The sequence below is a fragment of the Gymnogyps californianus genome, chromosome 2, assembly GCF_018139145.2.
Source record: "Gymnogyps californianus isolate 813 chromosome 2, ASM1813914v2, whole genome shotgun sequence".
NCBI lineage: Eukaryota > Metazoa > Chordata > Aves > Accipitriformes > Cathartidae > Gymnogyps > Gymnogyps californianus.
The window spans coordinates 27,653,302-27,725,390 of NC_059472.1; the positions used below are offsets into that span (position 1 = coordinate 27,653,302).

The window sequence follows — 72,089 nt, forward strand, 5'->3', positions numbered from 1 at the left end:
CTAGTCCTGTACGTAGACACCTAATCAATCAAGCTGCAAAATAACACAGTCTGGATTCCCACCCTAAGACTTAAAAAGTAGTACTCTTTAATGGATATATTTATTGAGTTTTATGGGCATTTCATTTTTTATGTTTCTATCTTTTATTTAAAGATCTTTTCTGATCTAGACAGCTCCAGGTGAAAGCAATGCAAGCTTTATTACATCTTGATCGATATTTGTCCAAAAAATTAAAACACTGGATGATCCTAAGTTGCTAATAGTGCCATTTCTCCTCTTACACCTCCTGTTCCTGATGCAGCAACTTTAGAACGATCACCTTTCACTGGGAATTTAACCAATATCTCATATAAAGTTGCATGATAGCTTGTTTTCCTTCAGCATGCTTCTCATTTGGTGTGACAAAACTGTGAATGCACATGTATTTAAAATATAACAACTCAAATCAGTGGTGCCCAGGGTATGGCCTGCAGACCTAATTTGGTCTACCAGAATAATTTATCTGGTCATGGCTTGCTCCTTGCTAATATCTTTCCCCAAATCCTTGCAACTCATCCTCTGTTAAACAGCAAAAAGTGTATCCCCTGCATGAGTAAAGTGTATGCACCTTCCTTCATGTGGATGTAAAGGATCATATGACAAGGAAGACTGCAGATAAGATGGAGGCACTTCTAGTGACAGCCTGCTGTGGCCAAAGAATGGTTACTCCTGATATAAATTAGTCAATGTTGCAGTTCCCACCAAAGGACCTTCACATTAATGCTGACAGAATTAAAGAGCACAGGCATTTAGAAGTACACTGGAGTTACGGTCCTTAATATAATCTTCTCAAAAAAGTCCTGCTTCTCCCTCCCAAAGAGCAATTTAGAAATAACTATGGCAGGTTTTCAGGAGCTCAAAACTCAGAATTATTTTGGGTCCTGATTCCTGGCTTAATGTACCCTACTCTCCGGCTTCAGGACCCCTGTTCAGTGTGGGCCAGTTGCATGGGCCTAAATGAATCCTGTCTTTCATTTTAATAAGATGACTCACACGCTTAGTTGGGTGTGTTTGCAGGCTAATATTCCTTGAAATAAAAAATGAGACAGGAGAAGCAGAGTTTCAAAACACCAAATAGCATTTCTCAGTTGCTCGTGCCAGATCAAGGAAATATCCTGGACCTACAAGACAGGCCTGGAAAAAACACCCACATGGCAAAAATTCTTCAATATCCACTACAATCTACGTCATCATGAGAGCATCTTTCTACAGAAACACTATTTCTTGAAGCGGAACAGTCCTCTGGCTGTTGCCCTGTGCCTCTGAGGTTTTATATTTATTCGCTGACAAATACCAAAATTAAATATAAAGACAGGCAAGAAATCAGCTCGAACGATAGGTAAGTTTAATGAGAATCTAAGTAGCTCAGCCTGAGGAAGTATAGGAGCAGTTTTAGTTGATGTAATGTAATAATTTAAACCCATATGTACTAAACCTGTAATTTTTATTCCTATTACTTCAAATAATTTCTGAAGCTAATCAGGTCAGCAGTGCTTTTTTAAAGAACAAGTTAGACAACATTTGTTGGAAATTATTCACTAAATCAACTAACCTACCTGGAAAGAAAAAAAAAAGTGCTATCTTTCGGAGCACAAAGTGTTTGTCCAGGAGCTGTGTGCTCAAGAGCTTGTCTGTTTTTCTAAGTGTAGTGATTGGTCTATTAAAAGATAACTGCTCTTCCATACAGATCTTGCCTTGCTTATATCATCAGACCACTGCAACTGCATCATCCATAGTATGGGAATATCTTACGATTCACTGACTAGTAAGTCTGAAAGGCGGGACCATTTCGTCCAGCATTTTGCCCAGCAATGTGCCAATTTGGCACATTTTCACGGGTGTGTGAGGTTTTTTTTTTTTTCCCCTTCAGGTGGTAAGAGCGTGCCAGGAAGACTCGCAGGAGCCAGCTGACGCTGCCTCTCAGCTCTGTAGCTGTATCCGCTCTGCGTGCAGGAGAGGCTCCCACCTCCGCCCGAGTCCTGCTGAATTCCTGCGGCCTCGCTTGGATGTTTATCCAAAGATGCTTCAGCTCTTACTCCATGACCATGCTCTGTGTCACTCAAAATCTGACTGCATATTGTCTTTCCTTCCAGAGCTATTGCTCCAAGGATTGGTACAATGCCAGGATTAGCTATTTTAGGGGGGCCAGGCGATGGATGAGGTCAAGGAGTTTCAGCCTGTATATTCCTAGGGACTGGAGAAGCATCTCCACTAACTAGTTAAAATATTTTTATATGTTGGAGTGTAATGTCAGGGCTGTCACTTAGATAGACCATTATGTTCCTCATGCCCTTTCATGGTCCCTTTTCAAGTACATTTCCTGTGATTATAAATACAGAACCCTGTAGCTTTTAGGAGCGGTAGCAGGAGATTCATTCCAGCTCTGAGCACAAGGTTATGCACTTTAAATGCAGAAATGTAGGGGCAGTGTAAAGTGTGTAACTCTGATTGATAGACATTTCCACTCAGCCTTTTTCATATTCTGTGAAAGCAACTGTACTAAACAAAAATATACACAAGCTGAATCCACATCAAAGACATACGTGCTCTTAGTATAAAACCAGAAATTGGTATTTTGTCTTCTTTTTCTGCTGAACTTCCAGCCATCCCCAGTTTGCTGAAATGCCTTACTGAATGTACAAGTATGCCCATCATCCTCTACAAGCCATAATGCAGGGCTTTCTTGCCATTATCATTATTACGATGATGATGATGATGATGGATATATGCCCTGCCTGTGTTTGCATCATAAAAGTAAAGAGCACACACAAAATCAAATGCTCACATTCTGATATGGGTAACAGCAAGAAAGCGGATTATGCTGGAGATATTTATCTGCAACTTCCCTGTTGTACAGAGTCTCGCAGGACTGTTTTATTCTGACGTGGTGCTCAAAGACATCTGTCATTTTCTTAGGCTGATTTGTTGGATTGCCCAGGTTATATCATTTCTAACAGTGTATTTTGCAAGTGAACATATCTGCAGTACATTCTTGAAGATACGTTCTTCATTTTGAGATTCGGGGGAGGGGGTGTCCCAGTCACCCTTTAACCTTCACAACTTCCACACACATTCTCATTTTATATACATGTCGTGGTTTAACCCCAGTCAGCAGCTAAGCACCACGCAGCTGCTCCCTCACTCCCCCCCCTGCTCCCAGTGGGATGGGGAGGAGAATCGGGAAAGAAGGTAAAACTCGTGGGTTGAGATAAGAACAGTTTAATAACTAAAGTAAAATATAATACTAACAATAATAATAATGAAATAATAATAATAGTAATGAAAAGGAATATAACAAAAAAAGAAGAGGGGAAAAAAGGGAAAAAACCCCAGTGATGCACAATGCAATTGCTCACCACCTGATGACCGATGCCCCAGCAGCGATCCGCTCCTCCCGGCCAACTCTCTTCTGTTTATATACCGGGCATGACGTTCTATGGTATGGAATACCCCTTTGGCTAGTTCGGGTCAGCTGTCCTGGCCATGCTCCCTCCCAGCTTCTTGCACACCTGCTTGCTGGCAGAGTATGGGAAACTGAAAAATCCTTGGCTTACTGAAGATAAGCGCTACTTAGCAACAGCTAAAACATCAGCCGCGTTATCAACATTATTCTCACACTAAATCCAAAACGCATCACTGTACCAGCTACTAAGAAAAAAATTAACTCTATCCCAGCTGAAACCAGGACAATACACTTGCAAATTTCCATAACTCCACTGGAGCACGTTTAAGCGTTGTAAAGAAAACAAAACCGTTTCTGCACTATACGGCTCCTGTCATTAGTAACGCCAGAGCAACAGTGACCTACGAAGCTGTCAAGCCTTGGTGAGGCTCCTGAGAAAACACCCCTCTAAACTGAGCCCGCGCTGTGTATTCAGGCTGTTTGTTTCTAGCAATGGCTCAAAAATCAAGCTCAAACCACCCAAAAGTGTGCCCGAGCCTTCAAGCATATGAGCCAAGCAGCCCTCATGTGGAGATGCCGCAAGCACCACGCAGCAGCCGTGGAGCCGAGGGGCCTTGGTTGTCGCCCCTCGGCTCAAACCCCCAGCTGCTGGCTGGGAGAGGTTTGTCTCGCTTGTGAAGAGGAGAAAACCGGGGTGTTTGTGATACAAAGCCTTCACTTAAAGGAGGGAGAGTGGCCGACATGTCACAGGAGCCCAAGAGTAACCGTCTAGTCAGAGACGCCTCAACCACGCGCTCCTCTGACAGAAAATAACCAGATTTTCAGCACGGTCCCTCCCAATCCCGCCCGTTAAGGCTCCGCCGCGGATGAGGGATTCTGAGAACGGGGCAGAAAAACGGCCGGGGCGGCCGGCGTGCGGCCGCCTGAGGCGAGGGCGAGGCGGGGGGGGCCGCGGCGCCCCGCTGAGGCACACCCCGGCCGGCGCGGCGCTCCCGGGGCGGGGCAGTGCGGGGGGCGGGCCGCGGGCCCCGCAGCGGGGCAGGGCGCTGCTGCCGACGGAGCCGAGCCTCCTCCCCCTCCGCTGCGAGCGGCGCCGGGGCTGCCACATCGGCACCGCTGCTCCGAGAAGGCGCTTCCCGGAGCGGAGCGGGAGCCCAGCGCGCCGGGAGATGGAGTGCCGCTGCCGCTGTTGCTGCTGCCGCTGCTGCTGCCGCCGCCGCCGCTGCCGCCCCCCGGGACTCGCGCTCCGCCAGGGCCGCCGCTGCCGGGACGGAGAGCGCGGCGCCGCCGTCTAACGCCGCAGCCCCGGCGGCGCGGCCGAGGCGGCAGGCAGCGCGGAAGGCGCCGCGGCCCCTCCGCCCGCCGGGCCCGCGCGGCGGCGGCGGCGGCGAAGCGCGGCCCCCTCCTCCCCGCCCTCCCCACTGCCGCTTCCCCGCCCCCGCCCGGCCCTCGGCTGGGCTCCGCCGCCGGCAGCCGGGCCATGGCGGGGCGATGAGGGAGCGGCCGTCCCTGCCCGCAGGCTGCCTGGGGAGGCGGGGAGCGACGGCGCTGGGCGGCTCGGCGGCGCTAGAGCCGGGCGGCGGGGCGGGGGGATGTGGGGCGCGGGGGCCGCGGCCCTACAGCTCCTCTCCCGGGCCGTGAAGCAGGCGGCGGCGCAGGGGGCCCGGCAGGACCTGGGCCGCTGGCTGTCCCGAGCCGCCGGGACGGCGGCAGGAGGCGGCGGCGGCGGGGACACCGTCGGCTTCGTCCCGGCGGAGGCGGCGGGGGCCGGCGGGCTGCTGCTGGGGCCCTACGCGGAGCAGGGCGGGCTGCCGCCGGCGGAGCTGTTGCTCTGCCAGCTGCCCGAGGCAGGCGGCGGCGGGCCCGGGCTGGCCGAGGCCCGGGGCTGGCGCTGCTCCTGCTGCCTCCTGGGCACCTGCTGGTGCAAGAGCTGCCTCAGCGTGTGCGTCTTGGCGGCCCTCTGCTTCGCCTCGCTGGCCCTGGTGCGCCAGTACCTGCGGGACCTGCTGCTCTGGGCGGAGAGCCTGGACAGCCTGGCCGGCGTGCTGCTCTTCACCGTGGGCTTCATCGTCGTGTCCTTCCCCTGCGGCTGGGGCTACATCCTGCTCAATGTTGCCGCCGGCTACCTCTACGGCTTCGTACTGGGCATGGGGCTGATGGTGCTCGGCGTCCTCGTCGGCACCTTCGTCGCCCATGTGGCCTGCAAGCGGCTGTTGGCCCACTGGGCGCGGGCCAGGATCCAGGGCAGCGAGACACTCAGCGCCGTCGTCCGTGTCGTGGAAGGTGGCAGCGGCCTCAAGGTGGTGGCTCTGGCACGGCTGACGCCGATCCCCTTCGGGCTGCAGAACGCCGTGTTCGCGGTGAGTCCTGGCCCGCGCCATGTGCCGCAGCCCAGTGGCTGTGGCCGAGGAAGAAGCTCTGGCTGGAAGGATGGCTTGCAGCATAGCGGCTGGTGTCACTGGTGGAGGTTGCCTCCTTTCCTGGGAAGAAACCTTGGTTTCTTTCTCTTTTTAACAGCAGTAAAAGCAGCCCCCCTGTCTGCTTTTGCTAGTGGCTCTTCCATGCTTGCAGAGGGATGGCAGGCAGGTCCTCAAGGTGCCTTGTTTGGTGGCATTGCATTAGAGTTGCTCTCTGGCTTTCGAGACTATGTTCTGGTGTTAGAAGCACCAAGGAGCTGTGTAGCAAAATCTGCGGAAAAGTCAACAGTTTTAAAGTGCTTGTGTTTTTAAAGTGATCTAAGTGGGAGGAAAGGTTGTATTTTTAAGCAGTCTCGCTGGATCTCCCTCAACTACTTAGTATAAATAACCATATTGGAAAGAAAGAAGTGGACAGATTAAAATTCTTGCTCAGTTTGGTTGATGTTTGTAGCATACATCTAGCAAATCCATAAAGAGTGTTAAGTCCATGCACGCAAGAGAGGTCACACATTTTGGGCAGAGCATTAAGATGTAGGCTCGGAGCTGAAAAGGGACTTGGTACACTGGAGTGGTACTGAAAGTTAATTCAAACTTGAGTTTGGAAAAGGGTTGGACTTGCTTTTCTTTCTACTTTTAGATGAAGGTTGATACATTTTTTAAGAATAATTATTTAAAACTTATGATCTCACTGTTCTCTCTGATCACCTTAAAGAAGAAATTAAGAACGTAGAGGGTACTGCTTTTGAGTACCATCATGCTGACGATGACAATTTCAGACCCTCAGCTCTTCCCGAGTGCTTTATCTGAAGGATCTGGTTTTGGCTGTGTGTTATGCGTTAGTTGTGTCTGCTAACTCAGTGAAATCAAAACAAAGCAAACCAGATTGTGAAATGTTTAAAATATTTAACAGTAACTCTTATGTTCTTTAATGTAAGAGACCCTATAAACAAGTGTTTTGGTCTGCCACTTTCTTATAGCATGCTTTCCGTCCCCCATCAGCAGTTCTGATCCTGTACCCTTCTGAAGCGCTTGCTTAATTTTGACAGAATCATCTGGTTGAAATGAGTAGGTCACTGAATACCAAATTTGCTATTTAAGAAAAAATCCACACAATTTTTAGGGGTTAACACCCACATCAAATATTTAAAATTGCTATGTATAAAACTATGTGTCCTGGGGCATTTGTCTCAGGAGCTGCAATCTCTATCCATAAAAGCTGTAGCAACTTACTTCTTTTTAAGCAGATACTTTAACCATTTCCTTGTTATGAATGAGAAGAACCTCAGCTGTTTTATTTATTTACTTATATTACTGCAGGACTGAGGAAGCTTAGACCTGTGCCGCTGAGAGTAGAGTCCCCCTGGAGCCCAAGGTCCTGGTATAGCAGATGCAGCTTCTGCTCTAGTGTGACCCTCCTGAAGTGGGGAGGGCTGTTTTGCTTTCGTTGTTCACAGCTTCTGAGTGTCACTTGAAGTAGGCAGCAGATGTCGTAGAGCAGTATTGGATCTGAAGAACTGACCAGAGAATTACTGAGTTAAAATTATTTCCTTCCTGGCCTAACAGTTCTGTTGGAAACACGATTCAGCAGAGTATTCAGGCCAGTGCAATATTAAAATGATGCTGTAAATCAGTGTTTTGTGTTCTCTAAGTACTGCAAGTTAAATAATTTTCTTTCCAAGTGGAAAGTGTCAGTGTTAAAATAACAGATAGGAAATGAGATGAAACCAGATTCTTGAGTATGCCAAATAACTTGCATGTTGCCTGCTAAAATTAGTTTGGGTTGCATTTATTACTCTGGATTTATTACTTTGCAGCTTTATTAAGCACGGTGTGTTTAATTTTTAACTGAGAACATTTAATAAGAACTACTAGATTACTGAAAAAAAAATGCGAATCTGGGAATTCAAGGCAGTTTCTCACTGTGAGTCAAGTTTAAGCTACATGTAGAATATGAAATTCTATCTACACAGACTGAGCTGTCATTTCTTTGAAATCTGACTTACTTGAAAACTTAATGCTCTACTTATATTTAAAATGCAAGGGGATTTGGGGTGCCCTAACCATCTATCCATTTCCCGTGCTAGCAACTTCAGCAATGAATTTGAAAAGGCTTGCTCTTAATAGTAGAGGAAGGACCAGTGAACTTAAGAAAACCTACGCATCTTTAATTTTCCAGCAGTCTGGTCTATGTGTGTTTTCTATGCGCATATTTATGAGTAAACTGGAGATACTGAGAACACTTAAATGAGAGGGAAGGGAGGAAGTGACACATGAGGTCCAAGACAAGGCATAACCTTGATGTGAGAGGGGTCATCTGGAGGGCTGGGATTAATGGGTTTCTGCAAGCACTTGTTTAGTGGCGTGCACCATCTGCTGAGCGTTTTGGGGAGGTTGAATTGCAGGGAGATGTACAGAAGGAAGGAAGAGCTTCCTAGCATTTGATTAGTGATGGGATCATATTATCTGAAACAGCACAAGAAGAAAATTAACACGAATTTCTTAGTTTCTCACCAGCCAGACGTGAACATTTGCTTCTTGAGGTCATTCTGCTGCTCTTTGGGAAAGCGCTGATAGTAGGAGCACTGGGGTAGTGCATTTACTTGCCTTTCTGGAAGACCTAGAAACTTCTTAACTGAAAGCATGTTTGTATTTCTTTCAGTGTGTTTTGCTTAATTGTCGCTCCTGTGATGCCAGGGTGGCCTGGGCCGCTGGGGTGGACTGATAGCTTTTACTGAAGTGTTTGCTCACACTCAGCCCTCCCCCCTTGGCAAGTCTGAGTGTTCTGAAGGCAGGTCTGTAAGCAGGCCTGGTATGCAGGTTATCACCTCCTTCCCACTACTGGGACCTTGGAGCTAGATTTGTGCAAACTGATCATTTGTAGTGCCAGGTGTAGCTTAGATGAGAATTTATATTTCTTCTTTCTCCTCTGAGAGGAGTACTGTATGGAAGAAATAATGTGTCCAAGTGTGCATCTCTGGGTCGAGAAATGCACACAGTGAAATCAGAGTTCAAGAAATGGTACATGCTTTGCAGGAACATGCAGGCTGCTTACTCTGCTTGTTGGAAGGTTGCTAGCTATTTTTTGTTTTGTTTTGTTTTTTATTTTCTACCTGTTGGGGTCTTTTTTTTTCTTTTTTTTCTTTTTTTTTTCTTTTTTTTTTTTTTGGAGAAAGTAAAGAGCATCAGAATTGTCCTTTGCTCTCGGTTGCTAAGCCTGCCTGATCTGAAACACGGGATTTCGTAAGTTGAGGGGAGAGAAATCTGCTGCAGTCCCCAAAGGCATGTGAGCCCCCAACAAAGTCCTGATACAAGTGTTTATTCTTTGACGGACTGAACCAAAGGTGTTAGGTGCAAAGAATACACGAAAGTTTTACTGGTCAAAGCCTGTCCAAGGCTTAGTGGGAGAATTTCTGGCTAACACTTATGTTACCAGAGTGGTTAGGTAGTTCTTAATTTTATTTTAATACATCGGTATGGCCTGTAACAATTGCATCCATGCTTGCATTGGGATTTCACTGTTAATTTTTGCTGGCTTGAACTTTCCGTAGAAACAGAGTCCTGGAAGCCTCTGTTTGGCAGCTTGGCCACGCAGACCCCAGTCTGTCAGGTTTCTAGAATGGGTAAAGTTTCATAGAAGGGAAGACATGGAAAGCTGTAAGTTTTTATTGAAAATTTCTCAGGTTTCTTAGGTAGGGATGCTGTCCTCTTCGTATGCCTTCTAGGGGAAGGGATACCACTGTAGGTCTAAACCCTGCAAACCAGGAGTTAAAAGGGCACCTGCAAATTTTTTTTTTCTCCCTCTCTTTGACTTTCATTTTAGTGGGAAGCACAAGTCTCAGTCCAGCGTGTCCATTGGCAGCCTCCCCTTCATTTGGAAACAGTCTCTCTCATGGCCCAGGAGGTCCAGTTGCTTCAGGACAGATCCAGACATGCAAACGTGTTGCTCTGCAACCAAAGTGTCCTTAATACGTATACAGAAATGAAAGAGGTTCCCGGGAGTGTTAAAACAATCTTCGGGAAGTTTCCCAGCTCCATTAGATTTAACAACAGTATCCTACTTAGCAAATCTTGCCTCGGCGTTAGTATTTCAGAGACTTTTAATAGCAGTTCCTTCATTCCCTTGGCAATATGGGAAGTTTCGGTTGTGCATTCTTAATACATGGCCCAGATTACTATAATGTTTAAAATAAAATAATAAAAAAAAGGTAAGTCTTTTCCAAGCATCGGTCAAATATGAAGTTCTGACATAATTGTGTAGTGCTTTTTCATTAGAAATCTAAATTAATCCTGTATAGAGAGGGAAATGTATTATTTGTATTGTATATTTCAGTCTGTGGGGAGTGTAATTTGCAGCGTGAAGTTTGGAATTGACTTATTGGATCTTGTTCCAGTGAATTATTCTTAATCTTTATGCTTCATTGCATTCTCCTCCTCCATTGCCCGCCCTTCCTCCCAAAAACTTTCCACTGATGGTGCTTAGAGCTCCGAGAATTCAGCACTGTGACTTTCTTAGTAACCAAAGTTTATTTTAAGAATAGCATGATGAAATTAGTAACTTTGCTGCTATTCTCTTGTCTTTGACATTGTACAAAACTGTCAAGGTCAATAATTTCCGTGTAGGCTCCCATTGTTAGGGGCTGTTCTTAATTAGAACTTGTTTTATTACTCTGTGATCAACGGAATTGTCTGGAAAATTCCTTAGACTGCTTGTTTCAAAATCGCCCTTTTCATACTCATTTTTAACCCATAGTTTCCTACTGTTTTCATTTTTTTTGTGTAATTATCTTTTGGCCTCTTGGCTTTTGTATTTAATATTTCCCAATGGCTGCTGATACTAATTTAGCTTTGTTTAGTACTTTGTTCCCATGTAAACTGTCCGCATACTGACTCAGAACAGAAATTTCACAGCAAAGAGAGGAAAATATCTTGAAGTATTATTAGTGTTTTTTTCCAGAGAAACTAAGAAAAGCTATAGCTGTGTGTGCTGTTTTGCTCACTAATTAAAGTGTGATATAAAATACCTTTGGTAGAGAGTCTTAATGGTACCCATGTATGTCACTGATAGATATCGCTGCTAGAGATCACTGATAGATATATGTATCTTAATGAGTGTATCACTTCCGTTGCAGAGGCAAATTGTATCTGCCATTCTGTTTACCTAGATCATATTTAATACAGTGACATTTTGAACAATTACCTCTTTTATTAGTTGCCATACATGTGAAAAGCAAAGCAAATAGATTTTTTTGCTTTAGACCTTCACATTTGGTAAAGTAATTTCTTCCTGCGAGCAAATTCTCATAAATTGTAGGGCTCTGTTCACCGTGAAGAAATAAACGTCTTCAATGAACAGTGTAATTGCATCCTTAGTTAATGACTTTTGCGCAGAGATGTTGTGTAATGTAAGATGAAATGAAATAAAACCTAGTAACTTTAAAAAGGCCAGATGAAATCTAGCGACATACTGTTTTATTGTGTTATCTTAGATTCACGCACAGTGGAAAGTTTCAGTGTAGGAATGTAAGAAATTATTTCGGTTTTTTTGCATGGATGCTTGTGGGAGCAGTAGTATGGTGGTTTATGCACCTAGATTGTGTTGGAGCTGTGCTTGGTTTCTTATGTGTTCTTTTACTCAGATTACAGATTTGTCACTACCGAACTACCTGATGGCTTCTTCAGTTGGGCTGCTTCCTACTCAGCTCCTGAACTCATACTTGGGCACTACCTTGCGCACCATGGAGGATGTGATTGCAGAACAAAGTGTTAGTGGCTATTTTATATTCAGTTTACAGGTAAGATAAAATGATCGGTCTCACAGACCTTGGTAACAGTAATGTCAGTCTCTTTGACTGCTTGGATAAGCAATTATTCTTAGAAACAGTCATCTTCTTGTGTTTGAGTTTATTTCTTTATCCCCCCAATTTCTTGCTCATCTGCTGTACCAGTGGGATTCAAGACAGGACTTTGCTTCTGGAGACAGTAGGCAAGTTTCCTTCCTGTAGCTTTGTCTCTTCAAGTCATTGAATCTTCGCTTTGGAAACTGCATGCGTGTAGGAACGTGTATGAGATGTAGAGAGATTCAGCATTGCGGATTTCTCTTTCAGACTGCACAGCCTCCAGTGTAAAAGGGGTGGGCTGCAGGAGGTTTGGGGGAATGCACGTCTCGGGTTAAGAGCTGCTCTCTGTTGGCATAACAGCTCCCTAGTCTGAAGCAACCGACCCCTTACAGACTGAGAGCAAAGCAAGTATGGCATGTGGTATTGAAAAGTAACAGGTTTTAAAAAGTGTTTCATTTCGAACTCTGTTATTGGTATTTTCAGTAGATTGTATAAAACTGAGCTGACGTTTCTTTTCACAGGCTTGTTAACTGCTAGATATCCAGAGAAATGGGTTTCCAGTGTACTGTTTTCTTTTGATTTTGCTTTCTTCTGTTAGAAAAGTTCAATTCTTTCATACCTCACGTGACACAAAGCAGAATTTACTCAGTGTTCTCTTTTTCTCTTTCTGCCACAGTTTTGTCAAGTTTTCTTCTCTTGCCCTCTGTGGCAATTTCCTGCTGAATTGTAGACTTGTCAAGCCACCCCTACTCAAAAGCCCACGTGCCACCAGCTGTGAAGTAGTGTGCTCGGGGTGCTTAGACCCAGCACCTGTGCAGTGTTCACTATTAGCATTGAACACTTCCAGTTTTGCATAGATATTTAGGATGAAAAGTGCTGTAGAAATACAATTTTGCTAATGCCTAAATCAGAATATCCTAATTTTGCAAATGAGTAAATTCGTGAGAAGTATATAGTACCTTTACATGAGCTTAGCCGATGAAATAATTTGTCAGTAAATCCTGGGGGTAAGCCTGAAGTCTGAGACCATTACGAGCATAGAGATCGTATTTCAGAACCAGATTATATACTAAAACCTGCTCTGACAGCATCGGTGCTTCAGGCTGTGTTTGACCAGCAGTTACCATGGTTTGCAGACTTAGTTGGTACTGCAGTCATTTATCTTCCTCAGTTTTTACAGTCATAAAGCTGATGTTTAACAATACTAAGATATAAAACTAAGTCTAGGACCATTTTAAACGCGCCGCCCCACCCCCTTGTGTGTTCTTAAAAAGAACATAGAATTTATAGACTTCATAGAACAGGTTTATGAGTATTAAAAATGCCTTTGTAAATGTGGGGTAAATAACCTCAATAGATCAAAGAGAAAATAAATGGTTACTTGATCAGCTTTCATTTTAGTAATGAAATGTTATTTCCGGGGTAGTAGTTTTTAGTGGTCTTCCCCTTTTTTTTCCATTAATGTGGTTTGTTTTTTTTTTTTTAAATGACATTGGTTCTCCTTTGTGGATTATATATAGGTTGTAGCATAACTGTCACTCAGGTAAGCGCTAGCTGGAGAGGCTGAATGTTTGAATAGGAGTGCTCACCTCTTGAGAGCAATCCTTGGGACCTGACTAAGCCAAGGGGAGCCTGTTAGTGGAGGAATTACTTATGTTCTCCCACTTTCTCTCAGGCATCTACCTGGTGCTTTGCCTGGCTGGGCTTTGATGGGACTTCGATTTAGTAAATAGCTCTAAAAATCCTTCACATTTTATGGTTGTCTGTGTGTATATATTTTTTTAAATTATTCATCTAGGGAACTAGGCTACTGGTAGTAATATTTCTAAAACTAGTCAAATTTAAATATTTGGGTAAGCTTTTAGAATAGGATTTTTCCTATGTATTCAGAACTTGGTGTCCATAGTCTCTTTTTGACTTACATTGGCCAGTTTTTGAAACGGGTAACTTGAATTTGTGAGGAAAATCTTTTTCACCACAAGGATAGTGAAGCAGTGGAGCAGGTTGCCCAGAGAGGTGGTGAAATCTCCATCCTTGGAAGTTTTCAAGACCTGACTGGACAAAAGTCCTGAGCAACCTGGTCTGATCTTGCAGCCAGCCCTGCTTTGAGCGGCAGGTTGGGCTAGAGGCCGCCTGGGATGCCTTCCAGCTGCAATTATCCTATGACCATACTTGTCAATCATCTCACTTGGTGATATTCTAGCATCTTTTATGCCATGCTGACAGATGTTTTAATTGGTAGTCCTTAATGTTAAAGAAAACATAGCCCTACCAATTAATAGTGAAGTTCAGATTTTGGACTCAAAACTTTAGTTTCTGTTGTAAACAATATAACCGTTTTGGTTTTTTGAAAGGAAGTTGCAGATTCCAGCTAGTTTCATGAAACATTCTTAAAAAAGGCAGAGGAATTTACTTCTTTCAAAGGGACTGTCACTATAAGACAGCTTGATTTTTATTTGAAGATTTTATTTTTTTTTAAGGAGGATCTCAGTTGAAAATTTAACTGGTGTTTTATTGAAACCAAAGGCTGCCTCTGGGGAGTGCTGTGCATGCCAGTGTCATTGAATGAGTAATTTCTAAGCAAAAATTATCCAGGTTTATTCCTGATAATTTTTGTGGTGAAAGCTTAAAAATTCTTAGCAATAAAATTTAGAGCAAAAACCTGAACTAAACCCCTAGTTTTGTACAATATTTCCTCTTTAAAACAAACAAAAAAACCCCACACCACCAACATCTTGTCCCCTTCCTGAGCCATCCTCCAGAAATGAAGTTCTTCCCATACAGACTACTGTAAGTTGCTCAGAAACTCTGATTCTGTCCTGTTTAGCCCTGATACCCGAGACGCACAGTGACACTGCTGCTCTCTGCTATCTTCCACACCAGAGGGGCAAGGACAAAAAGTTTTATTTCCTTTACTCTGCATCATCCCCTGTCTCTGCTGTTTTGAAAGTTGCAGATGCCCAGTACAGTTTCAACCTATTACTCACTTAGTACATGGAAAACGGGCCTTTTGGCTTACAGAAATACACCACGTCATTTCTTTGTGGAAACATTTTTGCCAAGAGAGAAAGTGAAGGGATTGCTTTCTAACAGGTATGAGGATGTCAATGGAAAGAAAGAAAATATCTTTTCAATTCGTATCAATATTTAAGTTCTATGTAATGTCTGTGTTCTGGTACGCTAGTTACGTTGTTCGCATATGTAGGTTTAGAGCCACTCACTGGTTAAGTTCATCTCCCTTCTAATGTCTTGCCTGCGAAGCATTGAGTCAACAGGATGCCTCCATGAATCTTTGCGTCGACGACATTTTGTTTTGTTCAGAACAGTTGCTTTGTATTCGTGCTTACAGTTTGTATAGCCTACAACACTCTTTGTTTTATTTGCAGATTGTCATAAGCATAGGACTCATGTTTTATGTCGTTCACCGAGCTCAAGTGGAACTGAATGCAGCTATTGTAGCGTGTGAAATGGAAATGAAGACATCGCTTGTTAAAGACAGTCAACCGAGCATCAGTGGTTCAACCACATACTGCAACAAAAGGACTGTAGCATTCTCTGGAGGAGGTGTTAATATTGTGTGATTTCAAGTATTAATAAAGTAGGGTTTTGTGAACCTAAGCTATTGCCTACAAATATCTATGGACAATTCAACTAGTTTTAAAAAAAATTACAAGTGGTTACAGGTTGTACTGTGGCACAAACCAACCGACCAGCTCTTCAATTGCACACAGGGCGACTTCTAGCAAGAAAGGAATGATGGTGAAGTAACTTAAGATGTAAATGCAAATTTGGCTGCACCTTTGGTCATTTATTATGCCTGTCATGGCCTGTAGTCTGCACTTTAGGTTTTTTTCCTTTGCTCCTATAAACTGAGAAATGCTTCTATAAACTGAGAAAAGCAGCACAGAGGTAAATATTTTTCTGCTTAGCATTATTTATAAGGCTGAATAATTATATGCAGTAGAATTTTATTACTGATAAAGATGAATGAGAAAGTATGCAATTCAATGTATATTATTCTTGAATGTGCTTTTGCTTTGGAATTGCTTCCAGAACTTGGAGTGTATTATTTAGCTAATGATGGGACCATTTGGCTTTTTCTTCATTTTTGATTTTAAAAAAAGAGAACCCTATATAAAGTTTTGGTTTAATGTATTTTTGTAAGTCATTAAAAATGTTGCGGAGCCATGCATATGTATTCACACAAGCTTAAATCCTACATTGTGGGACTGAAGTGCTCTTAAATAACATTTTAAGTTACACTGTGTAATATGCAAAGTAAAAGGGAAAATACAGAAGTTATAATAGATTGCAGTGACTATTCAAAGGAGACTTCATGACTTAATTGTTGCATTGGTTTTACCACCTTGGTGATTGTAACAAAGGGCTGTTCCACGTTAGTCCTATTTATAATATTTTTTAATTGTTCAAAGGATGGAGTTTTTCAACTCACATGCCTGCATGTAATAAGGCTTCCAGAACAGGGAGCTAAATTTCTCCTTTAAACAAAATGATGGGATACTGGCAGTACCAATCTTACACGAAGGTGGCCTTTATTTTGTAAGTGAATCCCCCCTCCCTTTAAAAAGCTTTAAAAATTCACTTTGGTTGGCATGTTTTTTTCTAAAAGTTTTACATTTTTTAAAAGACGCAATCTATTATAAATTTCATCAGAGTGAAGATATGAAAACTAGAGGTTCTCCTTGGAAAAATAAATAATCCAGTAATAGAGGAGGACAGTAATGTCTCTGAGACTCAGGAATTCTGACTCCATTTTTGCAAGACAACACTGTATTGGATAATGCTCCTTTTACGTGTACTGTGGACTATTTTTCACTGCGTTTGAATAGACTGGATAACCCGATAGTAACTTGTGTGTGTGTGTGTAAAAGGAAAACAACAATAATTCCTGAACATGATGTCTTGTAGGTGAGTTTCATGTAGATATACGTACCAATGTTCAATTGCTCAAACACACACACGTCATCCGATACAAAAATCATGTAATGCATTGCTTATTTTGTAGTTATTTTGTGTAAGTTTTTAAGGATGCTTTCAGTCTTCAAAATTTTGTTATTTTCTGATAGTATGACTGTGCCTCCTTTTTGTAAGGCTGTTTGTTGGGTTCAAGCATTTTTGTGTTGTTGAGAATAGCAGATCTTCCAGGTTGTTGGGAAGCAGAGATTTGATAGCCTCTAACAGTCTTACTGTGAGGATGTATGGTGCTCGCATAACTTGACATCTGCGCATTCCTTGGTAGTGGAATTTCAATTTTGTTCTTTAAATATGTAACCTTTACCTTTGCAGACTGCTGTTCTTGGGTCTTGTGACCTAAGGAACAGAACTAGTTAAAGGAAACAACAAAGTTCAGATTGTCTCCTTTTTGTTGTTTTGGGGTTTGGGTGGTTTTTTTTTTTTCCTTAATTTGGTTGGTTTGTTTTTGAAACGGCAATTTGTATATACCTGGAAGTGTTCATTTACACATCTCTGCCTCTGACAGCTCCTGTGTGAAAACAAGAGAGCCAGATAACTTTTTGATGGCGTTATTTGTCATCATAGTATAATTGAGCCCTTTCTTAACTAAAGGTTTTTTATTTTTTTTGTTTCTTGGAAAGAACAGTCCTTCAATAAATGAACTGATCTGAACTTTGCTCAGTCTTGCCAAATCAACAATAGTGTTTTGAAGAGGGTGTCTCTTTCTTTGCATTTTTTAACTAACTTAAGGTTGTGTTTATTATTCGAGAACATTTCCCAAACACGTATTTTGAAGTGCTTTTATTTCCATGACATTTTGTAACCAGAGTAACTTCACTATGTGAACACTTTTGTAGTATGGAATTAGTTCTTACGACTTTTGCATTTTGCTTGATACTTGTAATATTTGTGTACAAGTTAATGGGAAATGTGCATTAAAAGGAACTTTTCTGTACCATGCCAATCATAATTTTATACAATAAATTCACTCAAATTTCTTTAAAGGAATATGTATTAAATGTTTAGGTTGCTGTGAAGTAGTTGGAAAGAACGTGCAGTGGAGTGTCGTCTTTACGTATGCATGCAAAGATAGTTGTCTACGTTAAAGGAGTAACAAGTTAGGATGTAAGGATGAATTCCATGGGTGGGGAGTTACTGACAAGGCAAAGACTTGATTTTTATTCTTTTTAAAAATAAATACATGCTTAATTCTGTTAAATACTTTGAAGGTTAGGTATTTGTAGCTGTCTTTTTGATAGAAGAATAAGCATATGCGTGCTTATGAGAAATGTGCTACCGAACCGGAAAAGGATTGATATTTTTGAATGGAAAAGAAGTAAAAGTGATGTGATGATGATTTTTTTTTTTTTTTTTTTTTAGATAGTCTCCCTTCCTAGTGCAATTAAAAAAGAAGGGTATGAATCCAGTTTAAATAGTATGTGGCAAGTCACCTTCATGAATATTTTCTGAGTTGCCATGATGGTGAAAATTCTGTATTTTGTATATGAAACGTACCTAAATTGCAGATCATACAGAAGAAGGAATCTCTCGCATCTGCATGGCACCAGTTTTCTTTCCTCCTCCTTCTGGTAAGTGCCAACTGTGTAATAAATTTGTCAAAATGTAACTTTATACTAAGCACCTATGAGGAAAACTTTTTTGTCCAAGAGTTTTATATACTATTTTCATACTGATTTTTGCACAATAACTTCAACAAGCGTTGCCGAGGTCAGGTTTGAAGAATGCAAAAACTGCTCTTGCATGGTGTGTGGCTAGTGTCATGTATCAGATCCTTTGCGTTCATTTTCAGCTTTCCACCTGAGGCTGGTATGATTTGGGTTTTGACTGACCAAAATTACTGGAGTCATCAGTGGCCTTGCACATAATCTAAGATACGATGCTTAAGATGAAATACTATAAATGTGTTCCCATTCACTCTCTGGTCATTCTTAATGACAGAAGCAAAGAGCTCTAGTAGCTCTGTGACAGGCTTTCTCACTATAATAAATTCAAAGTTGGTACCAGTCCTGTCTACATAAGATGATGATGGTTTGGACATGAGGGAATAGGAAAGTGAGTGCAGAGGGGAAGCTGATGCAAATTCCGCCTCTGCTGGGGAAAGCAGCTTGTCCCTGTCCTCTCCAGTCCTGCAGAATTAGTGATGTGCCTGGCAGCACAGGGATGATGGGTCTAACACATCCTCTCTTCATGGACGTTAGCATTTGTCTCGCACTATCCTGCTGTATTGATTTTTAATTAATAATAATTTGTTAGTGGTAAGTAGCAAGAAATAACAGTCTGCAGTTTCAGTCCTGTCCCTTTCCTCCTTCAATAGATTATTCTGTCATATTGCTAAACTTAAAACTACATTTTAATGAAGTCTTGTGTTCATTAACGCAAGTTAAGTCCTTGCTAGCCAGGAGTTAAGTCCTTGCTAGCCAAGTGACTAATGTGTATTTGGTTGGATCTGGATTCTCGATTCATTTGGAAAATTAGCTGGGCAAGATTTGCTGTTATGTGTGTGCAAAGTCCTCTAACTTCTAATTATTTAGGACTTTAGATATATTGTGAAAGAAATTAGCAGAATGGGTTTATTATATAGAGTTTTTTGTTCCCTTTGTTTTGTTTTAGAAAAAAGGTTATTAGCAAGATAGCAGCAGAAGAATTTGTTCTGTCCTGATCCTGAGACTTGAATACTGGGTGTCATCCTTTTTGGGGGAGACGAGAATGTTACCAAGATGTAGCACATGTAAGCTTAGGTGAGTCAAGGTAATTAGGTGCCAGCTTTGGTGAAGAGGATGTAAAACCTGTATCTTCAGGTCAGCATGGCAAGTCTTTTTTTTTAATCGTACAATCTACAGACCAGCACAGTTTGGCCTTGGTGGCTGCAGTGCATTGCTTCCCATCCCTCCTCATCTGCAGGAGGGGGAATCGAGAGAGCTACAAGTCTTTCAAGCTGAAGGGGAAGAAATAATAGTCTGAGCACAGTGGACACAATTTGGGGAGGTTAAATTAACCTTAATGTTGCCAGAACTGTGAATACATGTAAGTGCCTTGTTTTCTTAATTGCCAAATCCTTTGACAGCTTCCGCTTCTTTCCACAGGAGGGCAGCTGGGTGGCTTCACCTAGAGGTAGGTCAGCATTTTATCTTCTGGAGAATTTTAGCATGCTTTGAGTTTCGGACCTTTTAACTTCTGAAATAATTTTTTGACAAATTTTGCTGACATTTCTCTAATTAGAATGGTTTAGTTTGTCCCAGTAATTGGGCAACTTCTGTAAGGGCAACATGCATGAGCTCAGTTTGCTGAATGTGAGGTGTTTCCCTCTGTTCCCAGTGAGCTATAACTGTTTCCCTTTAAAGGTTGTGGGTGGGAGGAAGGAAGGAAAGGCCTGTGGTGATGGACTATTCTAACAGCAAATTTTCGCTCTCTGCCTTAGAAACTTGATTGCTTAAGAGCACAAATATTCTCCATTTAATGTGAGAAATGGTAGGTGGTGAGGGAATAGACTAATGAATTCCCTGACTGTGATTTTTGTGAGGGAGTAACAATTCGCTTCAGTATGTGATGAAGCACCCAGATGGTAGAGGGGTGGCTTTTTGTTGGATTTTTTTGGGGGCGGGGGAGTAGGTGTGGTACTACTGGAAGCAAATAACGCTGAAATGGCAACAATATGAAGTTACTGCTGATTCTTTTGAACCTTGACTTATTATGACTGTTTCAGATGTCTTTTACAGCTATGAGGAATAGTGTCTCAGAAGCAGCTAGAGTAAGAGCCCTAAGGAAGAGCATCTCGGCTTCTGGAGGGTTGCTGAATACATACCTCTGCCTCTAGGGCCTGCTTTTATAACCTGGGCTAGCAAAGTCCAAACCAGAAGCAGTGGATAGCTCTCATCAGAAGAGGAACATTTGTTGCTGCCCTTTTGATATTTTATGCAGCAGAAGTATGTGGCAGATGGTTTGCCTGCCTGAAAGGCTTCCTTTTTGCCTTGCTCTGCTTCACCTAGCTCAGGTGGTGGCTGGGTGGGGAAGAGTTGTGCACTCGCCATTTGCTTTTCCACCAGCCAAGGAGGCAGGGATTGCTGAGTTGAAGCCAGAGGTTGCTCTGTGTTTTTTGTTCTCAAATCACTTTTCTGAGTAGCTTCCTTTCCCTATGCTCCAAAAAAACCCCCACCAAAAAAACCAACAAAACACCCAACGAAAAAAAAACCAACACCACCCAAAAAACCTTCAGGATTGGTAAACTTCATACCAGTAAATGAATATCCTATATACTCTCCTGCAGATGTAAATTGAGGTGGAAGGTGATGTTCTGTGTTCAGCCAGCTGTAGTAATCTCTTCCACACTCAGTGACTCCTGCGCTGAATGAAGTTCTCCTGCCACTGAGCTTGCTAGGGTGGAGGACTGTGGTAGCCATGAAAGGATTTGTCTTGCAGCTTGCACTGTATCGAATCACTGATTTCCAGTCATCTTAACGTTGCACTGAATTTTAGAGTTTCACAACTGTGGGAACAATACCTGCACACGCATGTGCAGTTCCAACGTCACATGAATTGGTGCTTTACAAGCATTTTGTGCTGTCTTGTCGTGGTTTAACCCCAGTCAGCAACTCAGCACCACGCAGCCGCTTCCCCCTCCCCCTCCCAGTGGGGTGAGGAGGAGGAAAACAAAGGAAAAAAAAAGTAAAACTCGTGGGTTGAGATAAGAACAGTTTAATAACTAAAGTAAAATATAATACTAACAATAGTAATAATGAAATATAATAATAATAGTAATGAAAAGGAATGCAACAAAAGAAGGGGGGGAAGAAAAAAACCAGTGATGCACAATGCAATTGCTCACCACCCGCTGACCGATGCTCAGTTAGTTCCCGAACCGCGATCCGCGCCTCCCGGCCAGCTCCCCCCTGTTTATATACTGGGCATGACGTTCCATGGTATGGAATACCTCTTTGGCTAGTTCGGGTCAGCTGCCCCGGCTCTGCTCCCTCCCAGCTCCTTGCCCACCTGCTTGCTGGCAGAGCATGAGAAACTGAAAAGTCCTTGGCTTAAGATAAGCGCTACTTAGCAACAGCTAAAACATCAGTGTGTTATCAACATCATTCTCACACTAAATCCAAAACACAGCACTGTACCAGCTACTAAAAAGAAAGTTAACTCTGTCCCAGCCGAAACCAGGACATGTCTCTTGCATTTTGTGGGAAGGCTGCACTGGTTGTAATGTGATGTGTGTCTTGTCCTGGTTTTGGCAAGAGTACAGTTATTTGGGTTTTTTGTGCAGTGTGTTGAACTGTATTTCATTGGCTATAGCATGCCTCTTCCCCCCCTGCCCCCATGTCAGCCACAGTGGTTTACCTGATGTTGTATGGTTATCGCTTAATTTGCAGTCAGATAGAAGACTCCGATATGCATACATGCTGGTCCAGCATTGAACAGGTCTTTTTCTGCAGCTGGCTCCTGTCAGCTGAAGAATCTGTCTTTTTTCCAGCTACATCAGTCAGTCTAATGAAAGACATTCTCTCTCCTTGCAAATGATGCTTCTTTAGATTAAGGTGTTTATGACAGTGCTACTGTTTCTTTCAAACAAGCTTTGAGGTGGAAAAATCCTCCAGGGTCTGGAGGAAGAACCCTGGACTCCCCAGAGCCCCTGGCACTTGCACTGGGGAAAAGAGACTTGGAGTAATGAGTTCTTAAAATCTTTCCATAAAGAAGCAGTATGAGACTGGAATTGAAAACTTAGAGGAGGGGAAAAGTTGCAATTAGTGCAAGAGTATTAGTATTAGTATACTTACCAGGAGGTAAAAATCCTGGCAGCTATAATTAGACAAGGTTATTCTCCCCTTTTCAATGAGTCATTCCTTAGAGAATGAATTAAATGTATTTTATTTTTTTTTAAATCCTTTTCACCTGTTAAAACCCAAGTAGAAAAAGGAGAGGGAGTCACAGAAGAATGTGTTAACAATGCAGAAAATGCAGACTCATAAAGATTACTGAATATTAACCTTGAAGCAAGACAGAAATTTGCTTTTATAAGTGGCAGGTATGTTGGTACAAATCTACTTTTCTTCATTATATCCGCTCTGATAAACAGTACAGGAAAGGTGGCCATGTAGTGAAGCATGGATAGATTTGTGTCATGTGGATTATATTCGCTTGGGGAAAAGTCCTTGGGGATTCAGTCTTTTAGGGTTGCGTGTAGTGCAGAAGTACCTGGTGTCCTCTTCCTGTGCTCCATGCTGACTGCGTATGAGCCACTTCTGTGTCTTAGAATCAGCCAAATGTATAGCTGCAAAAACATGACATGAGCCTGAGCAAATAATCCCTCCCTTTTATCAGCACCTCTTACCAGCTTGGAACTTGAATAAAGGAAAGTTATATTTTCTGATAATGGATATCATTATCCTTAACAATATTTACAGTGTTTCAGGTACCTTTGATGGAAGCGCTGTACAGGTGTAATGTGGGATTGCATTTGCCTAAGTAAGAGCTGAGTTTTCTCCTAAAAAAGCCTATTTCACCTAATATTTAAGCATAGTCTTATCCAAGTTGGGAACTTCTGTCTCAAACAGGTGAGATCATATTGATCAGCTGAAGCTCCTCTGAAAAGCAGTTTGTCTCCAGGTCATAGCATTATAGAGTAGTGAAGATTGGAAGGGATGTCAACCAGTCCAGCCCCTGCTCAGACCACACCCAGATAGATCAGGTTGCCCGAGGGCTACGTCTAGTTGAGGCTTGAATATCTTCAAGGGTGGAGGATCCACAAGCCTGGGTGACCTGGTCCAGTCTTTGACCAGCCTCATGATGAAAGAATATTTCCTCATACTTTGTCAGAATTTCTCCTGTTGCAGTTTGTGTCCATTGTCTCCCCTCCTGTCACTGAGCACCTCCGAGAAGAGTCTGGCTCGATCTTCTCTTGCGTGCCCGTTAGATATCAAGGACAGCAGTTGAACGGGAGCTGGGAGCCACGGCTCCCTCAGAGGCACTTCTGCTGGTCTGCTCCCGCCTTGCCCTGGCCTGCAAGAGCCCAGCTGGAATGAGCAGAAGATGCTGGCGTGAGGGCTGGTGCTGGGGGGGTTGGTATCGCGATGGGGCATCTTGGCTGGGCAGAGAGCAGAAGTGCAAACGGTCATGTTCATACACGCAGCCCTGCGGGTCAAAGAAATGCACAGTTCCTTGGATTTGTTGTTGTCCCTCTGCGGTTGTAATGAAATGCACGCGCTTTGCGTATTTACAGAATAGTCATTTGTGCAAGAAGATCATGGATGAGGAGAAAGGCATCTCCAAACACTGACCTGGTTAAGTTACAGCTAGAGAAGAAAGAAAAATATGAAATCCCAAGTGACACCTCGGACTAATTTTGTTTTTATCCTGCTACTGAATATGCATTTTTGCCATTTTATGAAGTAACTTCTTAGACATGTCCCCAAAACTTGAATTTTTGAATTGTATTTAATTGCTTAAATGAAGTATCTACATCATATATTATTTGATTCCAAAATTTTCTTGTAAATGCCATTGAAGTTATTAAACTGTTCTTTTTAAAGTATCAGCTTAAAGTAATATCAGGTGAAAATAATACCAGAATATCAGCTATTCAGGACAGAGTGTTTTTCTTCATAGAGGTAAGTGTCTACAATAATGACAATTAATGCAAATGTCTAAACACTTGCAAATATATGTTTTAAGTACTGTGAAATCACTGTGAGGCATTTACAGGCCTGTGCAGTCCCAGCAACTGCTTTACCTTTTCTGTTGTTTAAGGGTAGTGGGTATTTAACAGTAGCAGCACAACAGTAATGCTACCAACACAAGAGAAGAAAATAATTTGTTTGAGCTTCTCAAAGAACACTGGAAGTCCTGTTATTATTAGATACCCAGAGACTAGTTTTCCTAAAGTACTTGGATGCCTAAAGGATGTGTGAAGCCATATACCAAGGGTCTCCAAAGCACTTCAGCGTCCGGTACACCTGAACGTTTACCGGTGCTTCTGAGGGGTGATCTGTGTCTTTGCCTTCTGACCTACTAGCATCTGTATTACTGTGTCTTGCCCAGCATTCAGTGAGGCATGCGAGGATCAGAATGGGAGTGCTCTGGTATCATCTCCTGCAAAGCAGCAATTCCCTGATCCTGATTACCACTAATTTCTGAGCTCAGAAGCTCTCGGGAATCTTCACTCATGCTGAATCAAGACACTGTGATACAGGCCTCATGGCTCTTGGAGGGGGACTGTCTCTTGCTGAGTTGCCTCAGGCATGCTTACCTCTAGTTTGGGACAGAAGAATTAAAATTTGATATACTTTGCTTGAAATCTTGCCAAACCTTAATCTACCTAGATGTCATCATTTAAATGCAGACTGCAGAACAAGCTCAGAAGTACACTGAATTTAACATAAATCACAAGTGAAGGCTGTGACTATTGAAACACTGGACAGTGAACCAGACCTGCTCCCTGCTAACATCTTAAATTGTCTAACCTAAATCACGTGCAGTTTGTGAGCTGGAGCTGCAATGTAATGCAGCAAAGCAAAAGTGCTGCTTGCTATATACGGTCTCACTTTGCTCTAGAGATCTCTCAGCATATGTCTGAGATGATCCTGAAGGAGATAGTGCTGACACATTTTGCTTGTACTCTTTGTGCTACGTACAGGAAGAGAGAGGAGGCATGGAACAAAGAGGTTAGGAAATCAGTTGTTCATACATATGTATATATGAGACTGCAGATTAAGTAGGCTCACAGCCTTGTGACCTCCAAAATACATTTCTTCTTGATCTGACCGAATTTGACTCTGTAAAACAATTTTGCACAAGGGACGCCATGTCTGTGTGCTTACAAGTCAAAAACCTCTTCTCAAATTCCTGTGCTTGCAAAATCAGCCTGAAAGTCTGGCCCCTGGGAGTGCTTCTGTGAAACTAGCTCTGAGATGCTGCACTTGTGTCTTTGCAGGGAGGAACATCAGGAAGACATACTGCCAAATCAGGCTTGCAATTGCATTCAGTAGCATCCTAGTTTTAGCCCTCAACACATTTGTCTTTCTAAGGATGTTTCTGATTCACAGCAGGTGAAGGGAAGCACTCAGTGTTGAAGGCAATGCCATTAGTTCCCAAAGACTGGCTTCTACATTGGCTTAGGATAAAGTTTTGTTCCATTTGGATATAATTCCTTTCAGTAATCTGCAGTATGCACGATCACTCTTCAGCTGCTATTTGGAAAGGCTGAAATTTTGCAATGAGAAAGTAGTAGCAATCAGCAATAAGAAAACTGTATTATCTTGTGTCAATATTCTTACAATATTAACTTCACATGGATTCCAAGAACTCTGTGTTATATTTAGATTTGTGTCCTCTGGTGTATACTTAACAGTTTGGGGATTTAATAATAAATTAAAATACAGATGGCACCCACTCTGGAACTAGTTGAATTATCTCATTGTAAGAGACTGGAACTGGAGCAGATAAAAGCAAAACCAGTTTATCTTACAATTTAAGTATAATTTAATCTTATATAAATTTAAGGTTATTTTATCAGTATGTTCATATATAGATGCATTAAATCTCTAGCTGCTACTTAAAGGCTTAAGAAAATGCTTGGATGAAAAAAAGCAATATGCTAAATATTCAAAACTGGAGGAATGAGAGAGAACTCCCCCACTGCATCTGACGTCCTTCCCTTGTTCTGGGCAACCAAAAAAACCCCTCATTTTCCAAGTGTCTTCATGTGTTCAAGGGTTTTAGATCTTACAAATCTAATAGGATGCAGGAATGTTGCTTAAAACATTCTCTTTACATTAATCTTCAGACATGGCAAATAAATTTAACAAATATTTAGTCAATATTAATAATTAATAAAAAAGAATAATGGAAAAGAACCAGCTGTCTCTCCCTTCATCCCTCCTCCCCTTTGAATATATGGATAAAGTTCCAAGCAGCATTTCTGGAAAATGTCAAAGTTTGAACTTAACATAACTAAGGTCTGAACCCAGCAGAGAGGTCTGTACAGCAAGGTAAGCTCATGCATCTTTGCAGAACAGTGGCTTATTAAAGTAGTGCAATATCCCCCAAAGAAAAGTGTTGTGTTAAATGCTACATTAAATGAAATCTTTTTAATCATTTCACTATCTAAATACCATTCCTTTAATAATGAGAATAATATTCAGTGGAGAAAAATTGCATAAGAAATAATAAAAACTTATGTTGATTCATTGTGAGCTGCAGAAGGTGAATCCCTCTATCCACCTCTTGTAGAATAGTATGTTACAGTCTAGGTCAGAATGAATTAAAAAAACCACTGTTCACTAAAAATATAAGGAAATTTTTAGGTAGGTAAGCTACATGGAGGCAGACAGGCAGCTTTTTGTACAGTGCTCATCTTTCTCCCCCCATTTCCTACTCTCAGAATGGATTCTTTGTATTGACAAGGTCAGTATCTGTTGAAGACTTTTTTATTTTTGTTTTCTGAAAGGGGCAGGGATTTCTGAGGATTAGGAATCTTTTAAACTCCTATAGTAGCAGGACTTGTTCCTATCTCTTCAGCGGAGCTGCTTCTCCTTTCACAGTTTGTTTTGCCTTTGTAATGCTGTTCACCTGGCTTTTCACTTGCAGCAGAAGAAAAGGCAAAGATCTGGTCAGCTGCGATGTGCACCCCAAATTTGCTTGTAATAAGAAAACAAACTGGTGCGAGACTGACCATGATTTTTCAAGAGGAATGCTTTGGGATAGAAAACTGCTTTATATTCTATCTGCTAGCTTGACCTATTTGTGTGCACATCAGTAATCAAGTCTCTTTAGAATTAAAAAAACCCCTCTGGGTCTTATTAGGAGCTTCCTCATGTTGATAACCAAGTTCGGCTAATTAACAGGAGAGATCGATAAGTGTGGTCAGGAGGGGGAGTGCTGTTCCGCAGTTTGTAACCTCCCTGACCACCTCTTCCCAAACAGGGATTTGTGCAGGAAAACAAATGACTATTGACCTTAGTAACCTTGTGGTCTGTGGCGGATGCAAGAAGCAAGGGGAATCACAGCAAAGTTTCTCTTCTTCTCTTTGATCTCTTCCACTAATGATTTATTTCCACTGGAGCTATCTGAAGAGGAGCTGTACAGTTTGGCAGGTAGGTTGACAGGCCATAATTAACAGAGAGCTAAGCTGCAACTGTGCTAATAAATTATGCCTGGGACTGTTTGCTGGCACTGAGACATAGCGTCGTGAACAGTCCATGTCCATACAGCTAAACCCTCTTGTCCTCTTAAACGGGGTGGAGATACCCAAACTGGATGAATTTCCCAGCCATACTAACTCCCAAACCGAACTTGGAAGCTTTTTAGGGGAGTGCTCGTTAGCCCGGGGACCCTGCTGGGGCTTGTTTTAGTAATTCAGCAATATAGTTGAGAGAGTGAATGCTCAAGATCACTCCCTGTCACTGCTTAACTTTTGTATTTTGAAAACCAGTGGATCGCTTGCTTTACAGGAGTGAAGGGGTATTCCTAGAAGGACCGTTTCCATTACTGTGTGGCACATGAGCCTGCAGACCTTGGTCAAGCTGAGGCAGATGAATCTAAAATGGAAGAAACATCTGCCAGGCAAGGGGATGCTTCTCCAGCTGTGGAGTGGTTGAGGGAAAAGTCTCCTGCTCTCTGGAGAGTTACCAGGTTTTCCTCAGCAAGTATTACAGTTCCTTCTCCCTTCAGGCTGAACATCTCAATGCCAGCCTTTAGCCATCTCGTGTGCCCACAGTTGTCCTGCTGGAATATAGACTCCTTCCTCTGGGGACAAAGAGCACACTCTGAGAAACTGATCGAAAAAAGGCAGATCCAAAGCGAAGCCTGGTCAAATCGCCTACGAAAGAGCTTACGGCATGTTGTATGCTGCCTGGTAGAGCATGCTAGACAAGAAACAAATACAGTTTCCTCCTGCAGCAGTTGTGGGCTGCAGCAATACCACTGTAATCGCAGCCGAGTGGTACCACCACCCCCATGGTAATTCTCACGTTAAAACCACACTCGGATACTCTTTTTCCTGCTGACTAACTCTCTATGTCTCAGACAGTCTCATTGCTTGGTGAGCTTCAAAAATTCAGGTCCCCACAAAACTAAGATGTGTTCATTTACAAGCAAAGAAGTCTGTCCTTCTGGGGAAAGAAGGGTAGACCCTCAGTAATAACGCTGTGCTGAAAGCAGGAAATCTGAGGTTGAGTCTCCCCTGTTTTGGGGGAAGTACGTCTCAGCTTTTGTTCCTTATCTGTAAATAGAGATTGTTTCTGTTTTCTTACGTGCTTATGTTGTGTGCTTGTGACAGTGTGGGCTTGCTCACAGTGCAAGCAGCTACAGACCCACTACGGAGGGATCCTGTAGCCGTGGGAGGACTCTAGACACTGTGAAAATTACAAAAATAATAACCAGGTATATGTAGCTCTCTAGATGATGGGAATTTGGGGATCTGCAATTCCTTAGAATATATAGAAAACTCTCCCTGGAAGAATAAGGATTGTATTTATGTTTCATTCCTTCAGTGTGCAAGGAACCTTCTCTGGCTTTAAATGAGGAAAGGATTGATGCTAGATGTTATCATATGACAAAATTGCTTGTAACAGCAGGGGACTGAACTCAAGTGAAAGGATGGGGGAAGCCATGTTTAGTCCAGCATGACTGTGATTCGGCCATGTGTTTGTATGTAGAATTTAATCACCTGTCTACAGCTATGCAGCACTGAAATCCTGCAGAAATACGGTATTTGTATCGCCTCAAAAAGGACACACTAGCTATAAATGCGTGTTATGAAATATTCAGCATGCCTTCCTACTGCAGAGAGTTTGAAAGGTGTGCTGCTAATGTTGGTGTAAGAGTGTTTCATTTGATTTCACACTCAATACGGTTTGTGCTAGATGAGGATGCCACATGGACAGCTGATGTCTGTCAGTAGCTGGCTTGGGGACTGAGAGTGGTGAGTAAAGGTAATTGAAACAGTAATTAGATTCTAATTAGTAGCTGTTAAGGCATCTGCTTTCTCTAGCTTGTTTTCCCTTGCAGTATTATGCAGTCTTCCTGGGTGACAACGCACAAACAGATTTAATAACTGCTGTATGTTCCAGACGACTTGAAGCTTCACGGTTCCACGTTTTGTTGACTTTTTGCAAACTAAAGTATTTGGAATTTTGGCTGTGACACAAGAAGCGCATAATGACTAATGTCAGCTGTGTGTAAAGCAGAATACACGTATTTTGATAGCACCAGCACCTCTCACATTGTGATATTGTCTTAAATAGCCACAGGAATATGAAGGGAAAATGTAAACACCTGCCCCAGCCTCCCTGAGTTTCTGCAATCAAAGCTTATGATGCATGCTCACGGGCATGAGATGTATTTGTTACTATCTGCAGGCCTAGTCCTGTATTATTTCTCCAGCCCTTTTCTGACCTTTCTATATGTGCGATGGTAGTATCTGACTGACCAGCCTGAACTAGTGATTCCTGCAAGATATTGAGTGGTTTCAGCTATCTCTAGACTCAATGGAGAGTAAGGTGACAATTTTGGGAGGTCAGCTCCACAGTTATGGTATTACCTGAGCGTGTGTGTAGTTATATTGCAAACTCCAGTGCCTGAAAGGGGATGTCTTTGTGCTCATATGTGAGAAATCTCTTATATAAAACACGTACCCTTCATAAAGCTGTGAATATTTTTGTTTTCCAAATGTCTGAAACTGCTTTAGGTTCCTGCATCTTCCAGTGCCCACACTGACTGACAGGGTACCCTGAAGCCCTCAGAATTATCGATCTACCAGTCAAATACCTTTTCTGACAACAGGTTAGGGCCTTTAGGTTAGTACCAGTTAAACCAGGTCAGTGCTAAGAAGGGGTATGCCCAACCCTTATGTTGTTTCTGGGCAGTACAAAGCACGCTCTAGTATCTGACTTGCGCTGAACTCAGTTGTGCTCGTGTGTATATGTATGCCTTTTGTGAGTGTTCACTGCAATGACCCTCAAAACATTTACTCTGGTTGAGCTCACCTAACTTTAAGTGTCTGGTTGTTTTATTTCCCAGCAGAGTCAGTGGAAATTAAAGTACAATTCGTCTGATCATATAAAAGGTGTCTACTTCAGGATGAAACGAAGCAGTCCCTGAACTGCTCTTGCTGTTCCTGCCCAGCTCCCTGCTCTCTGCAGGACTATGGAAGGGTCCTGTGGTGACTTGGCTGAGATGTATACTAGGCATAACTCACACCTGATCCAATGAATTCTATCCTTTGCTGTCTGGAGCTTCAAGATCTGGAGAGTAAACTTTCTAATCAACATCAAACACATGAGATCATGTTTCTGGACTCACTTGATGACAGCACAGGGTAAATGTGCCACTGGAAGTAGAACCAGTCCTGTTTCCTCTTTAATCTGACTGATTCAACCTAATTTCTACCTACATTCCCAAACCCTGTCTTTTCTGTTATTAGCCTTCAGCGAGCCAAAAGAAAATACTAGGCTCTGCCATCATCACAAGCAGGAACTCTTTAATGTTCTAAGTAAATGCATTGTGCTATTTATGTTCCACTAGTCTCTACTCTAAATAGGCCTGTGTCCCTAACATGGCAAGCTGTCCTGAAACTTTGCTAATGCAGACATATTGCTGGCTTGGCAACCAGCTCTTTTGTGTACTCAGACTTTCCATTCACTCAGGGACAGAAATTGCCCAAGAGTTAAGCACACATGGAACAAAACCTCTCAGATGTAATGAGGAGAATAGAAACAGTAACATAATTATTTAACAAAAAAATGTATTTTTCTAAGCACTTTCAAGAGGATTATAATGCTTTTCCTCCATGTGATAAGTACTAAATTTCTTTTCTGATCATTAGGAGACTTTTTATTTTCTCCTTCTGTTTCCAACAATATAGTCTTAGTCTGTTGCCTTTTAGCTGGAGTGACAAAATAAATATTGTAGCTAAATGTATGGTTTGCAAGGAAGTTGTTCTTGCAGGAGAAAACACTTTGTGGAGTCTCAGGACTCCTCCATCACTTGGACAGTTTATCAGTTCATATGCTGCTGTTGTTTATCAACTGCTTCTAAAGCTCTGCAGGTCACATTCTTGTAATAATTTTAGCTTCAGGTGCCTGCAACCTGGAATATTTGGCTATGTCAGTATTCATAAACTAAACATGTCTGGGAATGTTCTCCAGCACTAAGACCAACCGGCACAGAATAGCCCGCATCCAACTGTTAAACCAGTTTAACCTCCAAAAAAGGATGATTGCATCCAAGCTGCCTGCAGGGAATAGTGACGATGAGAGCTAACTCCTGACATGTGCCCGTAAGTTGTTTGTGAAGGTGCTAGTTGGTCCAGGTCCAAATAATGTTAGGGACTTTTCTAATAGTTAAACATAGAGAAAATTGAGTTCTAGTGCCTGGGAATTTTTCTTGGTGCTGTTTAATATTTACCAGTAGACACATAACTTTTGTTACTGTCAGCTTTATTGGTTTTTTTTGAACTGCAACACTTTTTCTGTCCACTAGCAAGGTGGTATTGAATCTAAACTCACAATTTGTGTTCACTTATAGACCTAAGTTTGGCCTGGATTTTTTTTTTTTTTTTTTTTTTTTTTTAAATCTTAACTGTAGATTGGATACTGTTTTGGATAGTATTGTGAGAGCCTTTCCCAGTGAAGTCAACAGTATTTCCAGCTCTGGGTTTTTTGTGTTGTTGTTGGGAGGGGGTTTTTTTGTTTGTTTTTTGAGGTCACTTTTAGCACTTCTGATTCAAACTGATGTAGGTTAAATCAATATCAAGCCTCTTCATTATCTTATATTTACATATGACTTATGTTTATTACTTTTAAAAGCATGAGATAACTTTCAGCGTGGGTTAAACCAACATATCAGATCTTAATTTCAAGCTCATGAGACAGACTCCCTCAAAAATCTTATCCATGAATATTTTTACACACTGCAGAAATCCAATGCCCTGCTTTGGACATTTCACATTTTCTCCATGTCGTTGATTTAACTTTTTCTTAAGTTTAGTCTTTAGGTATGTGACTTTGGTCTTTTACTTCAGGATACAACTTTATAATTGCTTTTTCCTGCTCCGAATCTCTTCTCTTCAGCTGTTGTGAGGCTCCAGCAAGTGCAGCTTCACTGTTTCCATCTCCAGTCAGCATGATTTCAGCGAGGTTATTACAGTGCTTTTAGGATAAATGTCAAAGATTGTCTGGCAAGGAGCAGTGAAACAAAGTACTGTCTCTGTCTTTGGGTGGCTTTAAAGGCAAAATATCTGTGAGTACTTTTCAGTATGGATATGCCAAATGCTTGGAAGAAGGGATAGTTTTTTTAAATGATTGCACCTGGAGATCAAAACAAGTGTTTTCATCTTGCTGGTATTAATTTAAAAAGTTTTGAAACCAAAATGCCAATTAAGAAAATATCCGCTGTCCTCAGTAGATTTTCTTGTTTTGTATATAAAGTAGTAAGAGCCCAAGGCTCAGATCTTAAAAGTTATCTAGCTTCCTACATCTGACTCAACTGTACTGTGAGTCAGGAGCTGGAATACCTATAAGTATATGGGATCGAGCATCTTTTCTTAACCAGGGTGAGGAAGAAAGAGCTTGAGTGTTACTGCAACATGAATATTTGTCATGGTTTGATGCCGGTAGGCAGCCAGGCCCCTTCCAGGCGCTCGCTCACTCCCCCCGCAATGGATGGGAGTGAGAATCAGAAGGGTAAAAGTGAGAAAACTCATGCGTTGGGATAAAGACAGTTTAATAGGTAAAGCAAAGCCGTGCCCACAAGCAAAGCAAAACAAGGAATTCATTCACCACTTCCCATGGGCAGGCAGGTGTTCAGCCATCTCCAGGAAAGCAGGGCTCCATCACGCATAACGGTTACTTGGGAAGACAAAACGCCATCACTCCGAACGTCCTCCCCTTCCTTCTTCTTCCTCCAGCTTTATGTGCTGCACATGACGTCATATGGAATGGGATATCCCTTTGGTCAGTTGGGGTCAGCTGTCCCGGCTGTGTCCCCTCTCAACCTCTTGCCCACCCCCAGCCTCCTCGCTGGTGGGGTGGTGTGAGAAGCCGAAAAGGCCTTAACACTGTGTAAGCACTGCCCAGTAACAGCTAAAACATCGGTGTGCTATCAACACTGGTTTTATCACAAATCCAAAACATAGCACCATACAAGCTGCTATGAAGAAAATTAACTCCATCCCAGAAAAAAAGAGTACAATTTTCTTAATATTCTGCATAAGTAAAAGTTTGAATGCTCATAATGTATTCTATAAATTCGTGTCAATGCAGGGACAAAAGGAATCTCAAAGCTTGTTTGACTTAGTTTTTAGCTCTGCCTACAGATCAAAGCAATCTGGTGTTACACAGTTTTCTCAATGCTGCAGTGTAATAGTCATCATCTAGGGGACAAATAAGGACAGAGAATACGACAGCTTCTTTTATTACCTCTTAGAATAACCCTTTGGAAGTCTAAATCAAGAAGGCTCAAGAGAAAACCATGATAGGTTTAAGCAGACAGGGGATTAGGCAGCTCAATGACAAATACATTTGTATCTATGTAAGTCAGGCAAGTTAAGAGAAAAAATTATTCATATATGGACACTGGTTTGGCTTTTGGAGTGAAGTTTAAGTCAAAACATGAACTTTTTTCATTTAGTGATTCAGAGATCCACTGTTTCTGTCAAACTCTGAATCTATAATCGATACATTTTTGCCTGGACATTTTCAGAGTAGTGATTTTCAGTCTTTTGATTTTCAGACTGAAAATTTTTGGACCTCCATGTAGTGAATTTAAACATAAATTGCCTTCCCTTAATTAAAGGTCATGCATCCTTTAGAATAGTTCTTGCATGTTGCAGAGTGAAAAACATTGTTCCAGCTTGTTGACTCCTGGCACTTATGCAATCAGGATGTTAGTACAGATGTATTTTTATCTGATCATTCTGGTCCAATTTCTTTAAGGACTGTGCAACCTGTAAAAGCAGTTCCAGTCTGTAAGAGAACTTTTCAGGTGTGTTATACATTTTCCTCATAGTTTGTGGTATATTGGTCAATTTAGGACACTCAGAGAGACAGGGGACCTGATAGCTTCTTTTCTCATCTTCTGGAATAAGTCTTTGTGGGGGTCTAAAATAGGAGCGTGAGTTAAGAGTATTTTTAAAGTACTTTAGCTTTTACTCAGGAGAGCAAATGTCTTTTCTTTCTCAAACTCCAGTGGGAACATGCTGACTTAAAGCTGCATTGCACTTGGTTTTGTCCCGTCTCAGTATCAAAGCCTGAGGGAACAGTAAGATGAGCGCTGGGCAAGATGGATTTACTATCGTGCAATTTCATCATACACAGAACTAAATTAACTAATCAGTGGGACAAGGCACCCGACCTTAAACATATTGCAAGTGTTTGCAGGATCAGAACCTAATACAGATTTCTGGAATGCATTATTTGATTAAAGAGTAGAGAACAACAGGCAAAACAAAAGAGTATCTTCCTCTTAGGACTCTGCATATCTCTGCTGATTTATATTTATGTAAGTATGTAGCTGCGTTCTCTTTTCTGCCACATGAATAAATATGGGCAATGTTACACTTTAAACCAATCATTGATATCTTCCCTGACAGAATAACTGCATATTTGAGAACAGTTTGTGCTGCCTTTAATTCTGTGGAATTAAAGCTTAAAGTTATTTTCTAAATATTAATTGCCATAAAATGGAAAAATAGGCCTAAAACGAGCAGAGAATTAGGACAGATAGGAAGCTGTCAATAAGAATTATTTTGTTATTTTGTCATTTCCTCTGCACTTGCCATTGTTTCAGAACTTTAATGTACATATGCTCTTTCCAGAAAGAGATAGTAAATTAAATTTATCAGTGTGAAGGTTTTGTAAGGAAAATTTCAAGGTTTGCTTTCAAACTAGTTTCACAGTCCAGTGAGTTGAAGAAGAACATTTGCAATGCATGGCGCTTAACACTGATGCTAGAGAAATGTGCTGAAGCAATACCTGGCTGACGTTTCTATGAATCGTATTCCTATTCATTTTTCCAGGTCAAGTTACCTGCTGTCAGCTCAAAGAAATAAGGAAAAATGGGAGCAGTATAGTGACAAACATGTCTTCTTACCTTTGCAATCAAGCTCTTTCAGTGATCAACAGAAATGAGAAGCTGAAGGTCACTGTCTAGCAGTCCATGCTGGATCATATAAATGGACAGTAATTAGCATAATAATATTACAGTTGCAGTGTAAAATTGGACTAAATATTGCTTTGCTTAATTGCTATATTCATTCTGACCCACCTGATGGAACACATTCTACAATAAGTTAAATCTCACCTGGAATGAAAGCTTCAGCTTAGTTTAGGACATCTCTTTGACTCTGTTCACATGTGTTGCATGAACATCTATAGCAGAGGAAGTCTTAGAAGTACACCTCAAAGGCAGCTCTTGTGCTGAAAGAGCTCTGACAGTTTGAAATACTGGAGTATCAGGGAAATAGGCTAGATGACTTCTTAGGTTTCTTCCATCTTTACTTTCCAATTTTCTATTAACGATTAATCATTTCTCCAAGACTTAAATTATTTTTGAGCAAATAACTTTTCTTTCATTTCTCCAAAAAGTCTTGTCCTTTTTTTCCTCACAGAATACTATCATTTTGTTTTTAAAATTTGCTTTTTTCTAAGAACTGTTATCCGATTTAATTTTTTTCCAAAGAGTCCTATCTACTTCCTTTGTCAGGCTTTTCTCCTGTTCCTACATTGCAATTCAATTTGCATTGCTTATAGAGTTTCTGGCTGTGTAAATCCTGTGATGTTTTTGCTGACTGCCTGGAGAGTAGCCAGTAGGAAAATGGAAAAAGGCAGAAGTCAGAAGATAGGTTTGTACAGGTATTTCTAAAAGCTTATCTTTATATTCTTGCTAACAAAAGAAATTACTTTTGGGGAAAAAAATTATCCCATATATACATTTAAAAATGAACTGGCTGACTCTGAGGAAGAATATTAACTTCTTTGCCCAGCTGCCGGAGTTTAGCTACTGTTGTTATACAGGTGCATATTTGCAGTTGATGAGGTAGGGCCAGGAGAATTGTCAAGGAAACTGGGGGAACAGAATCAAACTCTAAACATTAAAATGAATGTGTTTTGCTTTCCCTCTCTTTAACCACTCATGAGAGTCATATTTCAAAACGGTTAAAGCAAGGTTTATCTGTTTCACTGTGTTCTGTCCTTGAGTTCTTTTTATGGTCAGTAAACTCCTTGAATAAGATTTTCATCCCCAATTCTTTAGTCTTTAAAGATGCATTAAAAAAAAAAAAAACACAACAAAAAAACTCCCCCCCAAAAAGCATGAAGGTGCTCCAGAAACCTTGGTTCCAGCTCTGAAGGGGCAGGGGCTGAGAGGGAGGTGTTTCCCCTAACATAAGCACTACAGAGGGCAGCTTTATAGCTTGTCTTCCAGGTATCCCCTTGCAAGCTCTCGTGTCTGTGGAGAGGCAGGTCGCACCAGCACGCTTCCCAGTGCTGTCTGCCTTCTGGGTTACACTTGCTATGTCTATTTGTAGGTAATTTAACTCCCTGCCTGTGAGAACTGAAATAGCAGCAGCTGTTCTAACTTTTCCACATGAAGGGAGTGTGATCAAAAGTTATATTTGTCATTCCTGAACTAGTCTGGGGCATGCCAAGATTACAGTTTTGAATATTCATCCCATATATATAGTTATCAATACTGGAGGATATGAGTGGAAGTACTACATCTGGAGGCTTGTATATTTGGATGGAAGGCGGATTAGGCTGTTTTTGGAGTGAATGTACAGACATTAGGGCAATGTAATGCATCAAGCAAGTGTGGGATGCCGTTATAACAAGGGCTTGCTATAACAAGGGCCTTGTTTCATTCCCATAAAAGGCCAGCATCCCCTCAGAATGACTCAGTGTTACCTCAGACACGAAGATGCTAGTGAAGGTAATATACTGCAGACTTCTTCTCTACAAAGTGAACCACTGGCAGGGACATATGCACTTCTATGCATTTAATTTTGGCTCCTCTTCTGAATTGCATTCTGGAAAGGTTTGCCTCTCTCTTTATTAACAGTAGGAGCAAAACCAGCCTCCTAGACTAGGTACCTATCTGACTCACCTGAAGCTGGGCAGTGGCATAGCTCCCTCTCACTTGTGTTGCCATTATCTATCAACCTGGCAAAAAGACTGTAGTGCCCTTGGTGCCACTGCGACTTCGCAGCAGTCTAACTACTGCGCAGTAATTATCCTGCTGTCAGAACAAAACTCAACCCCTTTCCCCGGGGTTAATGCTTAATGCTCATGAGAGTTTTTGCACTTTATCTGTGTTACACTCTAAGTACCAGAGATGCTATGGTAGTAAAGGTTAGTAAGACGCTGATGCTGCAGCAGACCACATTCCTCTTTGGTGTACCTCCATGGTGCTGCTCTCTGAACTGCTGTGCGTGTTCTGCACAGTGTATTCAAGTGTGGGATGCAGTGGGCTCATTCAGTGGTTTTGCTTTTGAATTATTTGTATGTAAGTACATTATCCCATCTTTTAGGCAAAAAATATGAGTAAATCAGAAGAGTTGGTTTCTCTAACTTCTTGCAGGTATGTAAATGTATGTGCAATGACAGGCCAGTTTTACCATGTAGAGTGCCTGACCTACAAAAACCAAAGACTTCAGCAGTTTTTTATTTTTTTGCCCATGGTTTGTGGGCTGCAAAGGGAACTCTGTGTTCACTTTAAATTGCTTTTCTTTCAGTGAAGATGAATAAAAAGTCTTATAACTAAGTATTCCTTCAAATGTGCATCCTCTTTTCTTCTTGAGTGCAGAGACAACTTCAAGTGTACATAGTCCATAGCTGCAAGGATTAATCACTTTGTCACTAAGAAGTCTTCTGGCTTTACCGTTTGTGGACATCTGGCACAACTATCTTTGATTCTCAAGAATTCTCACTCTGCAAGTATTGCCTTCCCTCTCTGCTTTCCAACCTGCTAAGTCTCAAATGTGGGTTGTACTCAAAATGAGGAATAAAAAAATTATTAATGCAGAAAGTGTAAAGTGCTGTGGGATTATCTCTTCTAACCCAAAAAGATGCTTTCAGTATTTGTGGAGAGCTTTAACTCTCACCAAAGTTCATCCAAGAAGTACATTGTCCCCTGGCTCTGCTCCGCATGCTGCAATGACAGAGACAGGTAGTTACAGCATTGGCTTCTGGCTGCAAACCCATGGTGCTCAGGAACATGGTTCAACCTGCACAGAGTCGCAGCCTGGTAGTGGAGCAGCAGCTAAAAGCCAAATCTGCAATCAATTAAAATTGCTGCCTGGTGTTCAGGTTACTGACAGCTGGGACAGAAATAGAGACAAGAGGCTTGTACTTATCAAGTGATTAATTTGATGATCTGACAAGTTTTTTCTAACTCTTACTTCAATAAAGCTAAGGCAGCTTTGTTTGCTCCTTTGTTCCTCTAAAGGCACAAAAGTTTCCTACTAGCTAATTTGAGGAAAAAACTGCCATAAACAGAGGAGTTAGTTAACATAGTAATAATAGTCACCAGCAAAAGAGAGTCATTGACTAGGCTGCCCAAATTAATGTTTCCTGGTTTAGCAAACTAAAGCAACGTGAACTACTGTGAGGACTGAAACAACAGAGTAGCAGTCAGCATGCATCAGCCTCATGCAAGAGTGCCAAACGATGCAAAACGATATTTAAATCTGATACCAGAAACAAAGACCTTAAACTTCCTGTTAATGTAGAGAGGGGAAAAATAGCATAGAGTCAGCAGAAAATCAAATAAGTGTTAGGCAGCAGGTCAGATAGTGGGGGTACAATTGTTCAGTCAGTTGCAGAGAAACAGAGAATGATGCCAGTATTAAAAAGTTTGGTAATTTCATCCACAAAGGTCACAATAATGTTTTTTTTTCCTTGGTCAACTTAATGGGAAATGTTAACGATTTGCTATAGAACTAAGGCAGTTGTGTGGTGGTTTTTTTCCTCAGTTGAATTTTAGCTACGGGGGAAATTACGAAGTTGATTTAAATAAAGTTTAGGTATATTATCTCACAGAATGGCATATCTCTGGAGTAAAGGATAAATCGCAACAAAGATAATCTGTCACCTTGCAGAAGCAACAAATGTTAATGTGTATTCCAGAACACCACTAATTGCATGTGAAATAGTAGCTTCACATTTCAGCTTAAATTATGAATTTTCAGGTGACTTTTTGTCTGTGTTATCATTCAGGATGAAAATCCAAATACCTGGATGTTTTTAATTCAGCTGAAATTTGGCAGTATTTTGGAGTTCCTGCAGTAAGCATGTGTTGGTGTAGATAGAACAAAAGATGCTCACGTTGCTGCTAGTCTCACTGGGAGGGCTTGGACAATGGGGGTTGAAGCAGCTGTCTCTGGGCTGGGAGAAGCCATGGAGCTGAGGCTGGTTTCCTAACAGATATTTGAAAATTTCCAGCAAAATGGAAACAAAATTTCCAGCAAAATGGAAACAAAATTTCCCTTCAAACTATTTTCTCAATCTTGGATCATGCCTATGGGAAATTCTTTTCCAATTCTTTAGAAGACATCAAGAGAAAGGTCAAGGCTGTAGACATTTTTATTGGGATGGGTTAATGCTCTTCAAAGCTTCCAGACTAATTTGGTTTGGGGTTTTTTTTGAAGTTTGTTGTAAGAAAGTTCTGTTTCCCATGTGAATGCAGTTCACCCCATTACCTACAGCCAGTTACAGTATGATTGCGCAGCACATTAGCATGCTGGGAACCATGAAGGATATTTTACTATCCCAGGCCCTGGGCTACTGAATGCCATGGAGATGCAAATCTACACCATTCTGAATGCTTTGGAGCATCCTTGGAGACGTGAAGTTAGAAATGATAGTGCCCTGCTGCAGTTCAGACAATAAGCGCTTGAAGGCAGGTATTAAGGCTGGGTCAGCATCTACGGATGCAGAGGATTAGCTGTTCTTGCTTTGGCGATTTGACAGAAAACATTACTCCTGGATGGTGGGGTGGGAACTTTGCATTGTCTTTTCATGTGTGTATTTTCTTAGTAAAGGCCCTTCCACTGAAAGCCAGCTACCTTCAGCCGAAAGGGTTTTCTCACTCAGTAGCTGCAAATTTCCCACTACACTTGCTTCCCTCTACTAGCTCAGATAATACTGTTCCTCAGATTTAACTAGCTGTTAATCATCTATAAATTGATCTTTTCCAGCCAACTCAATGAAAGGCATTGTTGTACGTGGTGAAGGACAAGAAGTTTGCAAATGTTGGTGGTTGCATCCATGATGCTTCTCCATTTCTTCTGATGCCTTCGTCTAGATACTGCATGAGAATGGCCTAGGTCTGTTGGTGAAGCTGTGACTTCCCACCACAGTTCTCCAGGACCCCTTTGGGAAGGACTTCAACTCCTTCCATTCCTACACCGAATGCATTTTAAAGCATTTCCTGAGTCTCCTGACCCCTTGCTTGAGCAGTGATACACTACAGTCAGCAGTACTAAATGCTCTCGGAGAAGGCCACGGTTGAGGATGGATATTCTACCATGTCTTGGCCTGAAGCCACGCTGTGCTCAGTCCAGAACACTGGCTCCAGCTCAATATGTTTGAGAGTGGCTTTTGTTGACTGGATCTGTTTGGGATCTGTTTGAGGACAGGATTAGCGCAGTGTGTCCAGATGTGTGGTATTTTCTCTTGTTTTGGTTGTACGATGGGAAGTTTCAGACAGGATGAGGGAATTCTGCTGAGTAAGTTAGGGCCGTTACTCCAAGGCCAGCTGATAAAAAGTGAGGTGTGTTCAGCTTGCTTAGGGCTAGCCCCTCTGTAACAGATGTGTCTTGAAGGAAGTTTGTTGAATCATCTCAATACAGAGCCAGGGACTGGGCTAACAGATAAACTGTGTGGTCCAATGCTTCAGCTTGTTCCTGTGACCCCTCTGCACAAACAGTGTGCACAAGCACATTGTTTAAGTGCCAGACACCTTGTGAAGGACAGGACTGGAAGTATGGGGTGAAGTGAGCTGTTCTTTGGCTTGTAAAAGTTTTCCTATCAATCCATGAATGATACAGCACATGCTAAAAAGTGCAAAGGCCCACTCAGCTTGCAGCTTGCAAGGTTTATTTGCAGACCTATGGAGGAAATTCCATACCTCCCACTTTGCACAAGCAAACAGATATTTACAGATGCATGTTCTTTGGTATCATGATATTTTTTTACACATGGGTGCACATCAGAAAATGTACGTGTGAATGCTTAAGGGAGGCTTTTGGACAATATTAGTTCTAAAGATCAAAGAAGGAAACGACACATGATGTGTCCTCCAACAGCGAGGCAATGCACAGTGTAAGGGTCTCCACTCAGAGGCAATGTGAGAGCCATTCTGCTGAATGCAATGAATTTGATCCAGAATTGCTGAGAATAGAAATGTACCCATGAAATGCCTTCAAATAAGGGGCAACACTACACATTTTATGAACTAAATGGTAATATACCAAAGCAGAACACAGAGAAGAGATAAACAACACAAAGTTGCAGAGATTTTTCAGACAGTACAAAATAATTCCTGAAAGTAAGAACAGGGAAGCACTAAATAGATTTTCTGGGATAATGCATAGTCCCCATCACTAGTGAGGTTTCTCGAGAACAAGCTTAACAAACAACTGGTAGGGTGGATGTCATCTTAAAACTGTATCCATGTAACTGTTCCTGCTTTGGGCAGGGGAGGAGACTAGTCTAGATGACCTCTTGAGATCTCTACCAGTCCTATTTTTCAAACCTGTAAGAGTTCTCTCTTTACCACCCACCTTGTTATCAGCACTATAATCAAGTCATGACTCAGATTTATTGGTGTAGCTAATGTCTGTGAACAAAGCTGGCTGGTTGTGTAACAGCTCACTGAGTCATTTTTGCCTAGCACAGATTCTTTACCTAAATGGACCCAAATACACTGCTGTAGAGAGGAGGTGGTCACTCATCTGCTCGGGGCTTGCCCCATGAGCAGCACAGGCCTTTGGAGCAGATCAGACATGAGTGCCAGGTTGCCTTTTTTCCTCTGTCCCATAAAAATCCTACTATGCCCTTGTCCATGTATCAAGTTATTCTATGCTACAACGCATTATGAATACAGGAAACCTTATCATTATTTATTTGGATATTGCTTAAATCTAATGGCCTGAGACAGGAGAGAGCCCTCCTGTGCTGCAAGGCAGTGGAAATGCTCATCACAGACGACAGCTCCTGTTGCAAAATGAGCATCAGGGTGCGGGGGGCAAAATTTGCAGTGTCCAAATGCAATAACCTGGGGCAGGAAGCAATGCTGAGTTAATTACATATGTTTGGTACTATTCCAAGATTAGGAGACTTAGGTATCTCTGCTGCCACAAATTAAACAAGAGGGTTAAACTAGCCTGCCAGGTCCCATTAGCCTGGACCCAGAAGAATAGTCCTTAGTACAGGCTTTGGTTTTGACCAGTTCAGAAATTTAGATTTGCTTGAATTAAAACATAAGCAGATAAAATGGTTGAGGTAAAATGCTTTTGAAGAGTGAATTGTTAGCCCTTGCAGAGGAGACATGCAGCTAGTACCCTTGTAAACTCATTGGACTTTTGCCCTGAAACTACTTATGTTCATTTCTCATCAGCTGCTCGAGCAGCTGAGTAATGGCTACAGAATGTGCATAGCAGAAGGAGGACACTCTGCAAACCTGTGGAAGTTGCTTCCACTGCAGTCAATGGGACTATTTGTGTGAGTAACTATTTGCAGGATTAGGTCTTTGGTATCAGAGCAGAGACACCAAAATCCATCAGTTTGTCAAAGAAAGAGGGAGGGCTAGATGCGCTGGTTGCCTCTGACAGCTCCGTTCTTAGTGGCAGCCTTTAATCTCATTTCTGATCATAAGGGGAAATAGAGTAGAAGATTAAATGAAGAAAGGGAACTGCTTTTGGTGAGAGAACTTTGTACAGAGCTTGCCAGTGGCTGGCTGCCATTGCAAGGACCTAAATGTGTGCAATGGTAGGATAGCAACAGATGTAAAACATTTTATCAGCCCAGGCAATATTGAGATGCTCTGCTCTGGAGGCAGCATAGCTTTCCATTTCTGAGTTATCTTACTGGATAAGGTTATACATGGATAGTTAACAGTTATAACCTGCCTCAGCTGGAGCAGGGATATTTCAGGTTCCTTGTGGAGATTTTAAATAACTTTTTAGTGAATGTTTTGCTTCATCTGTAACAGCTGGCTAGAGAGTTTCAGTGATTTATTTTCAATCACACCTTCTGAGTTTGAGGTTTTATGGAAGTTGTGAATGCTTTCTTCCTGGGGGTCCTGAGCTATTTCAGCCATTTTGAGTTTTTAAAAATTTACATGGTTAAAGTGATACACTCAGTGGCTCAGGAGTACAGATCAGTGTTGTGTGAATTCCCTTGCATGTTGGCCGGCTGGCAATGTATTGTCTCTCTCTTCCAGCCCTGTATTTACACAGCAAACTGGCATCTGTCAGCAAGGGGGGTGAGGAGGGTGACGCAAACTCAACATAGTCTAGCGCTAAAGAAGCAGATGAGAAAAGAGGCTGCTACCTCCTCATTTATGTGACTTGAAAGGTTTTTGATCAGTGTTTCAACCTCAAGGCTGGAATAGAAGCTGAGGGGTTGTTACTTCAAACAGATGAGGCTGTTCAGTAGTACAAAAGGAAAAAAAAAAGTGTCTGTGCTTACTTACTGGGATTTAAGGGTATGTGCTTGGGGATATCCCTGTGGAAGAGGAAGGAGAGGTTCGTGCGTGCCCGCATATTGCTGTGGTACAGAGCTGGGAGCTGGCTGCGTATGCACCCAGATGTTGAATGAGATTTTCATTTCTGTAGCCTAAACAGAACAAAAAGCAGCTTTCCCTCCTTTTCTCATCTTGTGCTGCATGCACTGGGCTAAGACTGGGTAATCTGATGCGGCATACCTAATTAATACAGCTGATTTAGTATAGCAGTAGGGTGCAAGATGAGTGATTTTCTACACAGTCCGGAATTGAATGAGACTGGGACAAAGGAGGAAAGCCCAAGACTGAAAATACTCATTTTTCTTCAAGTAAAGTGTTAGTGTTACCAACATCATCAAGTTAGCTGTTGGTTTCCCAACCGTTTTATATTACAGAGCATTGGCTCTGAAGTAAAAGAAGCAAAACCAATCATTGCATCACATTTATATATATGCATTAATCATTCTCATTCAGCATCATAGCATATTAATAATTCCAAGTGCTTAAAACCTGATGTTTATATTGCAACGTGTATTTTTCTAGTGATAGAAATGTCCAAGTTTTAAAACTGAGTCATAAATTCAATATTAAATACAGACTTTGTGAGCAGTACCACAAATTGGCACACGATGGCAGGATGATGACATTTTAAAGCAGATATCTTTACGTGTGTTGTGGTAGTCATAGCAACTAGTTTAAAACGTAGTCTTTAAAGTATGTTTTGCAGAGGAAAATATTTTGCATTTTGCATTTTGAGGTGCAAATTATATTGCCTTTTATTTATTTACTTATTTTAGTTAGCATTAAAGTCAGCTACATCATACAGGACAGACTTTCCAAAGTTTGATTGGAAAAAAAAACAGTTAGGAATATGGTACATGGAGTTCTTGCCACAAGCCTTTCAAAGCATTCAATGCATATCACCGAATGTTTGTTTTTTGTTGTTGTGGGTTTTTTCTTTCTTTTTTTTTTTTTTTTTTTTTTGCAGGTCCTTCTTTTCAGGAAGCCTTATCCTTATCATATTACAGCGGACCTTTGCTTCTTCCCAGGAAACCAGAGAGCCTGAGTTCCTCATCAGTGAAGAGGAATTGGGGGAGGTGTGGGGAAGTACTTTTCATTTGTTCCTGCTGAAACTGTCTTACGCATCCAAAAAGTCTTTGAGCTAAATGTCAGTCAAAAGGCAACAGTTTTATGCCAATTACACCCTCACCGAAAGAGGTGTAGGTTTCTTACAGTGAACATGAAAATAATTAACAAAACCTAAAGTGGATTTGATAATTCTGAAATAACCGTGCTGAATTTAATATGCAAAGTCTTTGATGTTTCTGAGTATTCAGATAATGGCAAATTACTTTCAGAAATTAGTTCTTAAAACAGTCCAAGAAGTTGGTGCAAACCTTTATATTATGATGTTTGGTTTTCCTCCATTCAAACATCTATTTGGCAGAAAAATGATCCAGATACTCTATTATCACAGCACAGAGTCAAGAAAGAACACCACTTAATTGTGCCTTGGGCCAAAAAAACCGGAGGCAGGTTCTTCAGTGAAACCCAGGTGTCTCTCTGCATTTATCCACATAGATAATGTTGCAGGACTGAGATCTCATTTTGCAGAAGCTGAAATTATTGAGGAAGGATTCTTTTCAGTAACAAGGGATACATTCACCAATGCAGGGGAAAAAGTTTTAAACAAGCTTAAAAACAAATATTTGACTGTGGAAAATTAAGACACTTAACGATGCTGGAACATCTTGTGGTCTCAGATTGCTGCAAACCCCACATTTCTAGTGTTTTCACTTGAAATGACTGGAAATCACTTAAGAACTGCCCTTCATGGTCTGGCATTGCTGATTCTGCTCTTTCAGAAGCCTGAAAATATCTACATAGCTCAGTGTTTTCAGGATGCTTTGGTTCACATTCAGTTTGAGAGGAAAAAAAGGAAGGTTCTGAGTGAAGTTCTTCCTTATATCCTCCCTTCCATCTCCCTTTCCCAATTGCACTAGCCTTCACCATCTAGGACTGTTATGCCAAATATTTATGCACGGAGACAGATTATCCTTTCCCACATTGTCATGCTGAAACTATTTTTAACAAACCCACACATTTTCTGAAGATTGTTTTTGAGATTAAAAGGTTGTGATTTTGGGTCTAGCTCTAACAAAAGAAGAAAAGCAAACCAAAAAACCCCAGCCAGTGTGTTCAGAATGGCTGCAGGGGAACGATGCATCTTGCTTTTTAATGGAAATCTTCAATTCTGTGTATCCAAAACAAGCTGTAACAGCTTTACAGTAAAGTTGTTTTGAGGTTTTGTTTTGAAGTTTACTACTCCTAGTTCCCATTTATTCATTCATACATATGCATAAAACATTTTTATTGTACAGATAGTAATTTGCATGAAAACCAGGGCTTTATCTCAAATGTTCATGAAGAAGGCTGTTCTTATGTTGGGTCAACTGGAAGTTATTCTCCTTTACTGTAGGGCTTTCACTTAATTAAATTCAAAGAATCTGTTTGACTGCTAATACCTGCTATACTCCAGATAAGGAAAAAAAAAAACCCAAACCACATTTCATCAGTCTGTGGGGAGAGACGCTGCTAATGCACCTCCTGAGCTGTAGCCACAATACACATTGAAACTTAGGAAGCATGGCCTACCCAAAGGTTGACTTAATACTTTAGTGGGGCATACCATCTGTGATGAATACAGAATGGCTCTTCTGATCCATTTATTATACAAAATGAACCATGTTTCTGAACTTTAAATGCAATGGAAGTTTGTCTGGAATATTATGCTCTGCATGTGATTTAATTAATATAGGAAAAAAAGGAGTGAGCTGCAGCTGTAATAGAAGGGGCCTTTACCTAAATTATCATTCCAGAAAATTGATTGTTCTTATGAGAGTCAGCAAGAAATTAAGAAAATTTTGTTCTTTTTTTTTTTTACTTGAGTTCCACTTTCTGACTGCAGCTTTGATTCTGCTAACTGAAGGAGAAACCCTAGTGGCCCCTTTCTGACTTTATTTGTACTAGTATAGGAATTCAGATGGAAAACTAAATGAAAATCAGGTAACAGTTGACCCAGGCATTTGAAACTGATAACAGCCAGGAATCCCTAAATGTCTGACAGTTCTGTATAAATCACAGCTGATAAATGGGGACATCTCAGCTTAATAACAGTGGAGATGCTTTTATTCTATACTGTTACTGCTATATATACTAATGGTCCACATTTTCTGGCATGCATCTTCCATAAATCCTTTTGTGAGATTCCCCAAAAGGAGCTAAGCTATGCTTTTTAAGACAAGACGGCTACCCAGTTTAAGAAAGGAAGTAGTAGAAACCACATTCTTTAAGGTATGTAATAGTGTTCAGTGTACCATCAGTAGATATCTTTACTTGGTAGGGAAAGCCAAATTCTTGAAAAACACTGAAACCAAGCAACTGTGATTGAAACTGATTTCCCCATCGTTGCCTTCAAGAGTGTTGATCTGGGAGTTTGAAGAAGGGTCACCTTTTATGCTGAATGGAAGGAATACGGACAGTATTTACTGATCTCAGAAATTCAATAATTAAGGAATCATAGAATGGTTTGGGTTGGAAGGGACCTTTAAAGATCATCTAGTCCAACCCCCCTGCCATGGGCAGGGACATCTTCCACTAGATCAGGTTGCTCAAAGCCCTGTCCAACCTGACCTTGAACACTTCCAATGATGGGGCATCTACAACTTGTCTGGGCAACCTGTGCCAGTGTTTCACCACCTTCATCATAAAAAATTTCTTCCCTATCTCCAATCTAAACCTACCCTCTTTCATTTTCAAACCGTTGCCCCTTGTCCTGTCACTACAGGCCTTGGTAAAAAGTCTTTCTCTGTCTTTCTTATAAGCTCCCTTTATATATTGAAAGGCCACAATAAGGTCTCCCTGGAGCTTTCTCTTCTCCAGGCTGAACAATCCCAACTCTCTCAGTTTTTCTTCATAGGAAAGGTGTTCCACCCCTCTGATCATTTTCATGGCCCTCCTCTGGACCCGCTCCAACAGGTCCATGTCTTTCTTGTGTTGGGGGCCCCGGAACTAGACACAGTACTGCAGGTGGGGTCTCACCAGAGCGGAGCAGAGGGACAGAATCACCTCCTTCAACCTGCTGGCCACGCTTCTTTTGATGCAGCCCAGGGTATGACTGGCTTTCTGGGCTGCCTTCACACGTTGCCAGCTTAGGTCCAATTTTTCATCCACCAGTACCCCCAAGTCCTTCTCCGCAGGGCTGATCTCAAAGATAATTCTATAATTTTTCTCAGGTTTCTTGGCATTCAGATTTTGTTTTGCTTTAGGCATTCCACAAAAATACACTAATATTTACCATTAAAACTAATTTTTATACATCTTTAAACCTTTTACAAAGTGAATTGATAACACAAAAGGCACCTAGGTTCAGGGAATGAATTTGTACAGATTTTTATAGACCTGAGGACTTGAAAAGACTTGAGTTCTGTCTTTGTTTCAAAGGGAGAATTTGAGACGTTGGGTACGTGGAAGAAAAGGGACTGATGGGTCTAGATAGAGTAAAGAAGAAATGAGCTTGAAAGCCTAAGGAGGAGAGAAAATTTGAAGAGAAAAATATGATACAATCCCATTGAGCAGAAATAGAGAACAAAAAATCATCAAGAGACTTCCCTTAAAAGAGATGGTAGAATGGAGATATATATTATAGGCTGCTATATTGGATTAAAGGAGGCCTAAAATGAAAAGCTATGTGCAACAAAGGCATCAGAGAGATAGGTTTCTCCTTTTCTTTTTCATGGCTGAGGGCTTCCAGCCCTTTTCCCATTTGGTTGATTGCAAAGAATGAAATCTCAGAGGGTCACAGTCATCTTTGGCTTTTGTTGGTGAGAGCTACAGAGCAGACTCCATTGCATGTTGCTCCTGTTATAATAAAACACCTTTCCCTCAGGAGGAGTAGGCAGAAAGCTAGACAGACTCCTTTTATCCAAGTACATGATAGAAATACAAGAGCCAGAGTATAGACCACTATCTATCCTGTAGGCCAAATGCACCCTGGAGTCACTGAAGTAAGTGGACTTACACTGAAGATTTTAGCCAATATAAAGTTTGATGCAACGTTGATGCTCCTCTTTTCTCTGTTATTTTGTGTCTGCCTTTGGCAAATTTCAGCTTTTCTCTCTCCCCTTTTCTACATCATCACTCAGCCTGATCTTTTGAAATCTTAAAATATCAAATGCCTTACATCGAAATGATGCTCCAGGCATAGGTGTAGCATGGCCCTTTAGAAAGCCAAGCCCGTTGGGCAACCTGACCTGACTGGTTCACCCTCAGACAGTCAGATCCTCACAGGGTGGCTGCTGCCTGACATAGGCAGTGATGTGCTGGGGCTGCTGCTGAGGAGACATCACAGGAGAGCATCAGCTGTGGGCAAGGCAAGGAAGAATAAGGTACAGAAACTATTCCAAATCAGTTGCCAATAACATGAGATTGTAAATTGTTTCCCTAACAAGAGTTTCCCTGCATCAGGAGCCAGCTTCATGCAGGGGCTGATGGATCCAGCATTCAGAAATTCATGTTTAACGGTTCCACTGGGAAGAGCGGTGTGGCTAATGAAATATAAAGAGCTTTTGCTTTTTAAGCCCATCCTATGAAAAGTGAAGGTCCCTTTATGTTGAAGCAAGCCTGGAATCTGGGCCAATATAGTTGCAACCTGTCTGAGTTTACTTCTAAAATCTTTGTCCCGCCCTTCATCCTCTCAGTTTAATTATTGTAACCATCTCTTTACCCTGGTTTCTAGCTTTGCACTTTCCTCTCACCAGCAATCTGCCCAGGTGCTGTTTTGTCCACAGCGGGTGCCTCTTTCGACAATCATCTGAAGCTTGATTGAGCTGTACTTCACCTCCATCTCATTTCTGCTCTTCTGTCTCTCCCCTGACCCCTCAGTCACTGTGTTTTTGCACATTGTAGGGATGCTCAATGCTTTTTTCAGCACCTCTGTCCTCATTCTGTTTCATGACCTCTTTTGTGTTGCTCTGTACTCCAGGAGTGCTGAGATAAAAAGGCTGGGACAGAGCATATCTCCTTCACTCTCTTCCTGGGAGATCATTTATTCCAGGAAACCTGTTCTATTGGTCTCACCTATCTTTGTTCAGTTGTTTAATATTAAGCACTTATCCAACAGTGTGAATTGCAATTAACGTGAATTATACGACATGACAGTTTCTGCCCTGATTTTCTCTCATTTACATAAGTGCTAAGCTGTAAGCACGTTTTATCTTCCAAACATTTTCCAAGCTTAAAGGTAGGTGCTTTTGAAAGCCTTTGATGGCTAAGGACACCAGACTCTTGGAGAGAGATGACAGTGCATGAATAAAATTTACAGTTTCTTAATATCTAGGCCTTACCTCATGGCCATTCACTATGTTCTGCTGTAGCTCAGATTTGGGTTGGTGAGGGGCTTGGAAAAGGTGTGGGTAGTTAAAGAAGAGCATATGGAGCATGCTGCTTCACAAAGTTGAAACCCTCGTGCAATTGTGATTTTTCTTTCTGCTTGCATTACCCAGGCTGACTTTTAGGTAATGTAAATATGTCAGGACATGTATTTTGTCTGAGTTAGTTAGAAATCATGCCTCTGTCTAAGTATGATATCCTTTACTATGCTGTGCATGACCACACCCCCTAGAAAACACTCTTCAAGCAATTTAAATCCAGTATTTCAAATTCATTTTCAAACAGACATTTTCAAATCCTAAGGCTGGGGCAGTATTTTCCTTTCTGTCTTTAGGTGGTACAAATTTTATCTTATCCTTTGCTCTACTTAATAAAGCACACATTGCACTTCAAAATCTCTCATTTGTTCCTGCAAAGCTGAGATGGTGATGCTGTTTGTGCCACCCTTGGTCCCAAAAGTCATTACTGATGTAAGAAATGTGCTCAGCCCTGGCCTACGTGATGCTGCTATTTCGTCTGGAGGCATCCTTCTCTCCAAGCCACATAAACCCAGAGCTCTAATGCTATGCTCTCTTCAGCTTTTAGCTGACTGCCTAACACTTATGAGTGAAATGTGTTTAGTATGTCATCTGTGAAACTAGTTTGTGCAATTGGTCTCCTTTCAGAAGAGTGCTATATAAATGTAAGTCATTAATGTTGTCATTACCCAAGGACAGAAAAGGATGAAAATGTGCATATATATTTTTTAGTGCTAGTGTAACTACAGCATTCTGTAAGCCTATTTCAATATTATCTGTTTGGTGTAATGGTTGCTATTTAGTTTTAAGCAAGAAGAAATGCAGATGGTTTATGTTTCTTTTAGTTCCATTTTAATACAGTACTATTAAACTAAGGAAATTTTAGATTGGAGGGAGTGAAATAATAGGATGATTTTACAAAGAGCAATGACATAAAATGAAAAATGAAAATAACCCTGGTTACTTAGAGATACTACTTTCTTAAAGTAGCAAACAGCAGTAAAACTGTACCTGCCTCTACTTTTTTCATCTGCTTCTACTTTTTTCATCCTGAGTTTCCAGAACCTTGAAAGCATAATAGAAACAGCTCATGAAAAATCTGTGAAGTCCATCTACTTCTACAATAGGATTATTCATGACCACATGTTTTCCCCATCTGGCGGTAAATGGCCAAAATGCTGAGACCACCACAGTCTCACTTGCAAATTGTTCTACAGTCTAACCAGTCATGCTATTGAGAAGATATGCCTGCAGTTCAATCCAAATTGTCTGCAATCATATTGCTTCCTTTCCCTTGTTATCCTGAGTAGTTCCTCTCCACTCATGTGTTTAACCTCTCTGAAATATTTGTGGATAGCAATCAGATCCCTCTGAGTCACTGCTTAGCTAAGCTGTATGCATTTTGAGCTTCATTCTTTTCCGATGTAAATCTTTTCAGACATTTAACCATTTTTCTCCACTTCCCTATGAAATCCTCAACATTCACTGAAGTCATTAGAAGAACTGCCACTGACTGAGCATGGGAATCAACGGCAAGCCTTACACAGTTGGTCTTTTTAGTGGCCTGTGTGTGGCTGAAGCTACGCTATGAAGATAGTGTTTTAGCTACATAAAAAGGTAAAGTCCCAGCTCTGTTAAAAGTCAATGCCCACATTCTTACTAGCTGAAGCACAGACCAGTTTAATCACCCAAGGTAGCAGAAACAATGTACAGGAAATAATGTGTCTTCCAGACTTCAGTGGAACCACCATTTTATTAGATTACTGGTCTGATGAACCATGTGTGACTAGACACAGAGGGAAGCTTTTCCATTTTCAATTTTTTTACCATTTTGATTTGGAACAACACTTTGGAAATGTGAAATATTCTGTGGAATGGAAAGTTTTTAGAATTTTTCCTTAGGAGAACTAACGCAAAACGGCATTTTTGAAAAATACTGTGGTCTGACTCTTGGCCGGAGAAGGAGCCCAGAAAGCCAGGCAGCTGGTCAGCACTTTCGACCTCTCCCTTCCCAGTGATCCTGGTGACCAAAAAGCTGTCCATCCTGAGAGCTAAGGAGCCTGGAAGGCAAGGCAGGTCACACCAGCCTTCCTGCCTGCTTTCCATCAACAATTTTGACAGGTCCCCACAGAGTGTTGTTATTAAATCAAGTCAGTAATTACAGCCAGAAAATGTCTGTCAGAATATATTTTTAACAAGCTGAACTTTAATTCTTCAGCTGTCTGTATGGTAGGCATGTCCTTTACAGGCAATTTTTCATTCCTCATTCCATTAAAATGTTTTCAATTTGACATGCCAAAATAACCCTTTCTCAAAAAAAAACCCCAAACTTCTAATATAGCAAATAGATGTATAAAATCACTTACTACCTTTCGCTGCAAAACTAATTTTAAGGGAAGAAAGAATAGTGCTTAAATGCCTAAGCAAATTGGGGAGCTTATAGGGCAGTGCAACCTACTCGGATTTAAAAAAATAAGAAGAAAATGGATAAGCTAAGTGGTTTGATATCTGGGATTATTATTTGACAAGTTATTGAAGCTGTGTAAGGAAAAAGAGAAAGTATGAAAAATTGAAATGACAACGCTGCCAAGACTGTGTCACGTAAAGTAACTGCGGGAAACTGCTGTAGTGCACATTGAGACCATCCAGCCCCAGTATGCTTGTAAGGTAGAAGCACCAGATAAAGCACTTGGAGAAGACATTAGTACAAACTGGCATGTTGGGTTGGGTTTGTGCGGTGGGGGAGGTGCTACAGGGGTGGCTCCTGTCAGAAGCTGCTAGAAGCTTCCCCGGCTCCAAGTCGGACCTGCCGCTGGCCAAGGCCAAGCCCATCAGTGACAGTGGTAGTGCCTCTGTGATAGCATATTTAAGAAGGGGAAAAAGACTGCTGAAAAACCTGCAGCGGAGAGAGGAGTGGAATGTGAGAGAAACAACCATGCAGACACCAAGGTCGGTGAAGAAGGAGAGGGAGGAGGTGCGCCAGAGCAGATTCCCCTGCAGCCCATGGAGGTTAACGGTGGAGCCAAGATTCCCCTGCAGCCCGTGGAGGACCCCGCGCTGGAGCAGGTAGATGCACCTGGAGAAGGCTGTGACTCCGTGGGAAAGCCCACGCTGGAGCAGTTCGTGGAGGACTGCAATGCCTGGAAAGGACTTGAGTTGGAGAAACTCGTGGAGGGCTGACCCCTGTGAGAGGGACCTCATGCTGGAGCAGGGGAAGAGTGTGAGGAGTCCTCCCCCTGAGGAGGAAGGAGCGGCAGAGACAATGTGGGATGAACTGACCACAACCCCCATTCCCCGTCCCCCTGTGCCGCTGGGGGGGAGGAAGTAGAGAAATTGGGAGCAAAGCTGAGCCTGGGAAGAAGGGAGGGGTGGGGCAAAGGTGTGTTTTTAAGATATGGTTCTATTCCTCATTATCCTACTCTGATTTGATTGGTAACAAATTAAATTGATTTTTCCCCAAGTCGAGTCCGTTTTGCCTGTGACCATCATTGGTGAGTGGTCCCTCCCTGTCCTTGTCTCGACCCATGAGCCTTTTCATTGTATTTTCTCCTCCCCATCCCACCAGGGAGGAGGAGTGAGCGAGTGGCCACCTGGTGCTTTGTTGCCGGCTGGGCCTAAACCACGACACATGTCTATTTAATTGGCCTACATTCCACAGCAGTCCTAGCTCTCATAAAAAGAGCTAACACCTTTTATATTTCTGCTTTGCTTTTGTTATGGAACTCCAGTCAAGTTCTTGTTCCCAGTTTTGCTCAGAATTTCTCATAGATCTGGGATGAGAGTCCTGCCCATGACTCGTTGGGACTAAGGGTAATTGGTGTTGCAGGAAGACAAGGGAAGGAGGGCAATGTCCCAATGTCATGGGACCAACGCTCGTAAACAGAAAGGGAGGAAAATCTCCTATTTGTTTTCTTGGTCATGACTCAAGAGAATTAAATTTTGTTATTGTGATATATAATGAACATAGAATTGGTGAAATATTGTAGCTGCAACATATTATTTATGTATGTATAGATTAGTTTTCATACTTCTTTCCCCATGTAGCTTACAATATTCTGGCTCCCACCCACCTCCATCATCCCAATTTAGAAACCACTTAATTAGGGAGAGTAGCAGGAAAGACTTTGGAGTGTACTCAAGGGAGAGGACAGTTGCTGTTGGGCCAAAGGACAAGACTGGAGGATGTATCCAGTCTGGTGACAATGCTCTTGAGAACAGCAACTTGATTAGGCCTTGCTGGTACGGTGAATGTGGCAGGTCCTGCCAGAGCACGTGTATGGTAGAATCACTGCTGCAAAAGCTGGCAGTTCTGCCAAAACTAGGAATGTGAGCACTTTGAGGGTATCCTGGTAGAAACTTAGGTTACTGTTGGCCTCAGGCCATTCAGAGTTAGGTGTGAGCTGACTGGCCTTGGGCATATAGTGGCAGTCAGGGAGCCTGACCCTTTCATTATTCCAGCTTCAAGTCTGCAGACCATATATCTACCTCTGAGTTCTTAAAGTACAGCTTGATACCTATGCTTTGACTTACTTAAAGTACAAAAAGAATCTGGAGAGGAAGAAGAGAGGGGCTAAAAATGTGCAAGGTACAAAAGTGCGCACACAATTCCTAAAATCTGGCAAGCTTTTGGAAGGGAAATAGAAGCCACATTGCTGTTTATTTTACTTTATTCTCCTCCCTGCATGTGATTTTTTTCATTTTTCTTTCTATGCTATAAGTGGGTGATACCGATCTAATTCCTACCCAAAGACTCGTTTAGGCATTTTTCATCTTGTTTGCTTACCTAGCGGCTACAATAACGGGGATCCAGCTGTGAATGGAGCTCAGTATGATACTCTAATTCAAATGATTTCTAATTAGAATACCAGTGAATGTTTTACCCTCAGGTCATCAATGCCCTTTCCTAAGAATGGATACTTACTGCTCACAAACTCTGTACATCTTTAAGCTGTTGAATCCCACTGCTATGAAATCACCTAACTGCTAGTGTATACAAATCAGTTGAAGTGGGATTCAGATTAACAGGTCCTTCCATTTATAAAAGTAGTGATTAAAAATACCTTAAGGAAACCCTAATTTCAGAAACAGATGTAGCCTATTTCTGAAGTTTCCTGCTTTTTTTCTTTTCTGAATAGAGTTGAAGTGCCTGAGTGTCTAATGAATATAGGGCAAATTTGAAATCAGTTGTAATCTGTATATGGTTTTGAGATAACTGATATAAAACTGCATGAATTTGTTTGTTTCCATTTGCAAAACCAGCTGGCTTTCCCCTATACTTTAAGAACTTCATAGTTACTGAAGTCTGTCTATACACTTTGAATAGTCTGAGCAAGCCTTTCTCTTTTCTACATGTTCATAAAGATATTCAAGAAATCTCAGCAACTATATATGCAGATAGGTGAGTAAAGATGGCATTTAAACTACTGAAAATTACATAACAGCTACTAATGTAAAAAAAGATTATAAATATGATGAATGAAGAGCAGTGAATTAACATTTAGAAATTCAACAAGCTGGGTTTTCTGTGTGAATGAGTATGAAAGGTGGAGGGAGATATTTTTAAAAGCTTTTACTGTATGTCAGCAGAGTGTGTGTCAGAAAGAAATTATTTTGAGAATGCCTTAATATCACAGTTGCAGTAATTAGCCTTTAGGTATGTAGAAGGGACCGAGGGGGTTTTTTTCGCTGGTAAAGTTTTCAGAGCTTCTTTTTTGCTGCCTCTAGACACATGCCCTGAAGACAAGAGAAGGGAAGATCATGGCTCACTTGAATTATCTTAGGAACCACTCTGGTTCTTGAAGTCCTTTAGAGAGAAAGCTCAAAGCAAGGCTGTGATGTGCCACATAATTGTAAGTTTTACAGTGTGGTAATCATGGGTACCTGTAGTAGAAAAACACATATATTGAAAGGGCAGAGACAAAAACTATTCCTGAAGGTAGAAGTTATGGAGGCTTATAAAAATACAAGCTACCATAAAATTAGATTAAAAAAAAAAATTAAAAAAAGCCTAAATGAGTGAATTTATATCTACTAAACCCATGCTGATTGTGATAGCTTCAAGCTTTGTCCTAGAGGACCTGGTCATTGGCAGAAGTATTTTGGTGAAGAAGAGGAAGTTTGCTGCCTGAGGGATCACTTGCTGCAGGCATAAGGCTAAGAGACATTCAGCCTTTCGTTGCTAGCTTCAATTCCAAGCAATACTTATGCCAGCACATGGTTGTCTGGGGACTTGAAGCAGCCTGAGCTCCATGGTACAAAGTATATCACTACAGCTGAAGTGAAGCAGAGTGAGTGGGCAGATGTTTATTTAGTGCTATGGCAGATGTAAATCATGCTTGGAGAAGCATACAGTCTTTGCTTATTTTCTATAAATGGAGTAGAAGAAAAAAGCTTGAGTCTGTATGGGTCCACAGCAGCAATAGGATGACTGTGGACCACCTCTTCCATCTAAAGACCCTGAAATGATTTTGCTAGTTGGCATTCACAGATCCTCTTGACCTTTCCTGAGAGCCCTGGACATCGGTCAGGGTTATCTCCTCATTGGTACATTTCTGTAACAAAATTGATTCTATCCTTTTCCTTAACTTAGTTGGTAAAGTAGCATTTGTTAGCAGAGGTGATTCCTCATTCTTGGGCTGACTATATCTGAGGGTCTCTTATTTCTCATGTGGTGAAATAAGTTGGAATAGAAAGGATAGACAAACTGTCTGGTACACAGTTTGTGCAGATTCATTGACTAAGCCATGTTTAATATCTCTTACATGAGATACAAAAGCATCAGTCTTTGAAAAGTCACAAGCATTATGGTCCACATAGACCTTCTCTCTTCTCCACTCCACTGCAATGATAACAAAGATTAAATGATGCTGAGGGAGACCTCCAGGCCAACAGACAGACAAGCTCTAAATGTTAATATGCAATGGCAAAAAGAAAAAATACTCTGTATCTTTAAACAAAGAAACTGTAAAAGTGGAATGACTAAGTCAGAGACAGTATGGTCTACTCACAAGCCAAGGTCTGAGAAATAGCAGACTTTAAGAAACGGCCATCCTTTGCCAAAAAGGTCAATGATGGTACTGCAAGGCCATTTTCTGAATTACTTTTTCCTTTAAATTTCTTAGGATAGTTTTCTGTCTCTAGATGAATTCTACATTCATTAATATCTGCAAGTCTTTTTTTCTGGATTGTTGAGCCCATCTTTCCTGCAAGTAATCTCAAGAGCTGCACAGAGAAAAGATACGGTAATGTTATGTTGAAACACACACTGTGCAAATCCTGTGAAAATTTGGGGATCTTGCTGGGAAGTCTGGTTTCTGACTGAATTTATAAATTTGGTGTATGCAGAGCTTCATCTGGGGCAGTGGATTTTTCTGTTCCCTTCAGTAGTTCCCCCAAGGCTTTTAAATCCTCAGGATATGAGAGGAGAGCCGAAAGGCAGGGCAGAGGCTATTGCAGGACAGCCAGAGGTATTATGTTCCCCTCTTTCAAGCTGTGCTCAACCGTGGCTTATTGCCACCCTTCAGAGAAGAGACACCATACAAAATAGGCTTCCTACTGGCCTTCAGTGCCTTCCATAAGGTGCTCTGCAATGATGGATCCCAAGAACATCTCTGTGACTGCTGTTTGTCCTATGGGCCTAGGTAGGGTGAAACATGGTGAACAGGGAATGCACCAGGATAGGTGAGGCTAGGAGGAGTTGGGAATACAATGCTGAGCTATCCAGTCTACCTTCCTTGGCCAAACCTGCAAGAGAAAAACTCTAGGAAAATAAAATCAGTAACTTGTTTCCACTTTTTGTGAAATAGATGAAACATTAGGCCTTCTGGATTGGCGGGGGGAACAGCTGCCATAAGAACAGATAGAAGCTTATCTTCATTTATGGTCCTGGAGAGGAATAATGAATGAGCAAGTATGCATATTCACTCCTTGGTACATAAGATGACTGCTTGAGAGCAGATGGGATGCAGGTTTCCAAAGTCCACCAGGTGCCTTACATTGGGCTAGTTTTGCAACATCCTTTCTTATCAGTACAAGTGAAAGCAGGCCTTCATAGATTTGTATAATTCAGTGAAGGATGTGGTCAAACCATTGCCTGTGTCTCCTTTTAATCAGAACTTCCTCTAGAACTAAGTTAGGTCAAATAATTAAAACCTTTCCCACAGCAAAGGAGAGAAGAAGCAAAGGGAGACATGCAGGTACATTTCTTACTGTCTGCTTGTTGCGACTGGGTGATTTAGATTGCTGAAAGGACCACTGTCAAAGGTATTAGCAAAAGTGGTTTTAATATGATGTTGTAAAAGTGTGACTTAACAAAGTTCAATGGCAAGGTTCACTCTATTACTGTACAGCACAATCATTTGAACAATGATTCAAAACTACCAAGACACAAATCAAAGTTACCAAGACAAAATCAAAGTTACCAAGGCACAAATCAAAGTTACCATACTACAAGGTTATGCACGATACCGGTCGCTTACCAAAGATATGCCGTTGGTAAAAGGTCTCTCTGCCTCCAGTAGCAACCTTGAGAGGCGTCCCAGCTCAAGGGGAGATCGCCGCCATGCAGCCACGCTGCCTAGCAGGGAGAGCTCAAAGAAGGCTCACTTAGGCTCTCATATTTATGGAATAAAGTGGTTGGCTCATAGTCAAATTCCGTGCGATGGGAAACGTATGCATGAGACTCCTTGTACCCACAACTTTCTTTGCTCCTTGATAAATGTGTCTTGGAAAAGCCACCCGCTATTCATGTGTTAATCACATGATCGGTGTTCCAAGCTCATATGCATCGCTGCTCACTGTGTCACTCTGCTCCTTTGTGGGTTTTCAGAGAACAGATTGACACTAGAGGAGTTCGTGGCCCGGCTACGGCTCAGGCCTTTACTTCCTTTGGAGCCTGTACGAAACTACTGCTAGTTTGGTTAAGGGGTTGAGTGCATCCGTCACACTGCTGAACCGCACTGTGACTGAAATCTCTGATCTATGCTGATATGCGAGCTTAAAAAAATCATGAACCCTGGATACTGCAACTAGAAAAGTAGGTAGCTAGGTTAAACTTGTAGACAGTGAGTCAGATTTTTCAGACTCCAGGGAAGACTGAAGGCTGAAGGAAGTGTAAGGTTACAGGCCCTTTGGTATGGAGTAAAGGGAGAGTGAGGGTGAACTGGGAGAGTGAGGGGATACCAGTGGCAAAAGTTCCCTGGTCTTTGAGGCGTTTTGGGTGCATGTGCAACCTACCCGAGCGTAAAAGTGAAGCCTGAAGGAGTCACGTCCAGATGCCAGTCCATCAGGCTGGTGAGTGTCCAAGAGGGAACACTCCTCAAGGATGGTGATACAAGAAGTTTAAGAGAAAAGAAGACCAGAAAATAAATTCTTTTTGCCACCCTTTAAAGCTTAGCAATATTAAGTGTTATCAGTTGGTGGTTCACTTAATCTCAGTGGAAAAGATAACCTGTTATAGGTTATTATTCAAGATTAAAATCATCTTCCATCAAGGCGGGGGGGGGATGTGCTAGATGTGGGTTTTTTTCATATCAGGGACTCAGTGAATTCTACGAAAAAGAGTTCGTATGAAATATCCTCTCAGTTCAGCTATTATCTTTGGCTGTAGCAATGACTCATTTGCTCTAAACTGAAACCCAACAGCATCAAGCATAGCTATTCTCTTTCAAACTAAAAGCAGAGTGCTGGCAGGATCACTGCAGCTGCTTGCTTCCATTAAAGGCAAAAAATGTCATAAATGGCTGCAAGTATGCCATCTTCCCGTGCTGCCAGTGCCTAATTGGACATATTTCATTTAAAACATTTCTGAAGTAGGCTGATTGTCTCTTACTGCTAGCTTACAGTTCCTGCACTCTATTTCCAATACCCTTCTTCAGATCCATAGGGTTGTCTGTGATGCAATAATGTGTTTAGAAATGTGACTTTCCTTGTCTATGCTAGGGAAAGGGTCCTTTGCAAATTCGTGTTGGTGAGTTCATCTTAGAACACAGCCTTCTGTCCTAGTTTAGCAATGGCCTTTCATGAGGGGAGGAGCAGCAGAAGGGAAATAGAGCTATAACTACAGCTCTGGTCTGGCCAGTGAGATGCATAGGAGCAACACCCTGTGCCCTCCTTTTGGAAGGTGTGGCATGCCTCCTTCAGATACTCTTCAGAAAGGGACCTATATCACAGGCATGACCCAAAAGCTTAAACGTTACCTGTGACACAGGTCTTGTTCTAAGAAGACTCTGAAAGTAGTAGCCCTTGTTGAAGCATAGCAGGAATATTTGGAGGATGTGTATTTCCACTTTTCTTTGCTCCCTTTCTAGCAAACAGCAACATTTTCTCAGCATTGGACATTCAGAGAAGCAACCTAGTAAAAGAGAGTTCCTTTTCTCATTGTCTCTTGAACTATTTACTTTTTATTTCTTGCTGGTTCTTAAATGTCAGGTGTACACAACATGCATACCTTTTTTCTTTTTTTTTTTTTGCAAGAATTGAGAATTGACAAACATAATTATCTCCCCTTCAGAAACCAAACCAAACCAAACCAAACCAAACCAAACCAAACCAAACCAAACCAAAGCCTCTTTCCTCACCAATTTCCCCAAAAGCTCAGCTATCCATTGTAGCAGTGGAAGCAACCACAGAAGAATGAATGTAGTCCCAGAGAACAACTGAGAAAGAATTCAGTTCTATTTACTTCAGGAATGTTCAATAATATTTCAGCATCTTCTTGTGAGATATGAAACCACAGGAAAGTTTCTAAACAGCAGTATGACAATGAATATGCTCCCTGAGGGAAATAATAGTCTTTTGAATTAGTTACAATGGCTGTTAACATAGCTGTACATAAAATGGGTGACTATTTAAGAAGTGAGCTGGAAAGCAGATCTGTATCAGTATGAGTTGATCCTTTCACTGTTCTTGAAAACCATATTGATAACTAAGAAGCTATATAAAATATTGAGGAACTCTGCCAAAAAAATGATAAAGAATTCCTTTTCATCCATTGTTCTTGTTGGAGAAGCCATGAGAGAATAGATGAAGTGTGATCAAGTGATCATTAGCTATGCAGAATGGAAGGAATTGCTGAGTAATGCATTTACAGAAACACCTTAAAATATCAGTGTGCTAAATCTAAATGATTACAAGCATCCAGTATCTTGTGAAAAGAAACTGGTGTACGCTAAGATGATAATGGGGAAAGAACTCAGCAGTAAACAGCCTGTAAGAGTAGCTACACTACAGGCTCAGTGAGGAGCTGGGAATTATTCAGAGGAACTGACCCAAGGTATTCTGCAGAGCTATAGAAACAAACAGCTGCAAATCTAGATGACCAAAGGAAATATGGATCCATGGGGGGTGCTTAGAAACTGTGATTGTACTCTTTTATGGATAAAGGTCACCACTAAAGTTATGACAAGAGAGATCATTTTGAAAGACATTTTCTCTGAGGTGTGGGAACAAAATTTGGGGCCTCCCTTAATTCTTATCATAAACTGGGTACCAGGAATAGAAATTTAACCTGACATGTTTTGAAAGTGATCCTATTTATAGGTCAGTAATTTAAAGACTTAAAAAGCTAACTCCCAAATGCTCAAAGGTATGGCGCTAGATACCTAAATACCCTTGAGGATGTTGATTCTATTGTTCAGCTAAGCTACATAAGCTCATGTAAGCTTAGCTAAAATGTGTATATAAGAAATATATGTTCTTATATTATTTTTAACTGAAAGAACATTTTCTTCCATAACAAAGTCCTTCAGAGTGCTCGTTTCAAGATTAATTTCATCTTTCAACTTCAATCTATAAGGTTGTGAAAGAAAAAAGGGGTGGTGATATCAGTATTCCTTAAGTAAGAATTGTAATTTCATTCTTGTCCTGTTTTTGTGTGGCTGGTTTTTTATCTACTTATCAAATAAAATAGCAGATCACTCTGGGCAAAACTAAAGCTTGAAAGAGGTCAGCCTCCTAGAGAGAACATCAGAAAGCCATGGACTTCAGAAACTGGAGCATTATTAGGGGTATGAATGATCTTAATCGAGCAGATCATAGCAGTTACTGGGCTGGATTCATTACAGCCATCAGAATTTCTTCTGTGAATTGAAGGTATTTCTCAATGACTTCATATTCATTTAGGCAGTTTCCATGCATTTCAGCTGAAGGCTACCTGTGGCTGTGTGGGTGGGAAAGCAATATACATAGCTCACGTGAACACTTGTGATGTTCCTACATTTGCCTTATTGAGCCCACACAAGATAGAATCTCCATTTACAGGCAGAACTATGGTTTCCATGTTACTGTAATTCCAGCCCCCAATGTCAATGTGTTTTAATGTATTTCTGAGGTCTAAAGCTTTGCCAGAATATGTGTGAGGAAAAGAGATGGGGTATTTGTGAATGAGAGCAAAGGAGCACAGTGATCCAGAATTATTCTGACACTATCACCCTGAAATAATCTTTTGTGTACTTTGAGAATAAAAATTTAATCCCTACCAAAGGACAGAACCTTTCATGCAAAGCAAAGACATTTCTGCATGCAAACCACAATAAATACATTGGAGACTTTACATTCATCCTAAATTCTAAGAAAATGCCAATAATGCAGCTAGATCTACAGGACAGTGGAAGGAATAAGATTTTCTTTAATGATTAAAGCTGAAGTGGTCAACATTTTGGCTCCGGTCTAAATCCTTCCGTTCCCAGGCAAAATATTATTTTTTTCGATCAACAAATCCTTAGTCTTCGGCTTTCACATTAGCTAATCTTCCACCTTCTGTCTTAACACACACAAGCTGTCCCTTGCATCTGTGGTGTTTCCTTGCAGCAGTCCTTTTTATTCTGTTGAATATGTGGAAAATATGTTTGAAAAAATATGTGATGTTCACAATTATAAATGGAAATCATACGGATGCATGTGTGCACATTTATGGAAGTGTGATAGTGGTGCAATTGGTATTGAGAGGTCTTTTGACTCTTACTTGTCCTGCTTGACAGTTATTCAGATATCTGCCATATTGGAAGGCACAAAGAGACAGCAAGCATTTTCATTTCAATGTTTCCTTTCTCTGAACTGGGGACCCATTTTGAGATAAAAGATTATACATTAAAGTGAGATAAAAGAAGTGACCCAAAGCAGCCTAAGTGGTTTGAGGAAGTCAGTCTGTTAATGATTGTTTAAAGCTGCTGTTACAGCTCAAAATATTTTCTCTCAGCTGCTAGTTGAGGTGTTGCTAGTTGCTCCCCCAGCAAAGCCCAAGGAAGCCCCCATGCTGCTGCCACCCCCTCAGAGGCAGGCAGCCATCATGGCCGCTGCAGCACCATGCTGCTTCTTCTGCAGGGCCTCTGCTGCCACACTGATTGGCTGGTCATGGATGTGCCGACATCAATCAGCCAATTAGAAAGCCAGGTGGCATGAGAGCGGGTGCTGTCAGCCAATCAGAACAGAGGGAGCCCTGGGACTGGGTGACGCATTGCCCCGGCAGTGGCAGGGCCAGGCCAGGGGCTGAGGCGAGGCCTCCATGCAGGGCTGGCCTTGCTGCCTGCTGTGGGATGGCGGTGCTGGCCCAGGCAGGGGTGGGTGGCCCCTCTGACTGGCTGTAGAAAAAAAAAATATTCTTTTTTTTTTACTTCCAGATAGGGCATTCTGAAATTAACAAAAGTTTCCTTTATTTTTCATTAAGAAAATTGTAACAATCTGTGTAGCATTGTGGAAAAATGTTCCTTTATATCAGTTTTTCACAGAAAATATTTTCATTGATTTTTCTTCAATCAGTTGTACTGCTATTACACAATTTAAAAAGTTGTCTCATTTAACAACTGATACTTCTGTGGGGATTAATAGAAGTTGTATTTCTTTTTAATGAAGTAACTGGGCTAATTCTGGTCCCTGCAGAGGAGCACTTCTTAACTTAGATGATAGGTAATTTAAGAATACTTAAAATAAGATCTAAAATGAATTATCCAGTTTTATTCAAATGTTGGAATCTGGCAGCATGGTTCTTGTTTTCAATTATCGTACAAATAATCCAGTCTCTTAATTTTCTACATTTAAATTTTCATATTTGTATATATCATACACCTTATGTCATTGCTTCCATGCTGTGTCATTGCAAACTCACTGTTTCTGTACTTTGATAATATATTGAGACAGCAGTTTCAAAATGTTCCTCCAGTGATTTTCATGAAATCACCCTTTACTATTACTTACTTATTTTTCCAGTGAGTAGAAACACCTGCATGAATTTACCCGGACTTCAGTAATGTGTATGCAGGTGTAAAACATGACCCTGTGCATGCTCTGGTTGGTGGTGTTATTTGTGCAGTTCCAGGTTTCAGAAAACTTTCTAGTTTTGCAAAATCCTGCCCTCAGGAGTTTATTACCTTTAGAGAACAAGCATATTAATGATACCCTTTATATAGTTTTAGCTGTTTCTTGAATGGATTAAAATATTTGTAAACTATTGCTGTACTGCATACCAAATTTTCTATGTAGACCTTATCCCATTCATATCCCATTCAATATTTTTAAAGGAGCACACAATTAACAGAAAACCTGCAAAGTGTTAACTCATGAGAAGAATATTATGCTCTACCTTTTTGTCAGCTAGGCAGATAATTAACTGACTCAGTTTGGTACAAGTGGGAGATTAATAAAGAAAAAGAGGGAAAAAAGAACCTCAACAGAGATTGAGAAAAACTTCAGGTGAGGATTTGGTTTTTGAATGATGGAAGCGCTGCAAAGTAGGTCATCTCATCTCAGACTGATATCAAGGGTAGGTTTTAGGTTTTCATATGTGTGATGAGAATCTGTGATTCTTAACCAAACAATGCAAAAATTGGAAATAGTCTCAGAATAGAAGAAATAGCTTACAAAGCTGTCAGTGTGTTAAGCTGGGGCACTCCAGGCATCAGAATAATATTGAGATTAGAAATAGTTGTATGAAAGCAAGAGGTGTGTATGTCTAAGATTTCTATATGTATGTCTTCCATTTTCATATGATCAAACAAAAACGAGGACTGTATAAGCAGAGTTGCATAGAACTGGTTTTTATTATTGATGTAAAAATATGTTGGTGACCTCTCAGTGATTTAAAGAAGAAAGGCTGCAAGGCAAAAATATTAGTTTAAATTATTTTACAGGAGAAAGACAAAAATATGTTTAAAATTAAAGTAAAGCTGTACGCTTAGAATAGGAATCATGTTACTTCAGGGGAGTGTGAACAGGGCCACACAATGCCATTGGATGCCCTAGCATACCCAGGACACCTGCACAGCTTTGGAAATGTTATGCAGGACTTATGGGAGGCCTTCACGCTTCTGAGGGGGTAGTTGGAAGCCAAATGGCATACCTGGTAGCGTCAAATGTGCTTGTAGACACCCCTGCTGAGATAGCTGAATCCCTCCTTTGACGCCTAGGAGTTAGATGTCTCAGTCTGACCTAGTCACTCTTAAGCTCCCTTCAGGGTCAATAGGGAGAAATTGAGATCTCCAGAGGTCAGCTTTTCTAATCCTAAAATAGGTCAGATGTATTTCCATCTGAAGTTGCCTGTTTGTCTCCACTGATGATAGGGAGATTCCTAGAGTGACTAACTCAGACACTAAGACATGTAGAGCTCAATTCGTTTCCCTGCCTTGCATCTGAGCTCCCAGTGCCATGTGAAGTGCCCCAGGTCTCCCACCTGATGCCCAACTACTACCCTAGAAGGGTCCCTCCGTTGGTCCTGCCAGCCAGCCCCATGAAGTGGCCTTGGCCCTGTGGCAGGATGCCAGGCAGGAAAGCCTGGGGCACCTGAAATGGCTTTAGTTGCCTGTTCATCAACAATTGAACCAAGCCTGTGATACCTACTTCAGGACAAGTCAAATAATTCTCTAGGCTCTATTGACTGTACTGACTAGATTTCCACTGATTTTAATAGTAGCTAACACCTAACTCACAAGTGAATACTGACATGTAGACATATGTGAGAGATCTGAATCTTATCTCTAACTTTAAACATTTAATTTAAGTGAAATTTATCCTGGTCTTAAGAGCTTCTTTTAACAAAGAGAACTATTTTATAGCCCTAACTCCTCACTCCCAACATAGTTTATGCCCCTCCTCAAAAGAGAGAGGATCCAGACTGGAAGATATTGCAATAACTTCTTGAAAAGGTGGAAAGTGAGTGAGAACTGGTTGATGCCCAAAATTACCCTGGACTTCAAAATAGGAGCTTCTGTAGTTTGCTTTAGTCATGCTGAGTCATACAATTTATTAAAACCATGTGAAAGTCCCTTGTCAAAGCTTCATGAGACTCTAGAAGGACAATGCTAGCAAGCTGATCAGAGAGCGTTTTATCTTTTCTTTTTGCCTTAAAGAACAAAGTTATCATGACACTGAACACCTAAGCTGAACTCCATTTAGGATACTAGGGGACATAGGAGGAAAGGAAAGGGTCAAACTTTTAGCGAGGGCACCAATACTTGCAGAAAGCAGTAGTGATCACAAGTTTTAGTTCAGAAAATGGTTTTGCTCAGGCTCAGGATGACTATTGCAGATTATGGAAGGCTGGCTGCCACACTGGGAGAAAAAAAAGTTAAGAAAGGTGTTAGCAGGGAAGAAGCAAGCCTAGTGAAGAAGGTGGTGATAGGGCTTGTCTTAACTGAAGTTGTACTGTGTCAGCAAGGCTGGGGTATTGGAAGCTGCACAGTTCTGCTAAGTTTTTTATGCAGTGTAAACCATGTAAAGTTGTCACACTGGTATGACTGCTCACGCGCTGGAAGGTAAATACAAGTAGAGGTTATCTCTAAAACCGCATGAGGGCTTTAACTGCTGTAACTCTTCAAAAGGAAGTAGCAAGCACCTCCTCCTCCAGAAAGGCACATTAACGTAAGCAGCTATACAAGTAAATCTTTTATATATAGGCTGTGATTTAGAAAAATCTTTGATCTAGTTAATACGAGCCACAGTTAATTGCAACCACAGGCCTGACTGCAATAAATTACATAATTACTAATTTTACTGAGTTGTGTGGTATTACTGAAGTCCAATAGGACCACTAAACACTTCTCTGAGTGCCTCTAAGACTGAAGAAAAAATGGAAGCTTTTGTTTCACTGTAGTTAGGGTTTTTTTCTGTTCAACTGCTCTGTGCTTTAAAAATGAAAAAGTATTGTTCCTGAAAATAGTTTGTGGTAAGACCAAATTATCTTTTCCCCATGAGAGCTCCTGCCACAGGATAAGGGGCCCAGAGCTTCCACCAGCTCTTCCAGAATTTCTGTCACATTGTTTCCCTAGAAGGCGAATGCACTATGGGTCTAGAGGGCAGGTGAGACATACTACCCTTCACCGATTCTTAGATACAGGACACCAGTGCTGGAAAAGTTTGGGGTTTGTTATTATGGTTCATCTTCAGGAGCAGAATTCTGCTGATGGCCAGAGAAGAAACAAAGGCAAACTGATGATCTGGCCAGATCATCTTCTCACCAAAAGGTACAGTGCAAAAGATACTGAGGTACAGTTATTCAATTTCCTTCCACCAAAAGACAATTATTCCAGTTAAAGGAGTGGAAATGGTATTTAGGACCAAATTTGCTTTATTTTAAAAGTCAAACTTTATAGGCCTCTGTGCAAACTGAGGAATATACTACTATAAATAAATCACATATTAGACATAAATTAATAACAAATTAAAATAAAAATCATAAGCAAAATAATATTATGCTACAAAAGTTAGTCCAGTATTGTCCTAATACTGTATTGAACAAATGTGTCTGAATCATTGGGCCAGTTCACTGTTTCAGTTCAGCAGCATTATGGTCCTAAGAACCTCACTTTAATTCCAAGTTATTTATTTTGCAGTGGCTTATGGACTGAAACAGAGGGAACATATATCATTCTAATTTATTCTCAGGACTGTATAGCTAACATGAATCTTAAAAGTAAAAACTGTAACTGCAATGGCAACCACTTACTCTCCTGCAAATTAGATCTCAGAAATATCAAGTGATATTCCACAGAAAGTTTGGCTTATGTAATTAGACAAGCTGTGATGGGAGCTCTGTTGGCAATGCTAGAAACAGAATCTACTTGTTTTATGATGGCAGTTGTATAAATCACCGATATTCAGGATGCCCAGGGTAGAAGGACAATGTAACCTCCTACTACACACCCATGATGTCACCAGACATGTGCCTATGCTATGACCAAAACATTCATCACAGGACTGTGAACATTTCTTCCCATATGGTTAGATGTATCCTCCTTCAAGTGCTTCCTGAGCCTTTTGGGAGAGAAGGCAGCATGGAGCAAACGGGTCAAAATGATCAATGCACTGTCATGGCAGGCTGGATTTGGCTTATTGGCCATTCTTTGGCCATCTCTGGTCTAAGCTACAACTACAAAGCTGTCACAGCTCTTTTAAAACCTTCTAATTCTCACCGTATATTTAGTAGATGTTTATAAAGTTTACCACAAATGAATGCTCATGCATTCCAGATCCCTTGTTTAGGAACGGAATATGTGGAATTGCATAGGAACAGTGTCTTGCTTAATGCCACAATACATGAAGAAAGTGAAACAGAATAAAATTCCAAAGGTAAACTTTAAATCAGGTGACTTCTAATGTTTTACTTTATTTCCTTATTGTCTTTGTCTCTTTTGCAGAATCCTAGGTGCAACTGAGGCAGAATACACACACTATCCTTTCAGTGACTAGTTGTGGCTGCACTACCTGTTTTGCCATGTTACCTTGACAGTCTCAACTACGGGAGGCACCCATAAACTTTCTCTGGGGAACTATGGCCAGGACTAAGTTACTAGAACCCTGCTTTCAAAACAACGTGTTACATATTCATTGCCCCAGTGGTACAAACCATATAGACCAAAGGATAAAATCAAACTAATCTAAAGGACTGTGAAGCTTGTGCCTGATTTTTACTTTCAACTTGTTCTGGGGGGGAGAAAGAGATTGTGCAACTCGTAGTTGGCTCAGTATAATGTTGGATTCTGTTCCACCCAACAGTCCTCAGCAGACAAGACGAGCACTTGCAGGTAAATGCTTTTGCTCCCGCACACATCACACCCCCTAGGGCACAACACACAGTTGCTCAGTGGGAATGATGCATGGCATGTCTGGTTGGCTTGTAGAAGCTGAGAAGGGATGAAACACACTTAGAACAGATGGTGTCTCTGGAAACTGCCAGCGTGTAACAAATCTCTACTGACCATACTGAGATTTTTCAAAATCTTCTCATTTGGTCAAATTTGGGTGGGTTTTCATGGGGTTAAAAAAGAGCATATCCCTGACACCAGGAGGATTCTTGTCAAATGTCAAGTAAGTGCTTCAATATACAGAGCAGCTTGATCTTTTCAGTAAACAGTCATGAATTTTAAAAACCTTATAACATAAGTGTAACGTATTTCCTCTAGCTACAGCAATGATTCAGTCCTTTTAATGGAAACTTTTCCAACAAAATCCAGTCTAAGGCAGGACCTGATAAGAAACTTCTGAACCTGAACAGTTAAAATTTGACAGGCTTATAATGAGAAGAAAATCAGGTGAAAAAATAACATACCCAACTATGGGATTAACTATCAGTAGCATCTGTAAAAGTATTTAATAACATTTTTTAAAATGTGCAGTTGTATATTTTGTTTTATTAGGAAAATTAATACATTTCAGCATCTGAGAAAACATTTAAAAGATTAGAAAACAACTGCTGAAATTGTGTGTGGATAGGCAAAATACAGATGAGTCTATTACTGTTCGATTCCCTTCTTCAGCCAATTATTTCAATTAGGAATGAGATCTATGTCCAGTAGCCACAAAAAAATAACGGTTGAGGCTCAAACTTCCAATATTCTTACACACAAAACATCTACAAGGGTAAATAATAGAAAAAATGTTCATATTAAAAAAACCCAGAAAGGTCACTTTCATCTCATTTTCAGAGTTCTTGATTGTTCTCCACTTTGGATGTTATTAGATTAATCTTGGATAACTCTTTGGAATTTCAAACAAATGATGTTCAAAAGTTAGCAAGAATAATTTCTGATAGAAAGTATCAAATCAAGAAAATAAACTAATGATTTGATTTAATTAAGAAGCAATATGTCTACCTACACCACCTGCAGAGCATGCTGTTTCCTAACTGAAATCTGTCTGTCTCTTATCTCTCCAAGGTTTTCCTTTTGTTGGCTGTTGGTTACATGACCTCTGGCAATAAAGTATTTAATAGTATTATTTCCATCTGTCCACCTGGCTCAGTTTTGCAGTAACATCTTGGAGTTTGGGGTTTTTTTGGCCACAATTTAAATAATGACCTAATTGTTCATACAGTGTACACTAAATTTTGTATCTATTTGGAAATCTCAAACATAATTTAAACCATCGATCTTATTTTATTTCTTTTACTAAAAGTCCACATAAGGTCATAAGCACTTTGATAGCATTTTTACTTTCTTTCTTAACAGAGGGGCGGTAAGGATCAGAATAGGGATGAATTTATACCTTCCTTACTGTAAATTTCAGAATTATTCAGAAAAGAACCAAAGCTCCCGAGTGATTCTGGATCACTGCAAATTCAGAGCTACAATGAGGCTCAAAAGATGATCTATCCCATCTTTCTTCCCCAAGGACAGTTGAGTTATCTGTGAACCAGTGGCAGGCAGATGATTGTGCAACATTTTATTAAAACTGTTGTGATGGAAATTCCACAGGCTCTGCAAAAAATAATTCCAGTGTTTCATCACCCCAACAATTGGAAAGCTTTTCCTCATGGTTTTTCTAAATCCATTGATTAATACCCATTGGTAAATTGCAGCACTGTGAGCCCTTAATCTACTAGCATGGGCAAATATGAGTTTTTTATTGTTTTCATTAATATGTCAGATAGAAGATAGTCCTGATAGTAGTAAAAAGGGTTTGCAGGGTTTTTTCTCACATCTTTTTCTTGGAAAATTATATTTTCTTAGTAGGTTTGAGCTTTATAACTTTTGATCTATTAAACTGTTTGTACTGTGTTACTAACTATGATAAAAATAGAAGGAAATAATGCACTTGTTTGTGAGATGGCTACATGTAGTAGGTCAAGCAACAATTCTGAGTTCTGGGGGCTAACTGGATGCTGGTAATGTACCAGTCTTCTCTTGGCTGTCCTATGACTGTTTGGTGACCTGCACAAAGCACTCATCTCTCAATCAAGGCAAGGTCTCAGACACTTGTATAGATGATCTGATAATATCGGGAAACTTCATTTTTT

General features: G+C 41.1%; 1 protein-coding gene across 1 annotated transcript; it reads left to right on the plus strand.

The window, feature by feature from the left end:
• The first annotated feature begins 3,934 nt into the window (after nt 1–3,934).
• Nucleotides 3,935–17,666, plus strand: TMEM64 (transmembrane protein 64). Its single transcript, XM_050915671.1, is given in 6 exon segments — nt 3,935–4,103; nt 4,477–4,518; nt 4,521–4,702; nt 4,765–5,802; nt 11,496–11,651; nt 15,083–17,666. Coding segments are annotated over 6 exon segments (1,782 nt in total). The 3' UTR covers nt 15,278–17,666.
• The last annotated feature ends 54,423 nt before the right edge of the window (nt 17,667–72,089 follow it).